The sequence below is a fragment of the Aegilops tauschii genome, chromosome 1, assembly GCF_002575655.3.
Source record: "Aegilops tauschii subsp. strangulata cultivar AL8/78 chromosome 1, Aet v6.0, whole genome shotgun sequence".
Lineage (NCBI taxonomy): Eukaryota > Viridiplantae > Streptophyta > Magnoliopsida > Poales > Poaceae > Aegilops > Aegilops tauschii.
Genome location: NC_053035.3, coordinates 9,759,499 through 9,831,317, shown reverse-complemented (window position 1 = coordinate 9,831,317; position 71,819 = coordinate 9,759,499). Strand labels below are relative to the sequence as shown.

The following is a 71,819-nucleotide window of genomic DNA, read 5'->3' as shown; positions in this document are numbered from 1 at the left end:
GCGAATATGAGTTGTTCTTCCGCGGAAGAATCCTCATGTAAAGGGTACGACAGAAGCTTCTGCTTGAACCAACGCGTGAAACATGAGTTGTGCTCTTTGAGTATATCTCCGTCCGTCCTCTGTTGGCCTCGGTCATTGTACGTCTTCTTAATAAAGGTTTTGTGCTCTACCACCCAAGGATCGACCACGTCTATGTGTTGTAGCGCGACTAGGTTTGCTCTTTCAAAGTCGGCGAGTCGACCCTCGAAGTCGACATGCATTTCGCGGCGACCCTCACGGTGACCCCATCCAGCGAGCCTGCCGAGGTGCCTGTTGACGGGCAGACCAACGGGGTTCTCGATGCCTAGATAATTCGTGCAGTAGGAGATGCACTCTTCGGTCAGAAAGCCCCTGGCTATGCTTCCCTCTGGACGTGACATGTTGCGAACGTATCCTTTGATGACACCATTCATCCTTTCGAACGGCATCATGCTGTGCAGGAACGTCGGCCCGAGTTGGATGATATCGTCCACGATATGGACCAGCAGATGCACCATAACGTCGAAGAATGCGGGCGGGAAGTACATCTCAAGCTCGCATAGTATCACCACGATCTCTTCCTGTAGCCTTCTGAGTTGCCTCACGCCAACAGACTTCCGAGAGATGACGTCGAAAAAGTTGCATAGGCCAAATAGCGTTTCACGGACGTGCGCGTCCATGATCCCACGGATTGCAACTGGAAGTATCTGCGTCATCAGCACGTGACAGTCGTGAGACTTCATCCCGCTGAACTTCAGCTTCGCTAGGTCTAGGTATCTGCTTATCTTCCCCGCATAACCGTAAGGAAGTTTTACTCCTACGAGGCAGGTGAAAAACTGCTCGATCTCCTCCTGACTTAGAGTGAAGCACGCGGGAGGGTAGTCATTTCCGGTCTTCTTGGCCTTTTTGCCTTTGCGACGACTTTCCGTGTCCTGCTTCGCCTCATCATCATCATCATCATCATCATCATATATAGCGTGAAGCTCCTGCCTGATGCCCATTGATTTCAAGTCTGCCCTTGCTTTCGGCCCATCTTTGGTCCTCTTTGGCATGTTGAGCAGGGTACCAAGCAGACTCTCGCACACGTTCTTCGTGATATGCATGACATCAAGGCTGTGAGGCACACGGTGGATCTTCCAGTACGGCAAGTCCCAGAAAACAGACCTCGTTTTCCATACCTTCAGCAGCGGCTCTGGCGCCTTTCGCTTCTTTCCCGGCTCTGGCGCCTTTTGCTTCTTTCCCGGCAATGGGCAGTCTTTCCAATTTTTCAACAGCTCGTCTATTTCCTCGCCGCTCCTCGTACGCGGGCGTCCTCGGGGTTCGGTTTCACCATCGAATAGATCCTTGCGTTTTCTCCACGGGTCATCGTCGCGAAGCCACCTTCGATGTCCCATGAAGACGGTTTTCGAAGACCCGGGATCTCTATCTAGCTGGCGATACGTTGTGTCATCCATGCACCTGATGCATCCAGAAAATCCGTGGACCACCTGCCCCGCGAGATATCCGTAACCGAGATAGTCGTGCACCGTCGTGAGCAGCGCGGCTCTCATAGGGAAATATTCTTTCTCTGCGGCGTCCCACGTATTGGCTGGCGTTTTCCACAGCGTATCAAGCTCCTCTTTCAGCAGCCCCAGATACAGATTGATGTCGTTCCCTGGTTGTTTCGGTCCTTCAATTAGCATACTCATGTGAATGTACTTCCTCTTCATGCACAACCAGGGGGAAGGTTGTACATCCACACAAACACAGGCCAGGTGCTATGTGTGCTTCTCTGGCTGCCAAACGGATTGACTCCATCGGTGCTCGCGCCCAGCACGATGTTCCTTGGATCGTTCCCAAATTCTAGGTCTTCGAAGTTCAACGCTTGCCACTGGCTCGCATGCTTAGTGTGACTCAGCATCTTGTCTTTTTTATCTATCTCCGGATCATTTGCGTCATCTTCTCGCTTCTTCTCCTCCCTATCCGCGTGCCAACGCAGGAGCTTTGCTACCTTAGGGTCCGCGAAATACCGCTGCAGACGAGGAGTGATCGGAAAGTACCACACCACTTTTCGAGGAGCTTTCTTCCTCTTCTTGTATCGAGTGACGCCGCACACCGGACATATGGTAGACTCCGCGTGCTCGTCCCGATAAATGATGCAATTGTTCATGCACACATGGTATTTCACATGCGGTAAATCCATAGGACACACGATTTTCTTCGCCTCCTCCAAACTGGTCGGGCACTTGTTCCCCTTGGGAAGACGTTCGTGCCAGAATGACATGTTCTCGTCGAAGCATGCGTCGGTCATTTTATGTTTTACCTTCATCTCCAGAGCCATGAGCGTTATTTTCAGGCGGGTATCCTCGGGCCTGCATCCTTCATACAATGGAGTAACCGCGTCTAACTCAAGTTGATCCATCTTGGCTTTCTCTCGGGCGGCAGCTCTTGCGTTATCCGTCTGCTTGAGAAGCAGCTCTTGAATATGAGGGTCCTGCACCCAGCCCATCGATGGTCCAGCGTCGTCTGCTCCGCCGGCATCATCATCTTCATGATCATGCCCGTCGTCTGCTCCGGCATCTTCCTCGTCATCATGTCCTGCATCTTCTACATGATGACTGTGTACAGCATCACCGTCGTGATCATCTCCTGGGGATTCTTCGTCTTCTCGCCCGCCCGAGCCGCGGTGGTTGTCTTGCTGCCCTTCCTCATTTCTGGCCCGGCCCCCATGGACGACTTCGTAGTCATCTTCATCACCTTGCCACCGATAGCCATCCAAGAAACCACGCAAGAGTAGGTCGTCCTGCACCTGCCAGGATTCCGGGTCCGCAATAAGGCTCTTCAGCTTGCATCTTCGACACGGACATCTTATCTCCGTCTCGTTCTTTTGAAGCATCTCGGCCTTCGCGGACCTCAAAAACCTATTCACGATGCCTTCGGTCATCATGCGGACCATGGTCGCCTGCGGGGTAGAGCAAAACGATATTTTAGAACCAACAAAAAATTTGGCATGACTTTCCCTAAAAATAGGACCAAAAAGAATGCTTAATGCCAAAATTCTCGCCGAAACGGAAATGAATCAACATTCCGGCAAAATATTGGCAACTATCGCATTTCAAATACCGGTACACCTCCAAACACAAACACATATGCAACACCACAAACATATGCAACACCACGAACATACATAGATCTAGCTAGGCCATAAAAAGTGCATGTGCACATTGTTGTAGGGAGAACAACATAAATATAGCTTCCCCCTTACTTACCTATCAAAACAAGGTAATTTAACCACTTAAATTGAATGAATCTATGGTGGAAATGAGGTGAAAAAGAGGAGGCACCCGAGACAAGGAGGAGGTGGAGAGAATGAAGTGGGGAGAAAGTGATTGTGGGTAGGAGAGGCTGTCCAAAATATCTTGTTGCTGCCCACTTACTAATGGCGCACCAACTCTAGATGTGCCATTAGTAATCCTGGTTACTAATGGCGCACCTTCTGGTGGTGCGCCATTGGTATGTTTGGACAGGCGCACTAGTTAAAAAAAAAACTTTTTATACTAATGGCGCACCCTGGGCCAGGTGCGCCATTGGATGCGCCATTAGTATGTTTGAACAGGCGCACTAGTTTAAAAAAAATTTGATACTAATGGCGCACCCTGGGACAGGTGCGCCATTACTAGTTGTAACTAGTAATGGCGCACCTGGCCCAGGGTGCGCCATTAGTATCAAATTTTTTTTTACTAGTGCGCCTGTCCAAACATACTAATGGCGCATCCAGACACAGTGCGCCATTACTAGTTGCGCCTGGTGCGTCATTAGTAGTTTCAACTCTAATGGCGTATCAGAAGGTGGTGCGCCATTAGTATATACTAATGGCGCACCGCTTGTCTGATGCGCCATTAGTGTCAATCCCATCTATAGCCCTTTTTCTAGTAGTGCTATGAGGGTGCAGTAGCGGAACTAATCGGTCTCGGGGATGAGTCTGGGGTCCTAGGGTGACAGCTAGCTGTTGTAGTAAGAAGTTGCAAAGTGTGAGAGCCAGAGAAGAGAAGCATTAGGAAAAGGCTAGAGATGAAATTTGAAAGGTATATTTCATGTAATGGCAGTTGTGGTTTTTCAGTCCATCGGATAAATGATCTAGTATGTCTGGTATTGAATCATGGAAGGAAAACATGTGTTTGAGTTTAGGGTATATAGGTGATGCGTATGATTTATGGATTGCATAGTTAATATATGTCAGGCCCTACAAGTTACAATGATCTAACGGCAATGCTTTGTGAACTAAGAGAAGGTTCATCGAATCAATTGTCAGATGCTTCTGATTTTACGGGATTTTATGGCCTATTTATCTATTTTCTAGTTAGCCCTTCACGTAATTTTAGCATATAATATATTAATTGGTGCCTCGATTGCACACTATTTTCCAGAATGAAGTCGTACAGCTAATTCTGCATGGGAGGATAATTTGGTTGGTATGTTCATAAACAATATATTCTCTCTCTCTCTCTCTCTCTCTCTATATATATATATATATATATATATATATATATAATTCTATAGAGAGAGAGTACATAAATCATAAACAATATATTCATAATTTGTACATTTTTTATGTAAAAAAATTCTTCTATATTGACGGTTGAAGTGTAACATTGAAGGTCGTGTCGTGTATTGGTATCCAAATCAACATGGGACACAGGAAGTATATATATATTAATGTCTCTTCTTTTGTACAAAAGTACTAATGATATTACATACCTACTCTTCTTGTGTATTTAATTTTTTTTATGAGTGTCTTGTCAATTTAACATGTGTTATCTGAGCTTTACACTTGTGATGTTAGTTCTGCCTCTTCGTGTTTCTCCTGTATTGCCGCTCCGTCTCCTTGAACTTGACTTTCCTCTGGGACCACTAATGTTATAATATTTTCTTTATCCTTGCTTTTACCCCATAGCACACTGTATAGACCACCAACTAGAAGAATTCCTCCCAAAATACTGCAAAACAAAGAGTATTTTGATCATAAACACAATCATTCACGACATTGATTTAAAATATTTAAAATGCTTGAGCTTCTATCTTGTCAACAATCTTTTGGTAGGAGAGCAGTATTTTCTTTTGCTTTAGGGGTTTCGGCACGTTCCCCCAAAAAATCATACCACTCCATGCACATATCATTTATTTTAATGAATAGTCATCCCTCCTCTCAATTGCTTTAAAATATATTCTCCACTTTGTCATTCAATCATGGTGTATGTTGCCATTTCATAAAAGTTGCTTATGGTGTGTTTCAAAGGATTACCTCCCAAGGTGAACTGCTTCTCCAAGGAAGAATGATGAGCAAAAGATAGTGAAAATCAATGCCAATGGACTCCACATCGCGACAAAGACAGGCCCTCTCATCTCGGCACACCACGCCTGTAGGTACATCAACGCACCCGTTCCCAAGAAGGCCTGTAACAATTAAGCGGTGAGGTGTGAGTGAGTTGTGTGCATCAGACTCATCACTTTGTACACTTCAATTAAAACTACTCGACTACTATTTTTAATATTCACCAAGAGAGAATAAAAACAAGATAGCACAAACTGACCGAGTAGAGGACCGCAAGGAGGCCAATGTCCAGCCCAAGCTTCCATTTGGTGAAGTCCCTCTCAACCACCACAGCCACGACGAAGGACTGGAGCGCACCAAACATGCATTGCAGCGCCGTGGCCATCAGCTTATTTGGATATTCTTTAAGCAATGGAACCTGCATGCATTACACATGCATTCATGTAAAGACCATATGCAAATAAATAAGCAAGTAAACCTAATTAACATACATGCATGTGCATGCAGAATTAGTTGCATGCACAAGAAAATTTATTTATTGATTATCACTAACCTGCAGGACAATCCAGAGAGACCAAGTTGCACAAGCGAGGATGAGAAGGAAGGTTCCTTTGATCCACTCGGCGCCACTGCTGACACTTTTCGGCTTGTGAACAAAGACGGGGTTGTGGGCGAGGGGGCGTATTGATGGGCCAGTGTAGAAGGCGATGACCAACACTCCGGCGAGGCAAAGTGCGACACCGGCGAGCTTGCCCAAACCAGAGCGGCTCCGGAGCTTGACTGCCTCCATCCGCAGCAGCACCGCGAGGAGGAAGGTGGCGACGGGCATGGAGTTGGTGGCCGCCGACCCTACGGTCGCCGAGGTCTGCTTCAGGCTCACGTTGTACACGTTCAGGGTGAAGGTATTCCTGCAATATGCATGGGCATATATAGCATGATTAAACTATGACCATGGATGCAAAATCATGGACTGCTATAAAACTAAAATCATACTATTTTTAGATTTTTTTCTTCTAAAAATCAATATTGATGTATGGATACATGCATGGACCCCACTGTGGCATTTTTCCCCCTAAAATCAAAACTATTATTATTATTCGTTCATTGGACCACCCCTTTTTCTTTTCGCAATTATTTTCTTCCTCCTGCTACCACAGTCGTCCATGATCTAGAATTTGAACAAACTTCCAATCAAGTGGTATTTTTTTCATAAAAATTTGGGACTAGATTCTAAATGCTTTGGCCAAAAATCGTCTAAACTTAATGTGGAAGTGACTGATATTTTGGTGTGGGCCGAAATATGTCTGTATTGAAATTTTGAACCCTACCATATCTCTCGTGTAAACTAATTAACTTAACGTATACTCCCTCCATTCCTAAATATTTGTCTTTCTAGCGATTTCAACAAGTGATTACATACAAAGTAAAATGAGTGAATCTACACTCTAAAATATGTCTATATACATCCGTATGTGATAGTCCATTTGAAATCTCTAGAAAGACAAATATTTAGGAACGGAGGGAGTAGAAATGAGTTTGAGCTCAGTTGTATTTCTGGGAAAACAATAAGAGGAGATTGCCTCATACTAGCAATAGCAAATATGTTAATATATGTATATACCCGAGTAAGGCGTAAAGGAAGAGCTTGAAGAGCATCCGACATGACAATGCTGGTGCAGGTGTTGCGGTGGTTGATCGCCTCCGGTGGCAGGTGGAGTCGATAAGCGCGATTGGGAGGACGACCGCGGTGGCAGCAGCGAGGCGGTAGAAGATGAAGACGTAGGTGTTGATGCCGCTGTCGAAGGCAGCCTTAGAGACGACGAAGAGGCCCGTGTAGATGCCCTGGATTGCTACTGCCACCACGTACGGCTTCTTGCTCCTGTCGGCCATGGCGCCGGCGATGTAATGCTCGCCGGAACTACTCTGCTGCGGTGGGGTCGGTGTGTGTGTGACTTGCGAAAAAGTGAAGATCGTACGTTGGTTCTGGTGTGCAGCATTGGTACGGTCCTGGCGACCTATTTGTATGGAGCTAGAAGCTTGCACACATCATGCATGCGTAGTGGGCGGGGTTAGTCGAGACTGGAGAGTAAACGCGTGTTGAGTCTTTGCTGCCTGAATTAGTCGTCCAACACTGCATATGCAACGTAGGTGACTTTTGTGGTTTACATAACGTCTATACCTTAGCACAAGTTTCACACCCTTCTTGTTCAGGCATAGGACAGATTAGTTGGTCATAAAGTACTAATATTTGTGTCCACGCGGAGGGACTGACCAGTTGAAGCAGGTGTGACCAGATCAGTGTGTTCACACTCCCAAAGTGCCAATTCCTCACCGGCCAAATCTTCAAGTAGGACAATTTTTGAACATTAAATATCTCCTCCCTAAAATTATTGGGAATCGTCACTGATTTCTAGCGGATAACCAAAATGGAAACACTACGGGCATTGCTACCAAAAACATATTGAACATGTGCTATATATAGCGCTACTGTTTTGCACTATACAAAATGCTATAGTGCCATTAGGAGTACAATAGTTCAAGACCTGCCAACATAGTATTAAAAGAAGATATTCTACTGCCCACGTCAATCCCACATCTATGTAATAAAATGCATAGACGTGAGGAAAAATGTTGAAATATATTGCCCGTCTATCTCCATTACTTCAAACTTTTGGATGGATTGGCTGGAGTATGAATTCAATATTCCTTACTGAAATATCATCTATCAAAGACAAACCCCTTTCCCCCCACTTGTTTATCATTTCCCAACTCAGCAGTTATCCTACATGGCATTGCTAAAATATCATCACTATACATGTCCTTAGAGACAAGCTTCACTTTTCAGCCAGGTGATTGCAAATACATGTACCCTGCGCGCCCCTAGCTAGCGCCATAGCATGTGTTTAAAGAGAGAGCTATAAATTAAGCTAAGCAGCACATGTATATGTCTTGTTTCCCCTTGCAATAAATAAATAAATCCAGAGGCATGGGGATTTCTAAGGAGCTTGTTTATACACACATGTATTACATGTGGATGCATGAGTGCACACATATTCTCTACTTAATTGGAGCTCAAGGTGATTAAACATGCGGGAGTGAGGACATACAAAAAGAAATATTATCACCATTCGAAATGCAATGCATGAAACCATTTGAAGGTTAACTTTTGCCATTTACTCGACCACCAATATATGGGTTATTATGTCATTAATTAATTGTGTAACTTGGTTGAATTCAGATAGATGGATAATGCTCATACGTATGTTATTCACATTTCTCTTGGAATCAGAAGCGGTATGGATGCAAAAACGAATAAAAAATACCACATAATAGGTCAGAAAAAAATGGAGCGGCGGTGGGCCAGAATAGGGGAAAAAGTATTCTAACAAAATATAAGAAAAAGAACAACATCAACAGGATAACACAATAAGTTGTTATCGGTTGATTACTTCAGCAGCTCCAAGTAATAAATGTTGATAAAATGTTCCTGCCTTCCGTAGAACAATTGAACAAGTCATCACCATCATATCCAAACCAGTAACTGAAAAGCTAGATGTGTCAGCACCGTCGAACTCCACTACCGAACTACGTGAAACCTGCCTTCCGCAAACAACGTCAGGTAGCATAGTAGTAGCAAACACTTATTTTGGAACGGAGGGAGTAGTATTCTGTTTCGTTCTCTTTTTGTCTATTCCCATTTTGTTTTCCATTCTACCATTTTTTTTCATTTTTGTTTTTATTTTTGTTTCCCTTTTTATTTTCATTTCCCTTATATTGTATTCTAATTTTTAAATATAAACATCATTTTTGAAAAATAGGTGGCAGTTATTTTTTCATTACCTGAACATTTTTATGGCGTTAACATTTTTATGGGGTGAACACTTTAAGGTTACACTTTTAAAAACCCTCATTTTAAATTGACTTTCTCTAAATTTGCAATGTGTAAACACATCTAAAAAAATAATTAATATATTTTAAACAATAGATAAATATTTAGAAAACATAAAATATGTTTAATTAAATGAACATTTAAAAAAGATACATCCTTTTTAATTACATGATTATATTTTTTAAATACTTGATTTTCCAAAGTACATAAACTTTAACAGATTATTATTTTACTAATTTTATTATTTATATAAAAACATATGTAAAATTGCAAAAGGTATAAAAAGCTGGAATTTGAAACAGCATCAGCAATTGTGGCCATTTATTGTTCTTTGGGCCGTCAAACAGGGGCGTACCTGTATATGGCTTATGCGCAACCCTGAAGGAGCTCTCGCCTCAGGAACCCACCAAATGGGCCAGTTTAGTGCACTTCATTTGAATTTTTCTTATATCACTTTTACTTATATTTCATACCCTCAGAAAAAAACTTTTACTTACATTTCTAAAATTTCCATTCTATAATGTGATTTTGTTGTGCGATTCCAAAAAATTTAGTAGAATTAAAAAAATAACATGTCATGTCATTTTATAAATGTTCACACCTTTCAAAAAAGAAATTTGTGTCATTTAAAAAATATTTGTACAATCTAAAAAAGGTTCAGGTAATTCTAAAATAATGTTTCACATCATTCGGAAAAAGGTTCATGTGTTACAAAAAAATGTATTGTGACATTTTAAAATGGCATTTACAGTGTCAAAAATCCTTCGTGTATTATAAACAAAATGCTAATTATGATTAAAATTTAGGACATACTAGGAGATGTTTATACCCTGTAATTGTTTTGCGGTATAAAAGAAAGCCATGCCATTAAAAAAGGGTCAATGTCTATTTGAAAAATGATTAAGAAGTATCGAGAAACATGTTAAAAGAAGTATTTTGAAAACTGTACACCACGTACTAAACAGTGTGCAACATGTATTAAAATACGTTACACATGTATACTAAACAAATGTACAATGTGTATTGAAACAAGTAGACATGTGTTAAACAAAGAAGAAAAAATAAAATGGTAAAGAAACGCTAAAAAACCTAGAAACCAAACAAAACCAGTGAAGAAATGAGAAAAATGGAGAAAAATAATAATAAAAATACAGAAAAAAGAAAAAGAAAAACTGAAAGTAGAGGAGCTATCAGTCTAGCCTGCCCACCCCATCGCGTCCAGAGGGGAGACCATATTACGCCTCGCAGCGGTCGAGGAATTTCCCTGGTGGTCAAACAATTGGAATCCAGTCCCCTTTTTTTTGGGTTAAGAACATTCCATGCACTTTTTTTCCTTACTTTTTTAAGTTTTCCATTGATTCTCGTTTTATCGGTATTTTTTTTGTTATTTTCTAATTCACGAACATTTAAAAAGTTCATGAATATTTACAAAACCCATGAATAAATTTGCAAATGTTTGAACATTCATTTGTGATTTACGAATGTTTATTTATTATGTTTAACTTTTTGAAAATTCACAAATATTTGTCAAGCTTGTAAATATTCTATGTTTGGAAAAAAATTGTGAACTTTACGAATTCTAAATAGTTTCTAAAACAATATAGATCAATTTTGAATTTTTTTAACATGTTTTACAATAGGTGGATATTTTTTATAGTGAGAATTGTTTTCAAAATTAGTTATGTTTGGAAATTAAGAAACAATTTAAAAAGTCGTATATGTTTAGAAAAACTCTAGGACATTGTCTAGAAATTTCTACAGTAGCCATGTTCTTGTAATATTTTTGCGGGAAAAGTCCGCTGGAAACTGATCGGCAAAATCGCCTGTGTAGCCCTCGCTGACGGTGGGGGGGGGGGGTAGGGTTTCTGGCTAGGGAACATACCGCTCGCAGGATCAGGAACCTCGAGCGAGAGATCTAATGGAAGGAACGCCGTCGGGATCGGGCACCAAAACAACTGATCTGGAGGCGATGATGGAGGAGCTGGGTCTGAAGGAAGAGGATCTCCAAGATGTAGTAGTGGAAGATGAGGAAATCCCGGAAGAGGCCACCAGATGGATGGCGATCGCCAGAGTCCACACGGAGAGAACCTACAGTCAGTATTGGTTTTTCAGGAACATGCGCTCTGCATGGGATCTGGCGAAGGACGTGAAAATCAGACCATTGGAAGATAACCTCTACACCTTGCAGTTCGGTTGCCTGGGCGACTGGGAACAGGTGATGGAGGAAGGACCTTGGACGTTCAAAGGGAAGGCGGTGGTACTGTCGCTTTACGACGGGATCACAAAGCCCTCCTCGATAGAGTTAAACAAAATTGATATTTGGATGCAGATTCATGATCTTCCGGATGGCTTCTACCCGAAGATTAAAGCCTTATCTGCAACAGTGGGAGAGTTCATCTATGCGGAGCCCAAGTCGCATGATTTTGAAGGTAATTTTGCAAGGGTCAGAGTTAGAATTGATGTTACAAAACCTCTCAAGAACGCAGTTTCGCTGGTGATAAAGAAGAAAGACACAGTCCAAAGGGTCATCTTTAGGGTGAAGTATGAGCGTCTCCCGGACTGGTGTGCTGTTTTTGGATACCTTGGGCATCTTTTCAAGGAATGTGGAGACGGAGTTCACCCTCCTAAGGCGCTAGTCTTCAAAGATTTAAAAGCAACTTGGTCGAGAGGACCTGGGAGAGGTCCGGGAGAAGGAAGAGGAGCAGCTGACAGTTCAGGAGGACGGGGAGGGCACGGCCGAGGCCGGTCTGGCAGAGGCCGGGGCCGAGGCCCGCCCCAACCTAACGCTGCTGATGGATACAATGACTTGGGCACCGATGGTCATGACAGTGATGTGGCTATGAGCGATGGAGAAAACAACAAGAAAAGAGCGGTCGCTGCAGCTGAACCAGTCCTTGGTGTGACGGGAAACACAAGCAAGCAGCTGTTGTTGCCTCCCCCGGAGATACCAACGAGCCCCTCAACGGTGCAAGAACCAAAGAGGAACAAGCTGAGTTCTGCAAATTCAGAGAAAAATACTGGGAAGAACACCTTGATCAACAAAAACCTTGATGCGCGTTTGGCGGGCCTCCAAGGGGGGTCTCGCCATTCGCAATGAGTCTCCTATGTTGGAACTGTCGCGGGGCTGGCAAACCCGCGACGGTTCAGGAGCTTCGTGATCTCACGAGGAAGTTTGCCCCCTCTGTCTTATGTACATTGGAAACCCAAATAGAGGGAACTAGAGTTGAAAGCTTGGCTGGCACCTTAGGCTTTAATAAAAGTTTTGTTGTAAGCAGTTCTGGTAGAAGTGGTGGTTTAGGAATATTTTGGAACGAGGAAATAAATCTTGAGATTGTTGGTTACTCGAAGTATCACATTGATGCAATGTTGAATGACCTTTTGGATGTCAAAACAAGGGTCACTTTTTTTATGGTGAAGCTTAGATCAATGAGAGATACAAAACATGGGACACGCTTAGGGGAATCGTAAGCACAAACGATATACCCTGGCTTGACCTAGGTGACTTTAACGAGGTGCTGTATGCACATGAGTACGATGGAGCTGGAAATAGAAGCCAAGCGCAAATGGACGCATTCAGGGATGCATTGGATACATGTGGCCTAACTGATATAGGCTATGTTGGAAGTGGATGGACTTTTGAAAAGAAAGTGTCTGGAGGGACATATACTAGAGTGCGGCTGGACAGAGGAGTAGCTAATCCCGCGTGGTCGCTTACGTTTCCATCAGCAGTACTTGAACACAAAAATGCAGCAACCAGCAATCATCTACCGCTATACGTTCAGTACGTGCATGAGGAGCCATGCAGACGGGCCCCAAAGTCATTTAAATACGAGCTTGCATGGGAGCGTGATCCTGGTCTCACACCATTGGTGGAAAACGCTTGGACTAGCGGACAAACGGACTCAGTCCAGGAAATTAGCGACAAGCTGATGTCGCTTTCAACCGACCTGGCCACACGGGACCGACAGCATTTCGGGAATGTGCGGCGGGAGATCCAACGCATGCAGAAGGAACTACAGGAGTTGCGCGTGATCCCAAATCGCTCTGGTCCAAATCACCTGGAAATTAAATTAATTGACAGGTTGACAGAACTTTATCACAGAGAAGAAATTTTATAGCGTCAGCGTGCTCGCCTAGAGTGGCTCCAACACGGCGACAAGAATACATATTTCTTCCACTTAAGGGCGAGCCGGCGTAGGAGGAAAAACCAAATTAAATCCCTCCAACTACCTTCTGGACAGATGACTGACGACCCAACGGAGATGGAAAACATGACTATTGATTTTTACCAGCACCTCTATACTTCGGAAGGAGTCCAGGATATGGGCCATGTTCTAGACACTGTACCGGTGAAAATGACACAAGCAATGAATGATATGCTAAATGCTCCATATAGTCAGAAAGAGGTTAAAACATCACTTTTTCAAATGTACCCAGTGAAAGCACCCGGCCCAGATGGTTATCCGGCACATTTTTTCCAGCACCATTGGGACATTTGTGGCGATGATGTCACAAGGGCAGTTCTGAGGATTGTTGACGGCACTGAATCGACGGAGTGTATTAATGATACGGTTCTTGTGCTTATCCTGAAGGTAAAAAACCGCACACTCCTCTCTCAGTTCCGCCCTATCAGCCTTTGTAATGTGTTGTACAAAATTGCCTCGAAAGTTATATCTAACAGATTAAAGTTAGTCCTTCCTGATATCATCTCAGAGGAGCAGTCAGCCTTTGTTCCTGGCAGATTCATAACTGACAACATCATAACAGCCTATGAGTGTCTTCATTTTATGAAGAGGAATAAGGCCAAGAAACATCAATCCTGTGCTCTAAAGCTTGACATGATGAAAGCCTATGATAGAGTGGAATGGGACTATTTACAGGCAATAATTCTTAAATTGGGCTTCTCTGAAAGATAGGTCCAAATAGTGATGAGCCTGGTGACAACTGTGAAATTTTCAGTGTTGTTTAATGGAAAGAAACTTCAGCAATTTATACCTTCCATAGGGATCAGACAAGGGGACCCAATATCTCCATACTTGTTCTTGATAGCAGCAGAGGGCCTGTCGTGCCTTCTAAAATCAAAAAGTGAGTCATCCAACTTGCATGGCCTACAGTTAGCACCTTCGGCGCCACCGGTAAACCATCTTCTATTCGCTGATGACAGCCTGCTGTTCTTCAAGGCAAACGGTGGTGGAGCCAATGAGGTGTACCATGTTCTCAACACTTATTGTCAGGCAACAGGCCAATGTATCAACTACTCTAAGTCATCTATATATTTTAGCAAGGGAGTTCCAGACTCTATCAGGCAGGAAATCAAGGAGATTATGAACGTTCCCAACGAAACCCTAAATGAGAAGTACTTGGGGATGCCGTATGATGTTGGTAGCTCTAAGAACGGTTTGTTCAAGTACTTGAAGGATCGGCTCTGGGGAAAGGTGCAAGGATGGATTGAACGCACGATGTCCACAACGGGCAAAGAAGTCCTCGTTAAATTAGTAGCACAATCAGTCCCAGTCTTCTCGATGTCTTGTTTCAAGTTACCTCGGGGCCTTTGTGAGCATCTAAACAAGCTGATAAGAAAATTTTGGTGGGGGACCAAGGAAGGGAAGAGAAAGCCCCATTGGGTCTCGTGGAAAGCAATGACCCAACCAAAGGGGATGGGGGGCCTAGGTTTCAAGGACTTCGAATTATTCAACCTTGCAATGCTCGCTAAACAAGCCTGGCGCCTGCTTCAAAATCCTGAGTCTCTCAGTGCTCGAGTGCTCAAAAGTGTATACTATCCAAACGCTGATATCCTGCAAGCTCAGCTTGGTAACCACCCAAGCCAGATTTGGCGGGCAATCATTGAGGGGAGAGACATCTTGAAACAAGGTCTGGTTCGGCGGATTGGAAACGGAGAAACCACGGAAATCTGGAATCATGATTGGCTACCCAGAGAAGAGTCCTTTAGGCCATACGGATGCCGCGTCCTCAACCCACCAACGAGAGTTTCGGAGCTCATCACGACCGCGACGGCATCATGGGACAAACAGCTGATCCAAACCACTTTCTTGCCAATGGATGCTCAAGTGATTCTCGGAATCCCTCTGTGCACCCGAAACATAGATGATTTTTGGGCTTGGCACTATGAGAAACATGGATCTTTCTCGGTCAAGTCGGCGTATAAAATGCTGGTGGCCACTAGGGCAAGACGGGAAGCATGGCTAGAAGGAACTGCAGGTCCTTCTAACGCCAGGGCAGAGGAAAAATCATGGAAAATGCTGTGGAAGACCGAAGTCCCAGGGAAAATCCGAATGTTCTTATGGAGGCTCTCAAAACAGTCGCTCCCAACTAACGGTGTTAGAGCACATCGTCACATGTCCGACTCCAGTCTATGTGGCATCTGCGGGATACGCGATTCATGGCGTCACTCCCTCTTAGATTGCACAACATCAAGAAGTGTTTGGGCTTTGGCTAAAACGGAGGTCACGCATAAAATCACATCAAATAATGAGCCTCATGCCAAACAGTGGCTTTTCACGTTGATGGAGATGCTAACTCATCAAGAATTCGTGGACATGGCTGTAACACTTTGGGCAATATGGCATGCTCGACGGAAGGCAATACATGAAGCTATTTTTCAGAGTCCCCAAGCGACCCACAGCTTCATAGAGAGGTATCTGAAAGACCTGTCTTTGATCAACACTAAACTGAATGCTCTACCACGGAATGCCACCTCTCACCAAGCAAACACGAAGCCAAAAAGACCCCCTGCTGGACATTGCAAGATCCATGTGGACGGGGGAGTGCAAGGAAGAAGAGGCGGATCAGCAGCTGCAGTTTGCAGAGACCCGGAAGGACATTTTTTGGGCAGCTCGGCTCTAGTCATAGAGGGAGTAACCGATCCGGCCACTCTTGAGGCGATGGCGTGTCGTGAAGCCCTAGCACTTGCTGAAGATCTACACATACAACACTTTGTTGTAGCATCCGACTGCAAGCATGTCATCTCAGACATTCACAAAGGCGCCAGAGGCGCATACGGGGCGATCGTCAGCGAGATTATTAGTCATTCGACATCTCTAAATTGTACTTTTTCTTTTGAGTCTCGTGCTGTGAACTATGAAGCACATAGTCTAGCTAAATTTTCCTTCTCTAGAGGTCCGGGGCGTCATGTTTGGTTTGGCACCCCCGCACGACCTGAGACATATCCCACTTCATGTGGCCTTTGATGAATAAATCAGGTTTTTACCCCTAAAAAAAACCAAATTGAATAAAAACCTGATAAACGGGTCGTTCTACAGGCAGGCGGGGTGTGCATAGTGTGCACTTGCTTGTTAATGCACACGGACTTGCTTGTTCATCACATTCCTGGACTTCTTCCACTGGTTGCTTCCCAATGCACACGTACTGCGATGACACACATCCATTCCAGAGAGATGAGCGAGAAGGCTGACATGCCCCCAATGCACCTCGCCGTTGGACAAGCCACGGGTTCCAATGACTAATAAAATTATTGACGACGACAAATATGCCTACTATGGGTTACTTTTTATTTTTATTTTTCCTTTCCTTTTACTTTTCTTGTTTATTAATTTAAAATATAAGCATCCTTTATGACAAATATGCGTGAACATTTTTTGAATTATATCAATATTTTTTAAGGCATGAACACTTTTAAAATCACATAGTTTCAAAAAACACTTTTTTAAAATTACATGTTTATTTAAAGAACCTGAACCATTTTAACTTAAATATTTATAAAAGGTGCAAAACAAGCACACTTTTTAAATTTTTGCAAGAATACCTTTAACAATTATTAAACATTGAAAAACATAAAATAGAGAAATCACTTAAGTTAAATGATCATTTAAATAACATGAATACTTCTTTCTGACCTTAATGTATTAAAAAATATATAAACATTTTCTGAGTGCATAACTTCTAATACTCAAATGTTTTACTACTTTTATTGCTTAAACAGATGTATATGCTTAAGTTATAAAAAGTAAAATATGGGTTTTTTATTGTCTTGCGCCAAATATGGCCCAGTAATCCCATTATAGGCCCTGGCACTACGAAACAAATTTGCTATGGCCGTCAAAGAGCGGGAATCATGTCTATGTTTTGAGGGCTTGGGAGGTTCCATTTTTTTCTCTGTTTACATTTTTCCTCATTATTATTATTATTATTATTATTATTATTATTATTATTATTATTATACTATTACTATTACTACTGCTGTTGCTACTATTATTATTATTGTTGTTGTTGTTGTTGTTGTTGTTGTTGTTATTATTATTATTGTTATTATAATTATTATAATAATTATCATCATCATCATCATCATCATACGAAAGCCCCTATTTCTGATCAAGTCTACGTTTTAACGTCTCACCACTTGTTTGACCGCGACTTGCAAGCCTACCGAATGATGACACATGTATTACATTGGGAGCCTAGTGTGTACATTTACGTGGTGACTCTAGGCTTCCGATGAAAATTTTGTTAACATGTGTGCTGATTTCGTGTGTGCGGTTAGTGATTTTTGGTACATATGGGCCATCATGGCCCGTTGACCTGGTTGTCTAAGGTTTCTTCAGTCGTTGCCTATGTGTGCGGGCTTCCATTTCTATCTAGGCTGCACGTGCCTCTTTTTCTTTTGTTTGAGGGAAGGCCATCATGACTAGCTTTATTGCAACTTTAAACCGGAATTACATCATTCAGAAGTTTTGGAATGACACAAGCTGGGGTACATCCGTTCAGCTTGTGCTAATCTTATTACAAAAACTATGACTAGCTAGCACATGAGCTGCTTGGTTCGAAGTACGACTACAATGTTTAAAGATTACCTTCCCAATAAGCATTGAAACGTCCACACATTCCGCGAAGATGACTGCCGCTGCGTCCCACCATCTGGTCTGCCCCGAGCAGTTTTCGATCGTCGTTGTCGAGTCTGATTCTGCCTCCACTCTAGGAAACCCAAGAGAATTTGCAAACGCAAGTCCATCCCTCATAGCTAAGGCCTCAGCGGTTATCGCATCCGCTGCATGAGGTAAAAATCTGCAATGGGCTGCTAATTACCTTTGTTGTCCCGAATCACAGCTGCTGTTGCCCCAACGTGCTCATTTGCATAGAAGGCTGCGTCCACATTAACTTTCACAAATTTGCAACTAGGTTTCAACCAACTCTGAACCTGGTTCTCTTGGACCTTTCGGTTAGCTTCATTGAAGTTGTTTGCGATCGCCATTACAGACATAGGCCATCTTTGGGGTAGCAGCGGTGACCCATTGTGTGTTAACTCATGCCGGATCCACCATAGATACCATCCTCCGACAGCAATAACTTGTTTGACATCTAGGCCCGGCTTCAAAGGCATTGAGCGATCAGTCTTCAACAGTAAGGTTTCTAGGATCACCGAACCTGGTTGCTCGACCTGCACTGCCTCTTCAATGATCTCTGATATTCCCAGGTTTCGCCATAACTCCTTTGCATGCAGACATCCGAACAGAAGATGCTTAATATCCTCGACCGCCCGATGGAAAATTGGGCATCCTTCGTCAGATCCAACATGCCTATTCACCAGTATTGATTTCAGAGGAATTATTCCATGTAGTGCCCACCAGCAAAATATAGCAACTTTACGTGGAATATTGAGTTTCCAAAGTTTTGTCCAGATTTCCGGAAGTTGAGAGCCAGCCGAACGCGCCAATCTAGTTGCATATGCTTGGGTAGATCGTTGCCATTGGACTCTGTACGCCGATCGGACTGAAAAAACCACTCTTTGTTCAGGATGCCACGCAATAAAATCATCAAAGGCATTATTGTTGATTGGTATCTGCATTATTCTTCGTACGTCAACAGGGTTGAGTATAGATCGCATTAGCTCTTCATCCCACATTCCTGTAGTAGGATCAATTAACTCGTTAACTGAAGACAGTATAGATTGACCCCGGCCCGAGATCACCTTTCTATCTGGACTGGCAGGTACCCATGGGTCATTCCAGATGTTTATATTTTCTCCTGTTCTAGTGCGCCAAATGTACCCCAGTTTGAAGGTCTCTAGTCCCTTCATCACACTCTGCCATGTGAACGATGCCCCTTTCTTCAATGTAGCTTGAAGTAAACTGCCATTCGGATAATATTTGGCCTTCAATACCCAAGCACAGAGGGTCTCTAGATTCGTGATTAGGCGCCAACATTGTTTCGAGAGCATAGCCAGGTTGAAGGAATAAATATCCCTAAAACCCATACCCCTTCATTTTTTGGGTAGCACATCTTCCACTAGGTATACGAATGCATCCTTTTATGATCCTCATCATCTCCCCACCAAAATTCAGCAATCAAGTCAGTAATCTCCTTGCATATTCCCTTAGGGATACTAAACACAGACATGGCGAAAATTGGTATTGCTTGGGCAACTGATTTAATGAGTATTTCCTTACCACCGGTGGACAACTGTTTCTCCATCCATCCTCTTAATCTTAACTTTACTCTTTCACAAAAATGCCTGAAGCAATCACTTCTATCAGCCCCCACCATTGCCGGCAATCCAAGATATTTATCGGATAGGGCTTTAGTATCAATGTTTAAAATTTGACATATCTCAGCCCTGGATACTGCCGAAGTATTTGGACTGAAGAATACACTAGATTTCGACAAACTCACCATCTGTCCTGAGCTTTGGCAATAGGTTTCTAGAGCAAGCTGTAAGGAAGCTGCATTTAAGGTATCTGGTGTCATAAGAATCAAGGAGTCATCAGCAAATAAAAGATGTGATACCGACGGTGCATTTCTGCATACCTTGATCCCTTCAATGCCACCAGCTTCTTCTTCATACTGCAATAAACTAGAAAGGCCTTCCGCACATAACAGGAACAAATATGGGGAGATAGGGTCTCCTTGCCTAATACCCTTGGAAGGAATAAAGGCTTCTGTCTCTTGAGAGTTAAACCTGACTTTATACCTGACAGAAGATACACATGCCATCATCATCTCAATCCAGTGTTCATGAAACACCAAGGCTGTCATCATGTCATGTAAAAAAGACCATTCAACTCTATCATACGCCTTATGCATGTCCAATTTCACTGCACATAGACCACTACCAGCTCTCTTGTTCTTGACCTTATGCACACATTCATAAGCTATCAAAATATTATCAGTTATCATCCTCCCTGGCACAAAGGCACTTTGTGTTAGCGAAATTGAGTAGAATGTTCTTCAGCCGCAAGGACAACATTTTAGAGATGATTTTATACAGAACATTACATAGACTTATAGGGCGAAATTGAGTTACCAGCTCTGGAGACTCAACTTTCGGGATCATCACAATTACTGTTTGGTTCCACTCCTCGGGTATCTTTCTAGAGTTGATAGCCTGTAACACTTCGCTCGTTATATAATTCCCAATTATGTGCCAAAATTTCTTGAAAAATATGGCATGAATACCATCTGGACCAGGAGCTTTCAGATCCCCAATGCTAAACACCGCCTTTTTTACATCTTCAGCAGAGAACGGAGCTACAAGAAAGTCATTCATTTGGGTGGTGACCTTTGAATGCACTTTTTGTATTAGGTTCGGGTCAGTGTGTAGCATATCAGATGTAAAGAGATTAGAAAAGTAACCCTGAATATGGGATTTTAATTCTGGGATACCTTCCAACCATCTTCCTGAATCATCTTTTAACCTTTTCACATAATTTCTCTTCCTCCTAGCTGAAGCAAAAGCTTGGAAGAAGCCTGTATTTCGGTCACCACTCGTAAGCCATGTGGCCCGCGACCGCTCCATGGCTTGTATCTCTTCTAACTCTAAGAGATGTTCAATCAGTTCTGCCAAATCCTTCTTTTTTGCATCAGCCTCATCACCCATCGGACCTGCCATGACTTGTTCCATATCCCTCTGAGCTTTATGTAATCTTTTCTTTGGTTTCTTCAGCACTCTTTGGTCCCAATCATGAAATTTAGCATGCATCAAATTTAATTTCTCGGCTATACCAAACAAACCCGGTAATGCACCAGCTTCCGCCCAAGCTTCCGTAACCAGGTTACAGAATTCCTCTTCCCGTAACCATCTTGATTCAAATCTTTTCGGACAGGCGCTACCCCTACTATTTCCCATACCATCGTAGTAGGAAGTGTTTACTAGTAGTGGTCGGTGATCCGAGTGATTATACTCCAAATTTTCAAGAGTCGCGTGAGGAAACAAATCTGCCCATGCCTCATTTACTAGGCCTCTATCTAGCCGTTCTCGAATCCTTCCATGGTGCCAAGTAAACCGATCTCCGATGTAACCAAGATCGTGTAGCTCACAGTCATCAATAACCCCCTGAAAAGCTTGCATGTACTGAGTAGGGCGAGGGTTTCCGCCCTCCTTCTCATGAAGAAACTGAATTTCATTTAGGTCACCTATTAAGATGTAGGGAAGGCTATTGTTTTGGTGCAATCGCCTCATGCGGCCCCAACTCAAGTGTTTATTTGCCCATTTGAACTCTCCATACATTCCAGTTAAGCGCCATGGCACATCGTTACCTTCCTCAATTTGCACATCAATAAACATCGCATCAAGCTCTAGTTTCTGAACTTTCACATTGTTATTCCAGAACAGAATCAGTCCTCCTTTCCTTCCATCACTTGGGCACACAAATTCCTGGTCCATCTTCAACTTTCTCCGTAAACCCTCAGCTGGATATCTTTTGAGTTTGTGTACATAGATGGACTCATGTCCTGGCAGCCGAGGAATACAGCCTTGAGCGCCCAACCAAGAATTACCCGAAGCGCAAACTGCTACCTCAATTCGATGATGAGGCACCCGAGCCCATACCATCAGCGTATAATGTGGCTGATCGACCACCACGTGGCCGAGACAAAGCGGCAACTCAAGCCGAACAACAGCCCGCACTACCTCGCCGCGAAGGCAGAGACAAAATAGCTCGGGGACATACATACGACCTACGGCAGGACCTGGATAATGGAGCAGGACAGACCAGATCGATCTATGGATCGCGGGGGCGTGCCCCGATACGCGACGACGGCTACCGAGCCAGACGCGGCAACAACAATTACGCCTGGGCCGAAAACCGCAGACGGACCGCATCCGAGCTACGTCGCGACGTGGCCCGATATAGAGGCGCCGCACACCCCCTTTGCTTTAGTGACGAAGTAATGGAACATTAATTCCCAGAAGTGTTTAAACCCGTAAACATCGAATCATACGATGGGACAACAGACCCCGCGGTATGGATCGAAGATTTCCTTCTTCATATTCATATGGCCCGCGGTGATGATCTTCACGCCATCAAATACCTCCCACATAAACTCAAGGGACCAGCTCAGCACTGCTGAACAGCCTGCCCGAAAACTCCATTGGCAGCTGGGAGGATCTGGAAGACGCATTCCCCGATAACTTCCAAGGTACATACGTCCGACCTCCGGATGCCGATGACCTAAGTCACATAGTTCAGCAGCCTGGAGAGTCAGCCAGGAAATTCTGGACTAGGTTCCTAACTAAAAAGAACCAAATCGTCAATTGTCCGGATGCCGAAGCTTTAGCGGCCTTCAAGCACAGCATCCGCGACGAATGGCTCGCCCGACACCTCGGCCAGGAAAAGCCGAAATCCATGGCAGCCCTCACGGCACTCATGACCCGCTTTTGTGTGGGGGAAGACAGCTGTCTAGCTCGTAGCAACAATAAGTCAAGCGAACTTGGCACGTCTGAAGCCAGAAACAGCAACGGCAAGCCGCGGCGTAATAGGCACAAGCGTCGAAGCAACGGTGATAATACCGATAACACAACAGCCAATGCCGGATTCAGTGGCTCTAAGTCCGGTCAGCGGAAGAAGCCATTTAAACGGAACAATTCGGGCCCATCCAGCTTGGACCGCATACTCGATCGTCCATGTCAGATCCACGGCACCCCCGACAAGCCAGCCAACCACACGAACAGAAGTTGTTGGGTCTTCAAGCAGGCCGGCAAGATAAACGCCGAAAACAAGGACAGGGGGTCGCACAGTGAGGACGATGATGAGGAGCCCCATCAACCGAACACAGGGGGACAGAAGAAGTTTCCTCCCTAGGTTAAAATGGTAAAAATGATATATGCTACCCTTATCCCCAAGAGGGAGCGCAAGCGCGCGCTTAGGGACGTCTACGCAATGGAGCCAGTCGCCCCAAAGTTCAATCCATGGTCTGCCTATCCAATCACCTTCGATCGCAGGGACCATCCGACCAGTATACGTCACGGCGGTTCAGCCGCACTGGTCCTCGACCCAATCATCGATGGATTTCATCTCACGCGAGTCCTCATGGACGGTGGTAGCAGCCTGAACCTGCTCTATCAGGATACAGTGTGCAAAATGGGCATCAATCCCTCAAGGATCAAGCCCACAAAGACTACCTTTAAAGGAGTCATGCCAGGTGTAGAGGCCCGCTGCACGGGCTCAATCACATTACACGTTGTCTTTGGATCTCCGGACAACTTTCGAAGCGAAGAGTTGGTCTTCGATATCGTCCCCTTCCGCAGTGGTTATCACGCACTGCTGGGACGAACCGCATTCGCTCGGTTCAATGCGGTGCCACACTATGCTTATCTCAAGCTCAAGATGCCCGGACCACGCGGCGTCGTAACAGTCAATGGAAACACAGAGTGCTCCCTCCGTACCGAGGACCACACTGCTGCCTTAGCGGCAGAAGTACAGAGCGGCCTTCTCAAGCAGAACCTCAATTCGGCGGCCGAGCTCTCAGACACTATCAAACGAGTCCGGACTACTCCGCAGTAGGGCAGCCAAGCTCGTCTAGAGCTCAACTAGCAATTCGACCTCCGTCTCAGTCCCGAAAAGGCGGCGTCGCCGTACCGCGCGTACATAACTACGCACTCAAAATACCATGGAGATAGGTGGATGCATAACTCGATGGTGACCCATAGTGCGACTCACACATACCTTTACTTTTCCTTTTTATTCAGGTTTTTCTTCCACAGGCCTTTCCTGAAGGCCTGATCACCTGTCCTTTCGAGAGGATCAATACACCAAGACGACAAGACGCACTGACGTACAAGGGAATTTTTCAGGTCGTCTCTGCAACGATCGTTCTACCTGCTTTCAGGACCCGTACACAGCTCTTTCTTGGTTGGGACATGTTAGACAGCCCTGATGCCTATGGCACTACTTGTAAAAATACGCTTCGACGTATTCATCAAACCATAATGAAAACAGTTTACGCGGCACTAGCTAGCTGCACCTTTCTTGATATTTCTATCAAATCGCACCCGTACATTCTGGTACGCGTTAACGCGCCAGGGGCTGCATCGCGCCCCATAACACGACAACAAAAGTCCGAACACTTTTCTACAGTACAGCTCGGCACCCCAAATTTAGCATTATATGCATCGGCTCCGAATCATGTCTTTGGTCAATAGTTGGGTTGCCCGGCTCCTGTGCTTACTACCTTACGTTCCGCTATATCGGCTAAGGTAGTAAAGGTTGTGTCCTGGTTATTCCAGACGAGCACCTCAGTAGAGAAAGCCGAAAACTGACTGTCATGATGCGGCGTGAGCCGGTCAGCTCTTCGGAGGTTTCAAATCTTTAGAGATTTTTTCCGCATTACACGACGAATCGGGTTTCCCCCGATCAGGTGTTTACAGCATCCTAGTTCGGACACTAGGGGTTGCGCCCAAAAATGTTATTGTCAAACTCCTATGGCTAGGTGAGAGTAATAAAGCCACATAGTCCGGTTGCCTGGTTCGTTGCGCTAGACACCTCCTTGAAGGACCAAAAAATTGGATCAAGAGTGTTTAGATTTCATCCCGAACACCCCCGTACTACCTACGAGGGGGCTGAAGCCGACGACTGGCCAACTCTCAGATTTCATAAAAATGGCCGCATAGGAGGCAAAAAAATTAAAACGTTATATAATCAACCTTGTTTAATCATACAGGGCAAAAAAACATAAATGTATTCATTCAAATATTACATTTTTCACACATTGCTCCGCCACAATGTGGGAACCCTCCAGGACATCGCTAAAATATTGCTCAGGCGTACAGTGCTCCTTCCCCGCAGGTGGTCCCTCGGTCGCAAGCATGATGGCATCCATCTTCGCCCACTGCATCTTGACACGGGCGAAGGCCATCCGCGCACCTTCTATGCAAACTGAGCGCTTGATAGCATCCAGCCGAGGACAAGCATTGATGAGCCGCTTCACGAGCCCGAAGTAGCTGCTAGGCACGGCTTCGGCCGGCCACAGCCGGATTATCAAATCCTTCATGGCTAGTTCGGCCGCCCTATGCAGCTCAACCAGCTGTTTTAGCTGATCGCTGAAAGGCACAGGATGTTTTGGCGCAAGATATTGTGATCAGAACAACTTCTCCGTTGAGCCTCCATCTTCAGCTTGGAAGAACTCTGCGACATCAGATACACTGCGTGGCAGATGCACGAACGCCCCTGGAGAACTCCAAATCCGGGTCAGTAAGAGGTATCTTTTCTTCACATACTTGCTCTGCATAATAAAAGCCTTACCCGCCGTGATTTTCCTTGCCTCCTGGATCTCCTGGAGGGCGCCCTGGGCTTCGTCCTGGGCATCTTGTGCGCTTTGGCGGGCCTTGGCAAGTTCAGACTCTCGATCAGCAAGATAGCGCTCCAAGGAATCGCACTTCTTTACAGCGTCCTGGAACTCTTGCTGGACCTCACCGACCCTAGCTTCATGCTTTTTACGAGCGACCTCCTCCGCGACCACCCTCTCCTCGGCTTTGGCCAGTGCCTTCTTAAGGGCCTCCACCTCGGTCGCCTCTCCTACAAATGAAAGAGCACCCTAGTCAAAACACAAAAAATTCACCCTTTTCTGCTATGCAGAAGCGTACTACACACCTTGCTTTAGTTCAAGCTATCTCTTAGCTTGGTCGAGCTCTTCCTCGGCCCGTTCTAGCCTCTGCTTCAGTCCGGAGACTTCTGCAGAATGCGCAGTCGCGGCCAGCACAAATGCCTGCTTATTCATATAGTCATGGTTAGTCTCCTCATAAAGTTATTTGGATCCTTTCTCCGGCTTTTCTTCCCGAACACCGGACAGAGTCTCAGGGGCCACTATCTATACCGTGATGTCCTTCTTAAATTATGTTGTTTACCTCAAAACCTGTTAGAAGGCTCATGCAGGCTTCGGCCAGCCTGCTCTTCGTGGACCAAATCTTCTCAATCACCGCACCCATGAGGGTACGATGTTCCTGAACAATGGAAGCGCCTCGCAGCACTTCCAATAAAGCATCCGGTGCCTATGGTTGGACAGAGGTCACCGGCGGAATGGGCACACCTCCTTCTTTTGAAGGAGGCCACGGGCCGGATTCCGGAGCCGTATAGGTCTCCGAAATCGTGTTCGGCTGGGGGCCAAAATGAATACGGCCCCCATCGCCAGTCTCCGTGGGGGCTTGCTCCCCCATGTGTCCGACGGCCGAAGTTTCGCCCTCTGGCACCGCCTTGATGGCATCCCGCATCTCCCCTGGCCTGGGATCCTTCGGGATAACACCTCGGTGTCGTCCATGGCCTTAGGAGAGGACGCCGACGGAAGGGACTCGCTATCCATCACCTTCGGGTCCAACGAATTCCCCGTTGCCGAGGACCGCGCGAGGTTGGAACAAGCCGGACTGCAAGTGCACAATTCAACCTGTTAAAATGGCAAAGCAAAGAGGCGGACATATGAATGCGTCAGGATCTTTGAGTACTTACGATTCGGCTAGGGGCTTATCTCGGGGACGCTGCTTCGGGCTGCTATCGACGTCCCACGCGGAGTTATCCGCGAAGGAGGCCTTCCCCTTCTTAGATGCCTCTGCCTCCAGCTCTGTTGAGGCCGCCCTCTTCTTCCTCCCCCCCTCGGGGGGGGGGGGGGGAGATTGCTCTCCTCCTCCCCTTCGTCCTCGGCGGCGGAGGAGTGAGTCTCGGTGTCTTCGGATGTCGCATCCGAAGCGCCCTTGCGACGGAGACTACTTCTGGTCTCCCTGGCCTTTTTCTTGGCCTTCTTCTTTGGCGCCTGATAAGGCGCCGGAACCAGCATCTTTTTCAGTCGCGGGATCGCTGGGTCCTCAGGCAGCGGAGCCGGACACTGGATCCGCTTTGCCTTCTTCGTCCAACCCTGGAAAATCAAAAGGGGAAGTTTAGATATCTTCCTCAAATATACAGGAGAAGAATATGCTTTGTAATACGAAGAACTTACCGGACTGGCTGGGTGAGCCAGGTCATGGCCGCGGTCCTCGGTCGTCACCAGCCACGTTTGGTTTCCCTTGAATAGCACCTTCCAAATATCTTCGTGTGTAGTGTCGAAGAACCGTTGCAAGGTCTGGAGCCTGGCTGCGTCGAATTCCCACAAATGGCAGGTTTGGCGCTGGCAGGGAAGGATCCGGCGAACAAGCATCACCTGGATCACGGTGACTAGCTTGATGTTCTTGTCCAACATACTATTGATACGTGCCTGCAGTGGTGTCAGCTCATCTGTGGAAGCCTAGTCCAGCCCCTTCTCTAGCCAGGAGGTGAGCTGCATTGGGGCCCCGGACCTAAATTCGGGGACTGCGGCCCAGGTGGATTCGCGGGGTTCTGTGACATAGAACCACAGCTGTTGCCACCCCTTCACGGTATCTATGAAAGTACCTTTGGGCCATGGGACGTTGGGCATCTTGCTCACCATGGCACCTCCACACTCTGCGTGTTGGTCGTCCACCACCTTCGGCTTCACATTGAAGACTTTGAGCCACAGGCCGAAGTGGGGTGGGATGCGGAGAAAGGCCTCGCACATGACAATGAATGCCGAGATGTTGAGGAAGGAATTGGGGGCCAGATCGTGGAAATCCACACCGTAGTAAAACATGAGTCCACGAACAAATGGGTGAAGGGGGAATCCCAAGCTATGGACGAAGTGAGGGATGAAAACCACCCTCTCATGAGGCTCCGGGGTAGGGACGATCTGCCCCGGGGCTGGAAGCCGGTGAGCGATTTCCGGGGCTAAGTACTCGGCCTCCCGGAGCTCGGTGATGTCCTTCTCCTTGACGGATGAAACTATCCACTTGCCTTGCGCTCCGGATCCGGACATGGCTGAAGTGCCCTTTTGGGAGGAAAGGATGGAAGATTGGGCGCTGGAGCTCGAGGATGGATGGGCAGAGAAGAAGAAGGCGTGGGTGAAAAAGGGAAATCTTTATCCCTTTATAAAGGCTGTGAATGTCAAGCGCCTTCCCACTCGCCTTAAAACTCACCCATTCCCAACGGCCGCACAGATGGCATGGTTGGGTTACCCACACCCGTATTGATGGGAATCCCGTAATAAGGGGACATGATCCTTGCTTTGACAAGACGTGCCGATAAAACCGTATCTTGAAACTGGGAGAGGGAGGCTAAAAAATGGTGGACTAGGACGTGATGTCACATTACGAAAAGTTGTCAGCGGATTGGACTTGTGAAATATTATACTCTCTACGGTTGTGTGTGGTACTTGTTTTGCAGGGCCGGACATGTTCGTTGGGTCCGAAGACTAGGTTGGAGTGTTTGGAGAAGGAACCCGCCTTGCAATGCCAAAGACAATCTGCGCGCCGGACACCTCGTCATTGAAGCCTAGTTTAGGGGCTACTGAAGGAGTCCTGGAATAAGGGGTCCTCGGGTGTCCGGACTATAATATGTGGGCCGGACTAATGGGTCGTGAAGATACAAGATCAAAGACTCTCTCCCGTGTCTGGATAGGACTCTCCTTGGCGTGGAAGGCAAGCTTGGCGTTCGGATATGTAGATTCCTTTCTCTGTAACCCACATGATGTAACCCTAGTCCCCTCCGGTGTCCATATAAACCGGAGGGTTTAGTCCTTAAAGATCAATCATAATCATACAGCCTAGACTTCTAGGGTTTTGGCCATTACGATCTCGTGGTAGATCAACTCTTGTAATACTCATATTCATCATGATCAATCAAGCAGGAAGTAGGGTATTACCTCCATAGAGAGGGCCTGAACCTGGGTAAACATCGTGTCCCCCGTCTCCTGTTACTATCGATCCTAGACGCACAGTTTGGGACCCCCTACCCGAGATCCGCCGGTTTTGACACCGACAGTCACGGAGGTGGACGACGACATTTTTGAGCCAAAAGAGCCCGCGGAAGCGCGCGCGTGCTACGGTAATCAAATAGGATGCATCGTACGGACAACCGCCACCATCAACGATGGGAATCTAAAGAAGATAGAAAATATGAGGCCCTCCCTCCTAAAGAAACTGCACCAGGTATTCTTGTTCCCGGGCCGGGATGACAAGAAATATACTGATCCAGATAAAGACCCGGCAATGAAGAAGATAAACAAACACGCCATGACCAAGTTTAGCGACGCGTTGGCCGCCTGGAAAGCAAGGGTGAAACATCGGATTATCAAACAAAAAGGAACCCTACTCCGAGATTGTAAAGCATAATCCGACAATCACGGCGGAGCAGTTTGAAATATTCAAGAAGGCTTGCGATGCCGCAGCTGCCAAAGAAAAGTCGAAGTACATGAAGGGGCTTCAATAGAGGAACATGGGGTGCCACCACCTCGGAAGCCGTGGTTACGGTGGGAAGAGGTCCATAAGGGCCAAGGAGGACGCAGAACGCGTAAGTCTGGGCATCCCAAACCCCTTGGCGGGGTTCACCGTCCCGCAGGAGCGTGACGTCCTCAGGGCCCGGCACCATTGGGACCCAGTCAAGAAGGTTTTCGAGACGGACCCGATCACGACAGAGTTCTTGAGACTGCTGGTAGTTTTAGTTTCTGATCAATTCGACTGCACGTTTAGTCATATTTGTAAACGATCCATGTTCCTTTTGCAGAGAGAGCAGCACAGGATTGCGGACGAAAACGACTCGCCGTCTGAGGCGTTGGCTAGGCCCAAGTGGGACACCCCATTCAACCGGGCATTGAACATATTAAAACGACTCCCGGTGGACACTCGGCCATCGTATGGACGCGTGCACGGTGTCGGAGACGGTGCCACGTGGAAGAAGTACTACTGTGAGACCCTGGAGGAGAGAAAGGCAAGACGGACGTTAACTGATGAAAACATCGACAAGAAGGTTGAGATTACGGTTGATAAGAAATCACTGAGACAGTCGCAACAGCGGTAGCTGCCGCAAAACAGGCGATTGCAGATTTGTCTGGTGGCTTGGTTCCGGCCGTTGTTAGTTGGAGCAGGCAAAATCCAAATAAAAATGCAGTGGACTTTCCCCTTGCCGACTTCTTCGGGAGCAGCTCGACTAGCGTTGCACCAGCACCTGCACCTGCTCCTGCACCGGCTCCCGCACCTGCTCATAGCAGCCCATCCCCCGTCTCGGACGTGCTCGACGGTGCTTCATCTTTAGCTGAGCTCAACGCCATCACGGTACCTGTCACACCGGCCCTCTTCAATAAATGTATAATCTCCCGTTTCCGTTGCCTTTGGGATGTCTCACGTCGCAGACATGTCTTTGCAGGCCGACGTAACCCCGTGCACCATATTGTATTCCATCGGCGAACAGAAGGTGGACGTGGGGAAGGCGACAATAATGAAGCCGAAGGAACAATTGTTCCACAGCCGGCCGACCCCCCCCCCCCCCTGACGCCTTCAAGGTTTCCGTGGCCAGTGTCAAACCGGGCCACGAGAATTTGGCTCCTTCGGTACTAGGGGAGGATGACGATGAGACCTCGCGGCGGTTTGGCAATTGCAAGGGGTGAGTCCTGTTGTGGCCAAAGAGTCTGCTTCGTCTGGAGGCGGCCGGGAGCACACCCACGAGCACGCAGCCTCAGCAAGGTATGAACATCAACACCCCACCTACCCAATTAGCGTCGGCTGTCGTGTTGGGTGATAGCGGACGGGGTGAGGAAGAGGCTCCATTAGTCGCCGATGAAGTCGCCATACATGAGGATGAGGATGTCGATGACACTCAATAGTATCTCAATATTGGCGCCTATGATGACGGAGGATTGATGGCTCAGCAGTATGAGTACGCAGGGTTTGAGCATCATGAGTCGGTGCCTGAATTGCCGCCTCCGGAGGCTGAACGTATTATAGACGACCTTCCACCAAAGAAGCATAGGAAGAGAGCTAGGAAAGGCAACAAAGCTTCTTCTATGATCCAGCCTCCTCAGAGCCTCGGGTTCAAGACCGTATATCTATCCCCGGTGCGGCAAACTGGCATATCCCCGGTAAACCAATCCTACCTAAGGTAGCTGTAGAGGCCACACACGACGATCTAAGGAGACTTCATGACGATGTGCTGTGGAGAGAGAAAAGCCTCATTGCCTCGGAAAATCCAGGATACCCACTCTACATGGTTAATGTGCCGCGGCAAAGGTCGTACATCCACACATTTCCCGCAGAGAAGTTCTTCCCTTGATTCGATTACATCTTCGACATGTTTCACTTGAAGAAGCTGGATTTTACGTTTGTCCACCTTTATGCCTTGTACATGAACTACATCATCGGGATTGAGCAGATACCTTATATCTGTGTCGGTGACCCGTACTTCATGTACGAGGGCTTCTTGGCAGTCTGCGCAAAGCACCGTGAATATGCGAGAGACTAAATCGTCGATTTCATGATCGACAATAAGGACAAGGAGACGATTCTCGTGCCTTATCATCCCTTGTAAGTCATCCGCGCGGATATTCTTCCTTCGATTTTAATCATTCATTTACACGATGGAGGCTAATTAATTTGAGGTGTACTTATTTTGCGCAGCGGTGGGCGCGCCGTCCTCATCATCCTTTACCCTGATACTCCCACGCTCTTTACTTGGACTCATCGAAGAACATGAACAAAAAGGATTACACCCACATCAATTCTGTTCTCGACAGTGCTATCTATTACTACGGCTTGAAGGAGGTCCTCGAAAAAACAGGGATGTTCTACGAGGAAGGGTAAATGTCGCGGGAAGACGTCCGAACAAGCGTAGGCGCTCAGCGTCTCGACTTGAAGCCTTTCACTTCACTCGGGGACTATCTCCCTGACTTGGAAGGATGACACAACATGTTGGAGTGATTAATGATATATGAGAATGTGTCCGTTTAGTCCATACTTTCTCTATGACGAAACTTTGAGTTATGCAAGACGAAACTTTATTTGTGATGTAATTAAACCGTCCTCCTCAACTAGCAAAGATCACTCTAGTTAGGGCATTTTGGGTACGATGAAGTTTGTTATTTATGCTTATGATAGGTTGCTTCTATTTTTGCCAGGTCTGTCTCTTTCTGTTGCTCAACTATATATTTTGCATATCATCGACTCATGTGACAATGCAGGTGCATAGATCATCGATGACGAAGAAGTGCTACGCCAGGAGTATACGACGAGTGGCCGGAGTGTCAGGCCCAGGTGTACCGGTTTCCGGTTTCCGAGCGACAGCCAGTAGTTAGTTTTTAGGTTCACGCTAGTGCGAGAAAGGGATACAAACCGACGCCTCAAGAAGTACTACATTATGTATGATGAGACATGTCATGTAACTTGTATAGCTATATCGTGATTATGATGTTACGACATGATTTGTATTTGATGATATGATGAGACTATTATGTGTATGATATGATAAGCATATTGCATGTTTTTGATATGATTGGAATACTGTATAAAACCTATACAAAAACATCGCAAATACGCGGCAAAAAATATATGAGAAAATATAGTAGTAGCGCTCTTTAGCGTTGGACAGGAAAACGCTACTGCTAAAGCATTTAGCAGTAGCGCTGGTATGGAACGCGCTACTACTAAATAGTTATAGCAGCAACGCGTGTCAACACGCGCTACTGCTAAACGTTAGCTGTAGCGCTTTATCAGTAGCGCGGGTACCCTCGCTACTAATACGCCAAATACCTGCGCTACTGCTAGGCTTTTCCTAATAGTGATGGGTCGTTAAGTATACGAGCATGGAGACGAATTGTCTCATTAATCAAGGCTTTCCTTGGTTTGTCCCAATGTTCCATTGGCTTCAGCCACAGTCACACAGATTGGTACTATGGCAAACATGTATGGACGGGATGGATAGTGCATCGATAAAGAATGGTAGCTGACCCATCATACGCATCAATCAGCTCATTGTTGTGTGAAGATCTAGGGAGCATGCATGTAGATCAACAACACGGCACGCGCGCTTACGCCAGCTAACTAACGCTACACGGCGGACGTAGTTTTGAGGTAGTTTGATATTGGATCATTCGAGAAATGTGAGTTTTATTTACTTCGAAAAAGACTAAGATAGCTCTCACAAGATATCTATCACAGAGGAGTTTATGCAGACAATTATGTGTGATGCACCATACTAACGCAAACTATTGTGTGGATTTCGTTGTGTGGGACGCTATTCACATCTCACACGATTTGTCTCGTACAATTGTTTGTGATAGCTCCCTCGATCGCACACGAGCACTTTTGCTCCACGTGGGTGACTGAAGGAGCTATCGCCGACGATTTATCTGGGTCGTGGGGGTTTAATCCCCCCTATCCCCACGTTAGCAAGGCGACGGTTTAAAAGTGTGTCACCCGGTGTAAAAATTGTTTGCATAAGACTCTTCTGCACTAGTGCATGCTCTTATTCTATCTATGTGCGATGTGCGGTCTTAATACACATGATCTTTAGTAGTGCACAGTGGTGCAGTTCTTTTTTCTGGTAGATGTTGTTTCTGTTTTTCTCCAGGGTTTGTGTGTACATTAATAGGCTCCTTGTCTTGATCTCCTAGGCAAGATCATTTTGTTGTTCATAGATCAAACTAATCTAAGAGAAGGTTAAATTCTTGATTCCACAACCCTGCCTCCTCATTAGGTCCAACAACAACTGGAATCGGCCAGAGTGTGGATAGCTAAATTTGTTGCCTTTTGGAGGCCTTAAAATATACTCCCTCTATAAACTAATATAAGAGCGTTTAGATCACTATTAATATAAGAGCGTTTAGAATACTAAAATAGTGATCTAAACGCTCTTATATTAGTTTACAAAGGGAGTATGATGTGTTGAGAAAACAAGGTTGAGTAGGCCAGGGGTCCTACGACAATATATGCTGTGTTGAGTAACTATCTCTTTGCACTTCATCATCAACCAACAATGGAAGATCGTAAGCTTCTAGAAATTTAAATGAAAATGTGTAAGAAGATAGTAAGCTTCCGGCGACCGAGGCGAGATCCGCCTCACATATTGAAGCATGTCTAGCAGTACGTCAAATGTCAGCTGAAGAACATATTTGCCAAGTGGCTCGGCATCAATACGCTAGAAATGGAGGCCCCGCCCATCACACTGAATAGGAGTAGTCGCAACTGGGGGTGTTGAGAGACATGGTGTGTTCAACTTCATGACCATTGTGTCATGTAGTTGAATTGATATATACCCATCCAGAGAAGTCGGAGATCCATAACAAGAGTAGTGAAACACTTAGTTTTATTACCCCGCAAAAAAAAAACACACTTAGTTTTATTGGAGAATTAACCATGACGAAGAGAACAGACACACTGAGATCTCAATTCCATTATACATACATGGAGGTCGATCGGAGAAGCACGCGGGTTGGGAGAACCTTGTTAACAAAATCTCAATGTGGCAACTAGTATCACGTTGTGATATCTTGGTTATTTGTAGATTCTGCGCGGTAGTATCTTCTAAAAGTCCTCACTAGGAGTAGAATGCATAAACCAATTCTGGCGGTTTCTTCTAGAAGTCACGCGCGCGTAAGTAGGACAGCAAATCATGGGCCGGCAAGCATACCAACATGGAGAAAAATTGTCGCTTTCATCAAGCGGGCCGTGCTTACTTTGTCCCCATGCTAACATCGGCCTCAGGCACAGATCACTGATGAAAGCATGTGTGGACGGCATCAGATCACTGATGTGTGTAGATCAAGGCAGCATGCACATGCACATCCACATGCATGTAGTACATCAACAACACGGCGCGCGCGCCTATGCCACCGAACTACTAACACGGACATGGTCGTTGTATTCCAGATCGAGAGGGAGCATGTCAACAACACCGCACGCGCGCCTGCGCCAGCTAACAAATATAAGGCCGTCCGTCGGCTTCATCAGGCAAAGCTTAGCCATAGCAATCGTGTGTTGACTGCACGGATGGGTGCCTGCATGAGTGGGACGGTGTAGCGGTCGGAAGAGACGAGGCGTACGCCGGGTTGGCTCATTACATTGTGGCGATTCCCTTCAGGATGAAATACCTTGAAATGCGGTTTGTAAAAAAAGACAAATTCATGGCCTGTGAGGATGAATAGTATCATGTGTTAAAAAGTTGTTTGTCGAATGTTTTTTTATCAGGAACTCGCCTAATAGGACATTCCTGATAAAAGCACCCGGCAAAAATTTAGCACTGCGCAAATCTGTCGTTTCCTTAGTGTTATTTAAACTCGGGATTTTTTTTCGTTCCTTCCTTTTCTTTATTTTTATTTCATTCAATTTTTTAGTTTCTTTAATTCATCAAATGAAGCTTATTAGTTTCATGTCAAACTCTAACTTTTTCGGGCGTTCATGTGTATTTATGTCGTTTAATGCATTCTAGAGATTTAGTGAATATAATAAAATCTAAACTACAGGTGCATGAAAAATGGGCCAAATTGGGTTGAACAATCCTATTTGTGTAAATTAGTCTATGTTTAGGCCTTATCCAGTAAAAGAAAAGGAATTCCAAATATTTGAGTGTCAAGGCTCAACCCAAAACATGAAGGTTATTGATTGTTTCAATTCCAAAAGTACAAACGAAGTGTGGAAAACAGTAAACCATGAATGATGTCGTTATATGGCCTTATCCAGTAAAGGTTGTGGTAAAAATGTCAGAAGGTTTTGCAAAAATTGTAACATAAGCTACTTAGAAAGCAGATAATGTTGTAGGAAGAATCAAGAGGGAATGGGTCAAGTTTGAAGACGAAACGACATATTTTTTTCTCTGTTTGTCTTGAAATTTTTGCTGCACTTAACATACATCATTACATGTTCCACGTAAACATTCGGCATTTTTCGTGTTTGTTTGTTTGCTATATTGAAGTCATTTAGTGACATTTTTCTAGCAATTTTGTGAATATAGTTAAAATTTTAATTGCAAGTGCTTGCAAAATTGGCAAAAATAGGCTCGAAATCATATTTGTATTGTTAAGTCTATATAACTATGTTTTGTTCTGATCAAGGAAACGGAAAGGAATTCCAAACTCAGTGTGCCAAGACTCGACCCCAAATGTAAAGGGTGAAGTGCAATGTAGATTCCAAACTATTTTAGAAGTGTCAACTAGGTCCTCGAACTATTCAAAGTGCAAAAAGTGTGTCATCCAGATTCAAAATCAGCTCAACACAAAAGTAACCCAAGGCCTATATTTTACCTAGTACGACACACTTACTCTACATAGAGAACATAAATGATAATTTTCATGGTTTGACAACCAGTAGTTTAAGGACCTACTGTGCACCTCACTCTCTCAAGTATACACTGGAGGAGCAGTTCTACTGTTTGCATGTGAACCATAATTCCCAGTACTCCGGCTAGCAAGCTTGATATGGCATTGTTGGCAAGCGGCAAACCACTTGCATTCACCGGTCTCCGCTATATAATAAGCACTAGAGCGGCGGCTGTATTAGATATTTAGATACAGGACTACGTGAGAGACGGGAGAGCACTGCTGGCTAGCTTCTGTAGCTTCACGTGGTAAGTGTCGAACACCATGGCAGCGGTGCCGCACGTCGTGGTGATCACCTTCCCTTTTGCCTCCCACGCGGTGAAGCTGTTCCGCCTGGCGCGCGCCCTGGCCGCGGCGGCGCCGGCCGCCACCTTCTCCTTCCTCTCCACCGCCGGCTCCATCGCGCAGCTGCAGGAGAAGAACCAGGATGCCCTCGAGGCGAACCTACGCTTCGTGGAGGTGCCGGACGGGTTATTGCCACCGAGCTCCGGTGGCGACGGGCCGGCGCCGCCGCAGAACCATATGGCCCGTCTCGGGCTCTTCTTGGCGGCCGCTGAGGCTGGCGGGGTGAAGGTTGCGCTGGAGACGGCTCGCGCCGCCGCGGGCGGCGCCAGGGTCAGCTGCGTCGTCGGGGATGCGTTCGTCTGGATGGCCGCTGAGGCCGCCGCTGCGGTGGGCGCACCATGGGTCCCGGTCTGGACCGGCGGTCCGAGCGCGCTCCTTGCGCACCTCTGCGGTGACGCGCTGCGTGACGACATCGGCGACAAAGGTACGCATGAACACCATTGATCGTGATGCATTCATTCATGCAGGAAGGTTCTTACGTGAGATCAGGGTATTGGATACCGCTCGAAATTTCGAGATTTACCACAATTTCCGCGTATTTCCATGCCCCTCGGTAAATGGGCATTTCGAGCAAAAAAATCAGCATTTTTTAATATTTTGAATTTAAACTCTCAATGTACAGTAAAGCACGGTATCATCTCAATTATGTCAACATAGTTAGTTCTGGCGTGGTGGTAACAACCTATTTACATGTTCAAAAGGTAGTTGGGTTGAGTTCCCCTTCTTGCATTTTTCTTGAACTAATGTAAGTTCAAGTGCTATCTATATCTATTAAAAAATGGATTATACATTTTGTTCAATATTTCCTCGAAATTTTGTGGTTACTGTGGTAACCGTAGTAACCACGTTTACCAGCCCTCATGGATAAAAATGCCCCATTCGATAACCAAAATAGTGCCTGAGGCTAATGCTTGAAAAATGAATGAATGCAGTGGCGAGCCGGGCGGATGAGCTGCTGACGTCGCACCCGGGCCTCGAAAGCTACCGCGTCCGGGACCTCCCCGACGGCTGCGTGTTCGGCGAGATGCACCTGCCAATCGTCGCCCTCTTCCGTCGCGTCGCCGAGCAGCTGCACGTTCCCCGCGCCGCCACCGCCGTGGCCTTGAACACCTTCCCGGGCCTCCTCCCCGACGACGTCACCGCCGCTCTCGCCGCGGAGCTCCCAGAGGTCCTCCCCATCGGCCCCTTCCATCTTCTCCCAGTGCCCGGCGACGACGACAACGCCGCCGCGGCCGACCCGCACGGATGCCTCGCCTGGCTCGACGGCCACCCCGCCCGCGCCGTCGCGTACGCCAGCTTCGGCACGGTCGTCACCGCCGTGGTAGGAGGGCAGGAGGAGCTGCGCGAGCTAACGGCCGGGCTGGAAGCGTCCGGCGCGCCGTTCCTTTGGTCGCTGCCCAAGGAGTACTGGCCGCTGCTCCCGCCGGGGTTCCTGGACCTCGAGCGCGGCAAGGTGGTATCGTGGGCGCCGCAGGCAGCCGTGTTGCGGCATGCATCGGTGGGCGGCTTCGTGACGCACGCCGGGTGGGCGTCGGTGCTGGAGGGCGTGGCCGGCGGTGTGCCCATGGCGTGCCGTCCCTTCTTCAGCGACCAGAGGATGAACGCGCGGATGGTGGAGCACGTCTGGGGTTTCTGCACCGTCTTCGAGCAGCCCATGACGCGCGCGACCGTCGCGGAGGCCGTATCGTCGCTGCTCGCCGGCGACCAAGGCACCCAGATGCAGGAGATGCGGGGCATGGCGGCCACCGCGTTCGCGCCCGACGGCGGCAGCAGGAAGAACCTTGATAAGCTCCTCAAGATAGTCTGTCCACCACATGAGCACAGCCGTGGTGATCATGTCGACAAGACAGCAGAGGTGACGGGATGCGCACCGACGACACATGGTCTGCTTGGTGCTAGCAGCCTAGCGCACACCGTGGCTGACTGAATTAATCAGTGCTCCCTTCATCTCACAATATAAATTTTTTTTGCAAGTTAGCTCTCTGGATCAATGAGCTTATCGTATCAGTGTCATCATACTCCCCAAAATTAGTGTTTGTATGGCTTATTATATGCCAAAGAACAATCTGCGGAAAAGGGAATGGAAAGGTAGCAAGATTTGTCATTTTTGTGGGCAGCTGGATGAAATTTGCACTTTTTTTGAACACAGCACAGACGCAAGCGCTCATACATACGCGCATACACTTATCCCTATGAATGCACATACGCACACCCTACCTCTATGAGCTCCTCCGATAGACTGAGCCGGCATATCATCTTGAGATTTACGAAGTCACAGTAGGCGCCTCGTCGTCGACGGAAACGTCTCCTCCCACTGAAAGCGCATCGCCGGAAATTCTGAAATAAATCTAGGAATAATGCGAGCACCAGGACTTGAACCCTGATGGGCTGGGGATACCACTGTCCCTCTAACCATCCAACAAGCTAGTCTTGGGCTTTCCGTTTGTATGTAAAATTCTGGATCGTGTGTAGTAATTTTATAATGCATTTCTATATTTATATTTGATAGTATTATTACATTTTTTTTGCGGAAAAAACTTTCAATCTATTCATCTTCAATCATGATAATAGAACGAACACTAGAAATAATAAAAATTACATCCAGATCCGTAAACCACCTAGCGACGACTACAAGCACCAAGCCGAAGGTGCACCGCTGTCATCGCCCCTCCCTCGCTGGAGCCGGGCAAACCTTGTTGTAGTAGACAGTCGGGAAGTCGTCGTGCTAAGGTCCCATAGAACCAACGCACCAGTATAGCAACCGCCGCCGATGAAGTGTGTAGATCGGAAGGATCCAACCTGAAGACACAGGATCATAGGCGAACGACGAACAGATCCGAGCAAATCCACCAAAGACAGATCTGTTGGAGAGACACCTCCACATGTCCACCGACGATGCTAGACGCTTCACCGGAACGGGGGCTAGGCGGGGAGACCTTTATTCCATCTTCAAGGAGTCGCCGCCGTCTCACCTTTCTGAGTAGAACACAAACCCTAACAAAACTCGAAACTAGATATAAAAACGGAGCCCTCCCACGGCAAGGACCGAGATCCACTCCATCTCCATGGCCTATGGCCACCGGAGACGGGGCGGACCGGCGACGGCGCCGGCGGGAGGCAAGAGAAGCCCTAGCTTTTTGGGTCACGCTACGTGAGGTCTGTTTGTGCTGTTCGCATGTGCTGCGCAGCCTTATAGACTCCATATAAGATAGTATAATTACATCGGTACCGTATATGATAGAGAATTGATCCAAGGATATCATGGACTAATAATAAGCACAGAAACTCAAACCTTAACGGGTTTGGTCATATGTAGACCCTTCTTTACATAGCCTCGAATAACACATTTCCAACACTACTTTGTTCCCCTAGCAAGACTCACTTTGAATCATCTTCATGGAGGCGCAGTGCAACCTGTTCCTGCCGGCGGTGGGATCTTGCTCCATTTCTTGGTGTTTTTGTGAGTTGTTTTTAGGGTTTGTGTTCTACTCAGGAAGACGACGCGGTGGCGGCTCCCTGAAGATGGAATAAGATTCTTCCTGCATGGTTCCTGTTTCGATGATGCGTCTAGCGTCATCGGAGGATGTGTGGAGATGTGTCTCGATCGAATCTTTGGTGGATCCGCTTGGATCTGGTCTTTCTTCGTGCATCTATATGTTGGATCCTTCCGATTTATACTTCTCTTCATCAGTGACGGCTGCTGTTCTGGTCCTGTGGGGCCTTAGCACGACGACTTCATGACTGTCTACTACAACAAGTTTGGTCTGGTTGCTGAGTCTGGCTCATTTCCGAGTAGCTAAAGCATTGCATATATATACGCACCAATGCCATTATGAAGCGTACTTCATATACTCCAAGGACAATTTGGAAGTCTATATGTCGCTTCCGACCACCACCACGCACCCATCCCATTCAAGCACGCACCCATCCGTGCAGGTGCTGGCCACACATGGTTGCTATAGCTAGGCGTTGCCGGATGAAGCCGACGCAGGTCGTGAGGACAAATCTGAGACGACGGGCGCGCGTGCAGCGTTGTTGACATGCTCCCTCCATCTCAAAACGGCCTTCATCATCTTATCCCTAAGAAACAACAGCCTTATATTCGTTAGCTGGCGTACGCGCGCGTGGTGTGTTGTTGATAGTATACCAAGGCGTTGATGCGCGTGTCTTGTTCAAAAGAAGAAGAAAAAGCGTTGATGCGTGTGCCAGGACAGCTACCATTCCAAAATCTGTGCGACTGTGCCCTGAATCTGATGGAGCGTGGGGACAAACCAAGGACTATGTCAAAATTCGTCTCCATGTTCGGATGCTTAACTACCGGCCCATAACTTAGTTGTCCTACACCTTCAAAAAAAAAAAAACTAGTTGTCCTACGCGCGCGTGACTTCCAGAAGATACCGCGAAGAGTCGGATCTGCATTCAGAAAATGAAGCGTATGTCGGCATGTGGTTACACGCCAAACAGTTTTATTCATTTTGTTTTTTTATTCATGGCCGATTTTCTTTGAGTTTTCCGTTCAACTGTTTTTTCTCTAAAATTTCAGTTGATTGATTTCTTTCCAAACTACCACCAACGGTACTAAGAAATAACGGCATTCCTAAAACTCGGTCGATTGCACCATCTAGCCGTGCACTTCATTGCAAAATAAGTACGCCGATGTCACTTGACTTAGACTTTGTTAAGTCTCAGTCGACTGAGTTCTAGACACATCCATGAAATAAACAATAGTATATCTTAGAACGGGAAACGTGCGACGATCTACGAATGACCAAGCAATCACAACATGATAGTGGCTTCAATGGGATTTGTTAAATAATCCTTGAATACCATGATAGAACAACCATTATTTTATGTCTTTTCTTTAACTCCCCTAAAATCACTACTGCAGAAAAAGTTATAGACACCAACAAATATTATTCAAGGATTATTGAATACTTCGTCGATACCATGAAATACAATCACCACTATGATTGCCTCTAGGGCATACTTTTCAACAAATTTCTTCTCCCGCGTGGTACCGATACAATAATCCAGTGGTTCTCCGCCTCAGATCATAAATATATTTCAGTGGCAACAACTAAAAAAATTATTTGTAAATAGATTGGAGTCCAGTATATATTGAGCTGGTGGCAGAAAGGGGTAGCAGGGTCGCAAGATGGAGTCCAAAACACACCCTTGGCGATTGCGTGATGAGTATGGGCCCACATTTGCTCATGGCCTTCCCCTTTGGAGGGTCATCGTCTTCCAGGATGTTATGATATCATGATTGTTTTGAGCTCGGGAACATTCTTTAAGGCAGTGACATAAAACATGCAATTTTGCCCTGGCAATTATGAATAGGTTTGTCCAAAGAATATAAAATATTGGATTAGATGGTGACAACTGACAAACAGAAATATAAATTCAGAAGTTATAGTTATGTCTTAGACGTTTCATCCGGTGCACCATATGGCAAATGGTGGGTGAAAATGAGTAAAGCTACACACATGGAGAGGGGTTTCACGGGCAGATTCAACATGGCAGGTTTGGATTGCGTTTCAGTTGGATGAATCGCCCACGACGCCAGAAAATCAGAGGGGGGGGGGGGGGGGGGGGGGGGGGGGGGGGCAGGTTTAGATTGTGGGAAGGCGTCCGTAATTAGCCAGTAATTGCCCGTATCGATGAAGCCCCGCATATCTTGCATCTTTTCCCACAAGGATGAGCATTTCCTTTTTATCCAAGATTAAATCTGGAGTACAAATCTGACTTACAGCTCGCCAAGTCAACAATAGTTGTTAACTAGCAATAATTGGTGATGATGTACAAGCTCAACAATAAGACATGTTTGTGTCTTAGAAAAGAAACATGTGATGTTTAATCCATCAAGATAAATAAAATGGAGCAGCCCAAGTAAACATGCTCAACTCAAGCAACAGTTATGTGAAAAAAAATCACTTGTCCAGATCCAATATTCATGCAACACTTGGCATGACTAGACTAGAAACATATCTGACTGGCACAAGTAGAAGTAGTAGGCTCTGGTCCTAGCAACAAAGCCCGGCACTTATGCATCAAGGGGGCTTTCAAATTGAACGAAATTAGAGACGGGAAACCTTCCCATGGCGGTGTACCTGCATCTACCGAGCTGCTACTGCTAACCTTGTAGATGCAGCCATGTGTCCTCTTTCTGCTGCTGTACCGAAGAACCCCTCCGCTACTGCAGACATAACAAATAACAAATTGTTTTTTAGCTCAAACCAAAAGCAATGGTTGTAGGCATCACTAAACTAGAAATAAATGTGATTGAGAGAATTAGTAGTAGTAAGCAAGCTGCTCTCTTATGTGAATGAGCTCAACTACAAATGTGGCATCACATACCATCCATGCATCACAAACACTAGAAATCAAGGAACCAACAATGCCTATCACTTATGCATCAGGGGTGGGCTACCAAATCAAAAAAAATGAAACAGGAGGAGCTTTCCATGACGTTGCTTTAACTAGAGTGCTAAGGTAGGAAACAAAAATTTGCACTCTCCATGACGTAATCACATTGCTCGTGATTTGGGGCAGCAACGGTATGAGTAATGCTTTTGTCTGATTATAACATGTTGTGGTGTTTGAAAGTCAAATTTATGTTCATATGAGCAGCAAAATGATGAAAAATAACTGGATATCCTTTAATTAGAACAACAATACTATCCAAGGGCATTACAGACTTTTCACTGTCTATACCATAGATAAGCTGAAAAAACATGCAGAAAAGAACTCATTGACTTATTATCTGAAGCTTATTTTCACAGGAGCTCATCCGGAGCTTATTTCCACAATAGCTTATTCTCACGGCAGCATAGCTCAAAAGAACTGGCCCAGGAACTGATGAAGAGACGATCATATATATTGAACCATAGACTCACATGGCAGATCACAGTTCTCCACAGACTAGCTTGACAAGCTTATCTAAGTTTTTTCTGCTACCGCCATCGGGCGCGAACGCGTTGGCCGCCATGCCACTCATCTGTTGCATCTTTTCCCACATCCGGATGCCCTGATCACCGGCGAGCAGCGACGGCACCGCCTCCGCAACGGCCTCGCGCGTCATGGGCTCCTCCAAGACCGTGCCGAAACACCAGACACGCGCCACCAGCTGCGCGTTCATCTTCTGGTCGGTGAAGAAGGGGCGGCATGCCATGGGCACGCCGGCGGACACCCCCTCCAGTACCGAGGCCCACCCGGCGTGCGTGACGAAGGCCCCAACCGACGCGTGGCGCAGCACGGCCGCCTGCGGCGCCCACGGCACCACCTTGCCGCGCTCGAGGTCCAAGAACCCCGGCGGGAGCTGCGGCCAGGACTCCTTCGGCAGCGACCAGAGGAACGGCGCGCCGGAGGACTCCAGCCCGGCTGCGAGCTCGCGTAGTTCCTCCGGATTTCCTGCCACGGCAGTGACCACCGTGCCGAAGCTGGCGTACGCGACGGCACGGGCGGGGTGGCGGTCGAGCCAGTCGAGGCATCCGTGGGGGTCGACGCTGGTCTCGACGGTGTCGTCGTTGCCGGGGAATGGGAGAAGATGGAAGGGGCCGACGGGGAGGCACTCCGGGAGCTCCGCGGCGAGAGCGGCGGTGAGGTCATCCGGGAGGAGTCCCGGGAAGGTGTTGAAGGCGACGGCGGTGGCGGCGCGTGGAAGGTGCTCCGCTATGCGACGGAACAAGGAGACGATCGGCGAGTTCATGTCGCCGGAGACGATGCCGTTGGGGAGGTCCCGGACGCGGTAGCTTCCGAGGCCCGGGTGCGAGGTTAGCAGCTCGTCTGCTCGGCTCGCCGCTGCAAGTGCCATTGTTTGTTTCGAGCATTCAGCTACACACCTATGCTAAGCTTGAATTCATCATCCATCGTGCCATGCAGTGCGTACCTTTATCTCCGACGTCGTCGCGCAGCGCGTCAGCGCGTAGGTGAGCCAGAAGAGCGCTGGGACCGCCGGTCCAGACGGCAACCCATGGAGCCTCCACCTCAGCGGCCGCCTTGGCTGCCATCCACATGAACGAGTCCCCGACGACGCAGGTGACCCTGGCGCCGCCCGCGGAGGCGCGAGCCGTCTCCAGCGCCTCCCTTAACGTGCCAGCCTCAGCAGCCGCCATGAAGAGCTTGAGACGGACCATAGGGTGCGGCGGCGGTACAGCTGGGGCGCCATCCGAGCTCGGTGATAAACCGTCCGGGACCTCCACGAAGCGCAGGTTCCCCAGGAGCGTACTCTTCTTCTGCTGCTCCTGTAGCTGCGCGGCGGTGCAGAGGAAGGAGAAGGTGGCGGCCGGCGCCGCCGCCGCGAGGGCGCGTGCTATGCGGAACAGCTTCACCGCGTGGGAGGCGAAGGGGAAGGCGACGACCACAACGTGCGGCGCCGCCGCCATGGTGTACTCTCGTCTCTCAGTCTCAGTGCAGCACCGCCGTAGTGCGTCTCTCCCAGCATCCCTTTCTCTCTCATTATATAGGCCTCGGCAAGTCGTTTTGTTTTAGCGCTGGAAAACCGAGTTTGGATCTGCCTTGTATGCCAACTGAACGGCGCAGAAAGTCGACTGAATATTTACAAACAAAACATTCAGACTGATGGCGTGCATGCAGTGGTCCTTGTGGTGAAACCAGACCACCCGAATTCAAGTCCCATACTTACATTGGTATTCGTATTTTTTTGAATTTATTTCAGGGTTTTCCATCGACTATAAGGTGCATGCAGTGACTTTGTGAATATCAAGATAATGTGCCTGCTCCAAGGCGTGCGTGCATGCGTCCATATGAGTGGGTGTATGTGTTGACTCAACTCTTCTAAAATATGTAAATTAGTTTAAATTAACTAAAAACGATTTCAACTATAATGAAGATATCTAAAGTATACAATGATTATTTCAAGTAATATTTTGGTGACTATGCCAAAAATAATATTTTGGTGACTAGTAAAAAAAAAGTTCAAACTACTATTTGCCCCCAAAACACATAAGTTTGATTTCCATTATTTCATTAGGTAAAAAATATGTGTAAAATTATTTCAGCCTTATTTAGCTATTCTAGAAATATTTCACATATTTTAAAAAGTGGTAGTAGCTTTTTTAGAAATATTTATAACCAACATTTACAAATTCATGACACATATTTCAGAAAAAACAAACCACATTATTTCAATTGTTGCATAATTCAGATTTGAATAATCTAAATTTCATTTTGCACTAATTACAAATTATCAAAAAATATCTCAATAATTTTAATTTTAATAAAAATTATCATATTTTACTACTTTCACAAACACAGTGTTTCAATAATTCGAAAAATTATTTCCTTCACTATTTCAAAAATTCATAACACACATATTTTTGAAAAAGAAACATCAATATTTAAATAGTTTCACATATTTTTTATTTTAATAGTCTTTTAATATCTAGAATAACTATTGATATCACTGTTTTGAACATATTGCTATAACTGTTTTGAAATACTAAATATTTGACTCTGAAATATGTGTGCATAACTAAATAGGTGATCTGCACCAAGTTTATAGAGGCATTATTATTATATATTATATTATATTTTCATTAATTTTATAGCAATAAATTTTGGTGGCATAGCACAAGGCATTATCTAGTATAACCAAATAAGTGATTGGCACTAAATTCTCTTAACATGCAAACATGTTACCTAAGAAAAGTCCCACTTAAATAAGTAACCATGCATGGGAAATATTTCCCAATCTAGTATTATGCTAATGTTCAACAAATATTTTATAAATATACAATTATTAAATATAATAAATTGTATGTATGGCCAGATTTAGTTCCGATGTTTTTGTTCCATACCAGCATATCTCGCTGAAATATGTTGTAACCAATTTCTGTTGCAACACTTGGAGAATCAATCATCCAATATATATTTACTGACTGGATATTACGAAACTTCAACCATCCGTTCCAGCTGTAATTCGTTTAGTTACTCATGCTAGCTCACTCTTTAGGTGTCAGTCTCCTAATTGTCTTCGCATGTACTCACTCCTCCCAAATTAGTTGTTTTACATTTGTCTAAACTGGTACATCCATACCTAGACACATCTTAGTGTTAGATTAGATACATCCATATCTAAATAAATATAAGACAATTGTTTTGGTACCGAGGTAATATTACCCATCCATATAAAAACCAAAGGACTCAAAACGGATTGACGAGCAGAAGGCGACACTGCTCTTAGATCGAGGGAGCATGCACACGTGCATGTAGATCAACAACGCGGAACGTTCGGGAGCACCAGCTACTAATAAACCTATAGCAAGCATCTAACAAGCATGTGTAGACTGTACGGATTGGTAGGTGCCTGCATGAAAGGGATGGTGGTAGCTGGCCTCACCCGGTGACAACCACCAACCATTTTTCTTTTCTTTTCCAAGACACAACATGTACGCTAAGAGCATCTACAACCCGACTCCTCAAATCCATCACAAACGTCCGGGCAGGCCGTCCGCTCAGTGACTGGTCATAAAAACGCGACCCAATTAGACCCCTCATATCCGTCTCAAACGTCCAGACTAACCGGCACCCTTCATATCCATCTTAAATACAAGGATGATATAAGGGCTCGCGGACGTGCCCGGTCACGTCCGGTCAGTCTGCCACGTATGACGCGACCCCGCCCTGGACCACATTTTATCTTTCTTTATTCATTCTTTTCTTTCTCTATCTTATTCTTCACCAAAACGTGCAAGTGACCCAACATATGAAAAAAAAAATATGAGAAGTGTGGCTGCACGAATGAAAAAGTAGGGGCTCAAAACGGACACGCCCGATCACTGATCGGCCGCGTCGGCATGCGTTTGAGGGGTCGAATTAGAGGTACGTGACTGAAGATGCTCTAACAAAAACTATATTGACAAAAAAACATTTTGGAACATCACAAAAGTTTTACTACGACACACAAAATTTCCCATAAATATCACATACAGATATCACCCATGCTCTTCAGTACAGCTATACCAACTAGCGAAACAAAATGCCAGCAATGCTTATTTTCAATTATTGCATTAATTATTATTCTCAAAAGAAACAATGATCATTATTTGCAGAAGTTACTTGTCGGACTTTTTTTAGAGGGAGAAAATCTACTATTGATCTTAAAAACACTTTTTTTTGCAAAAAAGGACTCATATATTGAAAACATTATAGCCTTGCTGGGTAAAGACCACCATATGGGGTCGACAAAATAATCTGGCTTCTTAGGGCCAGTAGCCTCACTCGGTCAACGAAACCTTTCCCAGCAGGGAGAGCCGAATCTGCTCGCCCTCAACGGCAAACGGCCCTGCGCAAAAAAATAAGGTACACAAAAGAACCACACGTAACTGACGGCAAAAACAATGCATCCAAATGTGCAACATATGACAAGGCTACCAAAGCCAACCTAGGCTAGCTAGGCTAGTTTAGTTATAGCCCATCTGAGCTACGCAACCAAACACACCCTAAAATGTTGACAATGTCAATTTCAAAATAAAATAGTGATCAACCTATGAAATCTCAAGGGATGTAAAAATTGGACTCCTTCTGAAGTACTTTTACTGCTACAACAACAAATTATGGCCAATTGGAGAAGCATGTACATTGAAGTACGAAATTGGGGAGAAAAAGGCAGGAAGGGGGATTATTATATAAAACATTGGATTGTTCGATCTGGAAAAAATTAAAATTGAGGTCCACAAGAAAATTACACATCTCCACAAAAAGACTTCAAATTTAATTAAATGTTCAAACAAATGGTTGAGTCTGAGCCTCAACCAGCCTTTGTGTAAAAGTTGGATTGCAACTGATTTTTATGCTAATGACTCCACCAAAAATTTATACCACATCCGAAGAAAAAATCAAGTTTAAACAAGTTCATCGAGTGTCGTGGAAAAAAATCGGCAAAGGCGAACAATACTAGTGGCCTAAAACTTGGCCGAGCGTTGGCCCAAAAATATTTGTCATAGGTGGGCACACCAACACCTTGCGATCAAGAGCGGCGAGGTGGGACACATGTGATCCTGTTTGTAAATTGTTGTAAACTTTGCCGATATGTCTATGCCGATTGTCGTAACTTTCCAGATTAATTTCCCTAGCGCTAGGTTTATTATGGCCTCTTGACTGAGATCTAACAAAAAAAATCGACAATGTTTCCTGCACTCGCCTAACTGGTCGATTCCGATAGTTACAAATAGGAGAAGTAGTCGCCACATGTTACTGGATCTTAACTATAGGAAAATGTTAAATCAAGCAAAGAGATCAAAGTTCTATCTTTTTACATAGTTTGATCTTAAGGTTGTATGGAACACGTGGTTAGCTTTGTTATGAGCATTGTGATATCCTAGGTTGGACATGTAAGAAAAATTACTCCTTAAGATTTTCATTCTAAGGTGCAAAAAAAGAAATTCATGTCCATATTAGTGTGATGGATATAGAAACTCATCCACTGCAAATGTTTTCAATTCTCTAATGCTAATGCTTCCAAAAAACAGCATGCACAATTTTCTTGAAAAAAAACAACAACAATATGCATGGTCTGTTTGTTTTGACTAACAACCAGACATTTGAACTTAGTTGATCAATCGAATGATGTATGATTAACTTGCTCTTTGTGGTTTTTATTTGCCAATATTTTCATGATGCTGTTTTAGTGCCATTTAAGTACAATTAACCTTTCATATATATAATTGGATCCAGCTATACTACATTTATGTGTTTCTAAGTTAGATGTCCAAATCGATAAACTGCAGTTAGTTTTTAAGTACATCCTTTCCTTACTTGCTTTAATTTTATTTCAGGGCTGGGTGAACTTAAAGAACATAATACAGATGGAGTTATCTGTCAGTTATAAAGTCAGACCCGAAGGATGGCGATTCATTAAAGAAAGAAGAAGAAAGTTTCCTGGTTAATATATAGAAAACCGGGCTAAAACCATCACAACAGCCCACACAGTGCTGGTCGACCTGGCCACCCATGCGAAGCTATAAAACGTCACAAAGAAGAAAAAGATAACCGAGGTCATCACCAAGCGTCATCGTAATCACTCATCCACAAGCTAGCGCTCACTCCACCATCGACTTCTACCAACGAAGCCCTTGTCCCCACAAGAGGTGGATCCCAAGTTAGCCCATGCCAAATAATTGGCCACCAGTGCAGGCGTGGAGTTTTAGCACAGGTAAACTATTCATATCAGTATTTGATGCATTATTACTGCCTATTTCTGGTTCGTTCTCAAATACTGACATTTCAATACTTTTGTTCTTGCAGACCGTTGAATTTCATGAATATCTAGGTGTTATAACTCACGGATATAGTTTTTCGCAACTAACGGAAAATTTCAGGATACCACGTGTGCCACAATGTCTTAATTTGTGTACATTGGGTAATGTATGCTTTCTTTTTGCTATACACTGTTCTTAAATTTGATATACTTCCTCAGAAGGTGAGTCAGTACATAGTTTTTATTTCCAAGTATGTTTCGAAACTGTTTCAACCTTTTATATCTTGTTTTTCTTAGATTTGAAAAAAAAAACCCAAAGCCGTTGAAGGCCTTACTGCACATGGGCATCAGGACAACTTCAGGAGAAGGCTATACCTGAATGATGGCGCTTGTCATAGGCGCTTCCTAAATGAGCCGTCCAGCGCATGTTTTTTTTTTCATAATTTTCTTTTACTTATATTTCTAAAATGGAAAATTGTTTTCCTTATATTTGAAAAATCATTCACCATGCACTCAAAACATGTTTATACAATGTAATAGAATATTTGCATAATTCATAAAAAATGCTGATAACATTATGGAAAATGTACATGAAATTTTTGAAAAATATTTATATATTGTATAAATACTTTTTTAAAAAGGGAATATATTAATATCGCGAAGATACCAATTACACCCGGCCTTTACATCTACAAGATATTTTCACCTCATACGGCTCCTCGGTCAATTCTTTCGAAGGGATCCTTTTCCTCGTCACGAAGACATCCACGATGCACACAGCCAAAGAAAAAATAAAAAATAAAGGCCTCGATCGACTCCTCTCAGCAGCCACACACAAACCACCACCAAATACAACACCCGGAAAACATGAAAGGTTTCCAAAAGCAGCACCTCCAAGAAGGAAACAATGCACGAGCGCCGTCGTTGCCCGATCCAAGATCTTAGGTTTTCAGCCTGAAAGTCTCGGCTCGGTACCCGAGGAGCACCACCAAAAATGAATTCCTCCAGTGCTGCCGCCCCACTTGACACTGCTACTCCTGAGAGTTAGCAAACACCTAGCTGACTCCATCGCCTCAAACGCCCCGTCCGTCTAACTGATCATCCGATCTCAGCCACCATGACCTTCTCCATAGCTGTCTACACCATAGAAATCGAGAAGCCGACATGTCCCATGGTGTCAACAAACAACAGAGCTTTGCGTCACGCCCACATGAAACCTTGTAGGTTGAAATAGCGTGCACGGCCGAATTTTATTCGATCCAGATATCTTGGGCAAGATCTCCGATAGCAGTTCCGGAACACGTCAATGGCCAGATCAAGGAAGACCGATCATGCAGGATGTTGCCGTGATGCGAGAGGAGCATGAGGACCGCCATCTATATTATCACGGCAGCAGGCCCCCACGCCGCCCCGATCCAGCATGCCGCCGGCCGACCCTATCCATGGGCCGACCTCCATCAACCCACCCAGATTCAGATCCAGATGAGCCGGATCGGCATGAATCGCGGCAACCACGGCCCAACCCTTGCACACCGGCGAGACGAGGCCAGCCCGCCGACCAGCAGCCGCAACGCACCCGCCAAGTCCACCTGTACGCCTGAGCCAGGTCGCGCCGCCCGCGCTCGCCGGCCTCAGAAGACGGCCGTCACCAGCACGGGCACGCCGACCAAATAATTGGTTTCTTATCCTTTTCGACCAATTGAGTGCTACTCTCCATGATCAAATTATATTTATTTTCTTGATAGCCTGCCATTTGAAAAATGACTTGATATTTGGCACGGGAAGGAATCCGTGATATTTTAATGCAAAATGGGTCAGTGTGCTAAACCTAACACAATCGACAGCCAGACGGTGAATGCCTGAATGGTAGAGGAGCGATGGCCATGAAGGTGTCACGGTCAAGCGAGCAGCAATCACTGTTGGATTGGATGTAGACCAGACAACACGGTTGCAGTCGAAGAATAGAGGACGCCAATCTTGAGAGGGATCATGGCCACCGTAGTGATGGCAATGATGTGTCTTGTTGCAGTGTTTCAGATTGCTGCTCAGCCTATCTTCACCTGTGCAGCAGTAGAGGTGTCAGTGGCCTGCGACGGCGACATCCTGCAGCAACGTGCAGGGCACGAAGAGAAGCAAGCAGGTCATGATCGCGACGACTACATCAGAGAAGCAGCAGCGGTGGTTCAGAGCCTTCAGGCAAGCCACCCTCCAGTCCACCATGCATAGTGCAGGCGACATGGTTGCAGAAGAGTCCGGGTAAACCATAAGCTAAGCTAGTGGTTTGGACGTTGCCTGCTCATAGACCTGGATGTACCTTTTCTGAAATTATTATTGCAAGCCTCAACATAAATGGATCAAAACTTTTAAGATTGTCCCCGATGATATGAGCCGTCTAGTCTTGTTAGTCTAGTGGTATTATTAGTATTACGTCCTAGGAAGTAAGATGCTACAGAAAATTATCTAGGATTAAAATGGTCTTTGCACTCTACCAAATAAGGAATATATATATATTTACCAATTTCTGTGCAGAATTTTTTGAAAACAGTATAGATGCAGATGCTCATACACACGCACATATGCTCATCTTGAGATTGACAAAGCCGCCACAAACGCCTTCGTAATCGACGGGAACGTCTCCTCCCATTGAACGCACAACGCCCGAAGTCCTGAATAAATTCTAGTTACCAATGTCAAGTCTAGGATTTGAACTTTAGTGAGCATGGTGGTACAACTGTCCTCCTAAACATACAACCATTGGATAATATATTTTGGAAAATGGGTTTGTACCTTTTTGAGACTTTCGTATCACATGCATGTCATAAGAGTAACAAAAAAAATTGGACATTTTTGGATAAAATTGACCAAGTATATCTGTTGCACAAACTTGTCGCAATGAACGAAAAAATAATCATATTTGGAAATAAATGCATATGTGTGTTGTATATTGTACAATGAACCAAACATATATAGTGCACATAAAAATCTCTATATTTGGAAAGTGTGGACATAAAATATGTCAAAATATTTCCTTTCAATCTGCTATACTTACCATCTATATGTAGTCAAATTTAACTTGACTTGGATCGCTAGGATCGAATTTTTCTTTTACCACTTAAGGGGTAAGAACTAGCATCTTAAAATTTCTCTTGTTGGGTATTTCGTGATTGGTAGTTACGCCGTCGTTGTCGGTTGTGTATAGTTATTTGAGGACGAATGGTTTGGAAGGTAACTAACTTCTGGCAGCTAATAATTCTAGCAATGAAAAGGGCCTAGAGGAGCTCATTTTCTAAATCTTGGACTTTCTCCTCTGTACTTAGGAAATTAAGATTTAAACAAAACCCCTAGAATTTCATTGATTTGAGTGACATGACCATTGGGGCCATATAGGGAGCGGATATAGGTCTTTCTCCTCCTCTAGCTGGACACATCATGAAAATAAGTTGTTTTCCTATCCCCTCCTTTGACATCCCTATCTCTCCTGGAAACCTCATGTTGTCAACGGGTTGCAGCTGCACATCACTTACCGGTCTAGTGTCTACCTCACATATAAATATCACGTTTGACTAACAACAATATCATGCCAGGAGACATAATCATATCAACACATCTTATATATTGAAATAAAATCTTAAACTATCCGTGAAACAAATACTCTCTCCATCCCATAAAATAACATAAGACATTAATAACTACATCCAATATGGCACATACTGGATGTAATAACGTCTAATATTATGGGACAGAGGGAGTATTGTGGGACTTATTGAATGAAATCACACAGCATGGAAAGCACATAGTACATCACAAGTTCTTATCGAATCAAATCATGAGTAGAAGCTGCGTCCAGGGGTTGGACACAGGCGACGGAGCAGATCCTGCCAGCCGGCGGGATCATGGTACTATTCAGACGAGGCGGCGGCAGATAGTGAGGCCGTCTCCCACGGCTATCTGGCAGACGTCGACGCGCGGGTCAGCGGCGAGCTCGGCGTTGAAGCCCTTGAGGAACTCGGCGATGGACGCGAGGACACCGTCCACAACAACGCCGGGCAGGACGTCTAACGAAGGCACGGCGACGCCGGCCACAGTGCCGCCCCAGAGCGTGTTGTCGTAGACGATGGTGCCGCCGACGCGGACCAGCCGCATCAGCTGCTCATGGTACCGCCCGTAGTTCTGCTTGTCGGCATCCACAAACGCGAAGTCGTACTGAGCCAAGGGGTCGGCGGCGAGGAGCTCGTCGAGGTGGTCGAGCGCCTTGCCCTCGCGGAAGTCCACCTTGTGCGCCACGCCGGCCTTCTGGATGAAGGGGAGGCCGAGCTCGAAGTCTTTCCGGTTGACGTCGATGGCCACCACCTTGCCGTCCTCCGGCAGCACTAGTGCGGTGGCGAGGAGCGAGTAGCCCGTGAACACGCCGACCTCGATCGTGTTCCTGGCCCCCGCTATCTTGATCAGCAGCTGCAGCAGCTGGGCCTCCTCCGGCGTTGACTGCATGATGCCACTGGAAGCACCGGCCGGCCAATATGAATTTGACTGAGGTGACGACCCTAGCAGTAATTCTGTATATATATGGTACGTGTGTATTACCTCTGGTGATTGTCGGTGAGGAGGCGCAGGTCGCGCATGCACTCCGGCTCTCGGGGGAACACCGTGGTATCCAGGATGTACTTGTACAGGGCGTCGCTCTTGAGCAGATGCTTGATGTTGTAGCTCGCATTGACGTCGCTGCCACTCGCCGCCATTGCTGTTGGTTGGTCTCGGAGAATGCAAAGATCAAAGCACTTATAAAAGAGTCACTCTCTTCTCTCTCACGCACAAATTAGCGCACTGATTTAATGATACTTGCATTGCAGTGGGGTTTGGTTTTATAGTGGTAGTTTGTTGGACTGGGATACAGGATCCGCCACCAGTGCACATTGGGTCGAACCGTCACCTTGCGATGTTGGGCAACAGGGTGGAGGTGGGGCATCGCATACAATATGGAAAAACGTGTGCGATAGGGTTTTATGTCAGTCAGTTTTCAAATCTCAATCATGTGCGATGGTTGAACCCACTGCAGTTTTTTTTAAAGGAGAATGACCCAGCCTTTGCATCTGGACAATGCATGTAGTCATTCTATTTATTATCCACAAAGATCTTACAATTTAATACATCAAAATAGGTTTGAAGCCACCACCTTGACAACATCTATCGCTACTTCTATCCACTTGATGAACATGTACCGAATGTCTGAGCCGAACACCAAACACACATCGCACCAAAGCCTAACATCTAAAACCGCACGCTGCAACCAAACCGCATTGGCGAGTCTGGGTCACGCACCAGTCCGGCATACTCTCAGAGGCCGCCACTGTTGTCTTCCACTGATCCGTCTTCTAAGGAGGTACTGACGCACATACCTTTCCAACCTTGCCGTCGACGCCTTCACGGTGCCAGACAACCCTACCATCATGCACGTATTCATCCACACGCGCTAGACAAACAAACTCCTTTTCAAAAAAAAATTCTCATAATTATAAAATTTTGTTTAGAATTTTAAAAAAATATTCACCTTCTAACTTTTGTTCCTAAAGTACAAATATTCGCATTTTAAAAAATTATAGAGATATGTCAAAAAATTGTTCGTTTAAATAGAAAACTGCTCAAATTTCTCAACATCTATTAAATAGAAAAATTGTTTATTTATTTTATGCTTAAATAAAAATGTTCGTTTAGACAGAAACATGCTCACATATAAAATTCAAACACTTTTAAAATTTCTGAAAATCTATTAAATAGAGAAACAAAAATGAAAATATATCAATCAGCGACCGGTTTATTGTTCGTTTTTGTTTCTTTTTCATTCTTGTAGTATTTGTTTTTTGTTTTTTGTTCTTTTTTCTAAATGCTCACATCAATATAATGTACCCAAGTTTTCCGACACAGTAGCATCATCATGCCAAGCATCTATGATAAATTTCAGTGAGTTCTGACATCTTATGCATTTTCTAGGGGTTTTCAGGTGAAAAACCCTAAAACACTAGCCGGGCACAATGCAACGTGCGTCCGTTGTCTGAATTCCTTCAAATTTTGCATGGAAGTCTGCCATGAGCATGCCCACATGCTCGCAAAATTCGGTGGCATTTCATGTCTGGCAAGAAGCATAACATGTTCAAAGGTGGTGGTTCGGGTAGGCCGGTAAGGCAAGTCTGGATGCATTTTTTCACATCAATAAAATAGACCCAATTTTTTTCTAGACACTAGCATCACCATGCCAAGCATCCGTGATAAATTTTATTGGGTTCTGGCATTTTATGCATTTCCTATGGGCTTTCTGGTGAAAAACCCATAAAACACCAGCCGAACGTGATGCAACGTGCGTTAGGTGTCCGAACTCCTTCAAACATGGAGGCCGGCCATGTGCATGTCCACATGCTAGCAAAATTTGTTGTCATCTCATGCATAGCAAAAAGCACACCATGTTCAAAGGTGGTGGTTCGGGTAGGCCAGTAGGGCAAGTCTGGATGCATATTTTTTTCACATAAATAAAATGGGCCCAAATGTTTTCCACACATTAGAATCACGATGCCAGGAATCCATGATAAATTTCGTTGAGTTATGACATGTTTTGCATTTTCTAGGGTTTTCCCGATAAAAAAACTCTAAAACACTAGCTGTACATGATGCAACGTGCATTCGATGTTCCAATTCTTTCAGATTGTTCATGGAGGTCTTCCTTGAGCATGCCCACATGCAGGTAAAACTTGGTGTCATTTCATGCATGATAAGAAGCACATCATATTCAAAAGTGGTGGTTCGGGTAGGCCGGCAGGGCAAGTCTGGATGCACTTTTTTTACAACAATAAAATGGACCCAAAATTTTTGCACCCACTAGCATCACCATGAAAAGCATTTGTGATAAATTGCATTGACTTATGTCATTTTATGTATTTTCTATGATTTTACTGGAGAAAAATCCCTAAAACATTAGCCGTACGTGACACAATGTGTGTTCGGTGTCCGAATTCCTTCAAACTGTGCATTATGGAAGCAATCCATGAGCATGCCCACATGCAGGCAAAATTTGGTGTCATTTTCATGCATGGTAACAAGCACATCATGTTCAAAGGTGATGGTTCCGGTAGGTCAATAGAGCAAATCTGCATGTATTTTTTCTCCTCAATAAAATGAACCCAAAATTTTCCCACACACTAGCATCACCATCCCAAGAATCCATGATATATTTCATTAAGTTCTGACATTTTATGCATTTTTCGGGTTTTCCCGGTGAAAACCCCATAAAACACTGGCCGAACGTGACACAACATGCATTTTCAAATAATGTTCATGCTTTCAAAATTTATTTGGAATTTTAAAATAATCATACGTTAATATTTTTATACAAAAATACAAAAATGTGCACAGAAATTCAAAATAAATTGGTTTCAAATTTTTGTTCATATTTTCTTATTTTTACTTGAAATTTCAAATTTCATAGTTTTTTAACAAAATTTCGTGTTCAAAATTGTGTTCGCTCTTTTTAAAATATGTTCGTGTTATGACATTCTGAGCAACTTTGAAACACAAGAACAATTTTTTGACACATCTGTACAATTTTCTAAAATACAAATATTTGTACTTTATGAACAAAATTTTAAAAAGCGAACCTTTAAAAAATATAAGCGTGATCATTTTTTGAAAAAAAAGGAAAAAAAGAAATAGTCATAATAGGACCGCGAACTGAAGTAGAAGAAAACTAGAAAAAGTAAATATGCACAAGCATATTCTTGAGTTCGTTCACGTTTCCTGCACTCTATGTTCACTTAAAAAGGAAGTGTCTTTTTTCACTTAAAAAGAAAGTGAAAAACAGCTGAGGGCACCACACATATGCATCCATGCTGTGTATCAGTGCGGGTGAAAAGACCATTCTACCTTCTATTATGAAGGGGTATATACAGATCTTAGCCGTCATTGTCTTTAGGGGGTGTACCGAAGCAAAAGTGTTGTATAAAAAGTCTGCAATGGGTCATGCCATCGCACACGTTTGTCCTCTAATTTGTGAGTAAGATTGCATATAGCATTGGACACGGCGGATTTGAATCTCATATATGGGATAGGGAGCTATCGCACATGGTTTAAAACAACCAGTGAGGTCCGATGTATGGTCTTGTCACACACGTTTCGTTGTTCCATATTGTCTTTGATGTTTAGTCATCACACACGGTTCTATTCTCGCCAACGCGTGCTTTCTGTATTCAATTACACACATTCATTTGTCTAGAAAAAAATCTACAAAAGAGCTACACCTCATGTCAATCATCCATCACATGAAAAACTCAAATTCATGTGTAAATGTTTAGCAGAAAACACATAAAACAATAATTCAAAACATGCTTATTCATGAGGTGAGCAAAAATCTCCTCCTTTTTTAGTGACAAATTTGACGAAGAACTAGGAAATATTTTCTCTAATATCGAGCAAGTCAGATTTGGGCAGCGGGTCGTCGGTCATCAATCCAAGGAGCTGTACTTTTTTTAAGATCATATTGTGCCATACATGTAGTGTAAAAAATTAATTAAGTAGTTAACATACAGATTTACATGTTGGTTTACTGTTTGAATTTAATGTTGCACCAGATCGGCATAATATATTCATGTGTTTGCAAACATAGAAAGCATAAAGGTTGGTTCCTTCTGGCTATTTATGATACTAGATTTTTCTCTAAGAAAAACTTAATCCCTAAGATGGGTTTTTGGGACATATACACTGAAACATGTGTTTGTTTAGCAACCGGAACACATAAATAACATAATCACAGATATATGTCAACTTTGGCTTATAATATAAAAAACATATTTCGGGTATCTTTCTGAAAGAATTGACACATGCTCCATACACTACTAGAAAAAGGCCTACTAGTGACGCACCAGTTTTGCCTACTAATGGCGCACTACTGGTGCGCCACTAGCATCACGCCACTAGTAATTTTTAGTATCTGGTATACTAATGGCACACCAGTGGTGCGCCATTAGTATATGCCACGGTGCGCCATTACTATCGGACTTAGTAATGGCGCACCACATAGAAGTGCGCCATTAGTAACAATTTTTTTAAATATTTTTTCAGAAATATTTAAAAAAAATCAATTTATTTTTTATTTTTTTGTCAGAAATATTTTTTTTTTCAATTTTTTCTTAATCTCGGGTCACTATGGCTTAATCTCAGATCAAGTCAAATCGCACTAAGTGGTCAAACTTCCCGAAAGGTCACCCATCCTCACACTAGTTCAGCCCGAGCACGCTTAACTTCGCGGTTCTATCCAAACCCAGCACCACCTCACTTAACAGCCACTTGTTGATGTCTATCATATCAATCCTATTAAACCTTTTTGATGTCTAGGACTTTGTTCATATTCATGAGTATGATGAAATTTTGAAAAATATTTCAAACTTCCCTGTCATATTACGAATCATTTTTTGAAAAAAAAATCCAAAAAAAAATTCAAAACCAATATTTTGTTCTGTTACTAGTGGCGCACCTAGCAACCGGTGCGCCACTAGTAAGTTTGAAAAATTTTGAATTTTTTTGCCTCTAGATCTTGGAAGCCCCGTATCTTTTTTTCTGTTAGGTTTTTGAGGATTTTGAAAATGTGAATTTTCCCAACAACTAGACCACATATCACATGGGAAACTTATTTTATTTTATTTTTTTGACATTTCCATCATTTTCTTTTACTTTTTTAAAACTGAAAAGGCGGTCCAGGGGGGGGTGCATTCGGTGGAATGGGCCAAGTTACTAATGGCGCACCGTGGGGGTGGTGCGCCATTAGTAGTTCAACTAGTAATGGCGCACCACCCCAACCGTGCGCCATTAGTAGTTTTTCAAAAAAAAATAAAAAAATTTGAAATAAAATTTGTAACAAAATTACTAATGGCGCACCTGTGAGTGGTGCGCCATTAGTAGTTCAACTAGTAATGGCGCACCGTGGGAGTGGTGCGCCATTAGTAGTTGAACTAGTAATGGCGCACCGTCCCACGGTGCGCCATTAATAGTTTAAAAAATAAAAATAAAAAAAATTTGAAAAATAAAATTTGAAACATAATTACTAATGGCGCATCGTGGGATGGTGCGCCATTACTAGTTGAACTACTAATGGTGCACCATCCCACAGTGCGCCATTAGTAGTTTTGAAAAAAAAATTACTAATGGCGCACCGTGGATGTGGTGCGCCATTAGTATTTTCATACTAATGGCGCACCAACACATGGTGCGCCATTAGTATATAGTAATGGCGCACCACATGTCTGGTGCGCCATTAGTGGCCATATCATCTATAGCCCTTTTCCTAGTAGTGATAGATTTACTCCATTCTACATGGTTCCCTCCAAGGCGGAAGTACATGGAAAACACACTAGAAATGAAGATGAATTTTTCTTGCTCAATTCTGGAATAAGATGTGAATAAAAATTTGACCAACAAAGAATTCTATATCTAGACAAGAAGTCCTTAATAGATCCATAGGTTTAGGAGTTTTGTACAAGGAATCTAGGTAGTAAACTTTGTTGTGCTTTGAAACGATGACAATCAAGCTCCAATGGTCCCTACAAAGAAGAAAACCATGAACTTACGAATTATATTGAATGTAACACAATCAATGTATATCTGGTTGTATACTTAACTTACCCATCATTATATGGAAGTAGAAAGAATTTTGCAATGTGTTGGTGGATCAACATCTAGACTACATATTAGAAGGCCAAATCCCTATGGTGGTCGACTGATTTTCGCATTGTTCGGGTTAGCTCTAAAAAACACACCTGCTCCCTCTTTGCTAATTATGTGATCAATTGCATGAGAGAAAAACAATAGAGTTATTGTTTACCGTTTACAGCCTTGTAGAGAACAATTGTGTGAAGCATTGAATAAGATGCACCTCGATTTTATCAAAGTTATAGAGAAGATGCAACTCCTCGAAGAACTATGGTATAAAACCTATTTTGGTAAAAGCAATTGTTGTATTACACATTCAGACCCGATTGGTGAGTAGTTCTAGTTTTAGCTACATGCAAAAAAATTCTAAGCTCCTATAAAATCTGCTAGGTTTTCCGCTGTAGGATCAGCACTCTGTTTTGTGGTCGCCTCCCCTGCCATGAGCTCTCTCTCTCTCTCTCTCTCTCTCTCTCTCTCTCTCTAATATCTCGGTGAACTTTCTATCCAGTGAGTGGTCAATTTTCACTGCCATTTTACTCTTCCATATCCTTTTGCCACTGTGAACATATCTTCTGCTTCACCATCTCTCCCATTTCCTTACTTTGGAGCTCTTTCTTCAGCCTTTTGTTCTGGAGCCTTTCTTCTACGTTGAGTGGTAAGGACCTACTATGCAGGGCATTGACCGTGACACCCCTTGCATGACACGGGGTTCCTTGGCGTCTGAAGACATTGCCAGAGTGTCTTCGGGCCCTGAGTTTCAGTAGAACCCTCTAGTGAATTTGAAAGCCACTACCATCTTGTTGTAAAGTGCTTGGTCTGTCGGGTTTTCAAAGGCATAATTACCGTTGTCATCCTTTTTTGGCACGTCTCCGCAAGTACTCTATCGTGATCACCTTTAATTCAATGAAAGGTCCTCCCACCCCCCCACCCCCCCCCCCCCCCCCCCCCCCCCCCGCCGGTAGTGATTGCTTCCTTGTCCTTCTTGTGCAGTAGTATCCGACCACCCCCGTATGGTGGGGTGTGTGTTCCCCGTTTTAAGTTCAGATTGTTGCAGTATTTTAGCAAGAGACTCTGGCGTCAACCTGAACCTTTCGAGAAACCTTCCTTGTGCTTCTTGTGCAACACATACTTCCGGTTTCTCATACTATCCCTTCCCTTGTATAGCACATCATGTTCAACCTACTTCTTCGCTGCCTCTAGGGATCATATAATGACCTGATGCAAGGTTTCCTGTTTTTCATACTTTATTTCTGTTTTTCTCTCATTTTAAAAACCCAATAACCCTCATGTATTGTGTCGATGCTTGGCACCATCATCATGGTTGGAATCTCCTTTCTTCTATTATATAGTGTACATTTCTGGACTTCCTTTCCTTTTATTGGATAATGCCTAAACATAGAACTCAGTAACACGAATAGTATTTTAACCCAATTTTTTCAACTTCTCATGCACTTGCAGTATTTCTTTAATTATATAACCAAATCCCAGAAATGTACTAAACGACTTAAAAATAGCAAATGAACCTAAAAATACCAAGTTTTGGTATAGAACCAACAAGCTCCATTTGGTAGAATTAAGGATAGAAAGGAAAATAAAAGAAAGAAAAGAAAAGAGAAGGCTTTAGGGTGTTTTTCGAGTGTTTTCTGCTCTTTTGCTATTGTTTCCAGCTTTCTGAGTGTAAATACTAGGCAAACGACCAATTTGCCTAGTGTTGGGTTTTTAGTGAGCGATTTTTTCAGGGCACTCAACAAAGGTTCTGTTTGCCTAGGTACATGTCCTTCAGTTCGTTAGCATTTCGAACTAAAAAAAATCAATAACCTTCAAGTTTGGGGTCGAGTATATATTGTCACACTCATGTTTGGGGTGTTTAGGCTGTTTTCCGAGTGGTTTCTGCTATTTTCCTGGTGTTACGGTTACAGTTTTGGAAGTGTAAACACTAGTGCCTGATAAATACACTCGACAAACAACTTGACACTGTTGACAAAATCGACGATTCCACTACTGTTAAGCCGTAGTAACTATACTTACATTGCACTACAGTACGAGCATTTGAGGCGCTGAAGGGAAGCTGCACAATAATGAGCCAATCCGTCGTACGCCTCGTCCCTTCCAACCGCGGCCATCATCCCATCCATGCAGCCAACACACGATTGCTGTAGCTAATTAAGCTTTGCCTGATGAAACCGATCCACGGAGCTCTACACCAGGACGGCCTTATGCTCATACAGTACTAGTTAGCTGGCAGGGTTGCTGATCTGCGTGCAGAGTTGTTGACACCCTCCCTCGACCCCAATGCGTCAGTTAGCTGGCGTAGCCGCGCGTGCCGTGTTGTTGATCCTACATGCATCCAGGTGTGCGCGCCCCCTTGATCTTGACACATCAGTGAATTCATTGATGCGTGTGACAGGACAGCGACCATTACATTGGTCATGCACATATGCATTACCCGTCCCGTCCACACATGCTTGCTATGCCAATCTGTGCGACTGTGGCTGAAGCGGAGGAAGCGTGGGGACAAACCAAGGACAGCCTTGATTAATAAGACAATTCGTCTCCATGCTCGTACGCTTACCGGCCCATTATTTGTCCTACGTGCGCGTGACTTCTAGAAGATACCGTGCACAGGATGGTCCTATTACGATACATCTATCAGACCCTCTAAACAAAAATTGTGAGATGTATATATCACACACATTTCAAACCAAACCGTGTGTGATGCCGCAATGCTGCACGCAATTTTAGAGGAACACAATCGTGTGTGATGCTTTGCACATACTTTTTGCAAAAGATGTGTGTAAGATGTAATCTATCATCGTGCACGGTTCAAGAACACAACCGTGTGCGACACATTGCACACGGTTCTGGCAAAAAAGATTGTGCGATATACCCTATCATTGCATACGGTTTTAAAAATGCAAATGTGTACATTATCTTGCACACATTTCTTTGCAAAAATTATGTGTGCACGTGTATCATTGCACTCATCTAAAAAGGGAAACTGTGTGCAATAATGTGCACATGATTTTTGTAAAAAAAAAGTGTATGTTGTAGTCTATCATCACACACAGGATTCCAAACAAAACCGTGTGATATACCTTGCATATTTTTTTTTGAAAATATACTTTTTGCCATAGCTTTGAAGGTGAATTGGCATTTTCTTCATCGCTTGAGCTTGAAATTTTTCTGCACTCAACATACACCATAGAATCTTCCGTGTTCAAATTTAAGATTTCTGGGTTCATTTGTTATATTTAAGTCATTAATTGCACTTCTAGATATTTAATATATATAATTCAAATTTCAAATGCGAGTACGTGAAATAATGCATAAAAATGGTACAAGAAATGAAAACTAATTTCAAAGATCTATGTGGCAAGAGTCAACCACAACCATCGAGTTTGTTGGCTTATAATCTTAATAAATTTAAATTAAGTTAGAAAAAACTAAAACTTGGCATGGTTTCACTATATGACCTGAGTATGTTGTGGTAAAATTTAAGAAGGTTTCACAACAGTTGGCATGTACGCAGCTTATATATCAATCCCCTCCAAGGAAAAAATGCGGTTGTGAGAGTGAATACGTCAGCTTTGAAGGTGAATTAATATTTTCTTCATCATTTGACCTTGACACCTTTTCTACCAGCAACATAGACCATAGCATCATCCATGTTCAAATATAGCATTGTTCTAGGTTCACTTTTCATATTTATTCATTAATTTCAATTCCAGGCACTAATGGACATAATCCAACTTTAACTAGAAGTACACAAAATAGTGCATGAAAATTGTTTCAAAAATAATATTTAGTGCCTTGAGTATATATGTATGCCTCATACAAGAAACGGGAAAAAAATCAAAGATCTTTGTGGCAAGCCATCCACAAACTTGAAGTTTATTGGTTTTTTATTCTAGAAAATTAAAGCATGTCTGGAAAACATGAAACATGGAATGGCGTTGGAATTTAGACTAGTGCTAGGGTTCATTGAATGTAAACACCAACACAAACTTTTGCCTATATATATAGGAGTTGGCAGCAGTTGTTTGTCAAACTATTTAACTTTCTTTCTCCACAAAACTTTTTCTCCAGTGTCTTGCCTATCTAGGAGTCTCTGTTATTTTTTATTTTTGAAGTAAGTATATTTATTCTGACTTTATTATTACGTTGAGAATTTTTTTAGATTTTAGTTATTAAAGTAAGAATATTTATTTCACTTTATTATTAAGTTTAGACATTTTATTATTTTGGAAACATTTAGTTATTGAAGTAAGAATAATTATTTTGACTTTATTATTAAGGTGAGACATTTATTATTTTTTAAACATTTAGCTATTAAAGTAGGAATATTTATTTTGATTTTATCATTACGTTGAGACATTTTATTATTTTTGAAACATTTAGTTATTAAAGTAAGATTATTTATTTTGAATTTATTATTACGTTGAGACATTTTATTATTTATTGAAACATTACTTATTAAAGTAAGAGTATTTATTTTGACTTTATTATTACATTGAGATATCTTATTATTTTTCAAAACATTCAGTTATTAAAGCAAGGATAATTATTTTGAATTTATTACTACGTTGAGACATTTTATATTTTTTTAAACATTTAGTTATTAAAGTAAGAATATTTATTTTGAATTTATTATTTTGTTGAGACATTTCTTTTTGAAACCTTTGTTATTAAACTAAGAATATTGTTTTTAATCTTTTGAGACTTTTTTATTTGTTGATACATTTTTTTTATTGGGCCTAGTCCAACACTGCGTCGCACGCTTCCCAGTCAAAACCAAAGGGGCCATGGCCCCCTCGCCCCACCGGCCCACTCCACTCGTTCCCTTCGAAGCCGCCGCCCTCTCCCCTCTACCCCCTTTCTGCCGACGGTGGTCGCCAACCGATTCAGGCATTTTCCGGTGTTCTCCGGTCCTGAGGTATACATCTGTGCCTCCCCCTCTCAATGTCGAGTGAAATGGTCCATTTAGATTCGTTTTTAATACGAGGTGTGATTCGCATTCCTATGCTAGATTTTTGGCAACGACAGCAGGCGACGGCGACGGAGTAGACAGCAGGGGACGGTGACTGAGTAGACGGTAATCGACACTCGACTCCAACCCAGGTGAGCATATAATCCCTCCCTGTTTTTCTTAGGATCTGAAACAATTGGAATTTTGCTTAGGTCATAGCCACTGTAATTTTTCTTAGGATCCAAAACAAATGGAATTTTTCTTAGGTCATGGCTACTATAATTTTGCTTAGGATCCGAAACAAATGAAATCTTGCTTAGGTCATGAGCACTGTAATTTTATTTAGGTCATGGTCACCCTCGGGCTCACTGTAATTTGTTCACTATTATTCATAACTGTGCCAACATTTAGTTGTATTTAGCTCTATACATTGCTAGTTCAGTGCCAAAACAGTGCCAAAATTTGCAATATTGGAACTACTTTTCATTCGTGACAATATTCACTGCTACGAAATTGCAAAAATATCATGGCATTTAGATCATGGCCAAAACAGTGCCATCTGTGTTTTTCCATGTGCCTTGCTCTTATGTTAGGATATGAATGCTTGTATATGTTTTGCATATTATATTTTGTGCTTCAATTCACTTGTGGTATCTTGATCATAGTATCTAGAAAATGCCATGTATTCTTGATCATAGTATGTGTTTGTATGTATAGAAAATTCCATGTATTCTTGATCATAGTATGTGTTTGTATGTGTAGAAAATGCCATGTATTCTTGATCATATTATGTGTTGGTATGTGTAGAAAATGTCATGTATTCTCGATCATAGTATGTGTTTGTATGTGTAGAAAATACCATGTATTCTTGATCATATACGATGTGTTTGTAGATCATGGGAAATTCTGGAGGCAAAAACGAGTCGGTGTACGATGTAGGCATGGTCAACAAAGATCTATTAGACTCTCATCACTATAGCATCAACAGCCTGCAATGGGCAAATGACGAGCTAATGGTGGAGATTAAAGAGCTGTACAATGAGACTATTCGGCTCGTTAAGAAGACTAATGTGTTGAGGGACGAGAGGGATAAGCTCATCAAGGATCGGGATAGAATGAAGGAGGAGAGAAAACTCCTCGTGCCAGAGTTGATTGACCTCAAGATGGACATAGATCATTTCAAAAGATATGTTGTGGGCAATAGAAAGAAGCTTTGCCAGCTGAGCATAATCCTTAATAAAGAGTAGTTTTTTAACTAGCTAGCCTATCTTATTAGTTGATGATGATCGAGTAACTAGAGTTGATGAGAAGCTTTTGTGAAGTTTAATTAACTTACGAAGTTCGTGAGCATCTTCTGTTAATGAGTATCTGTTAAGTAAGTAGCTCGTGTTGATGAGTATATTGTGTTAATGAGTATTATTAAGTAAGTAGGTAGTGTTGATGAGCAATTTTTTTATTATCACTAGTAGAAAAAGGGGCTTTTACCCCGGTTCGTAAAGGCCTTTTGTCCCGGTTTTCGAACTGGGACTAAAGGGTTGTTACTAATGCCCTAACCCTTTAGTCCCGGTTCTTACACGAACCGGGACAGAAGGTCCTCCACGTGGCCGCTGCTGCCAGCCCAGGCAGGGGGGTCTTTGGTCCCGGTTGGTGACACCAACCGGGACCAATAGGCAGGGCTTTTGTCCCGGTAGGTGTCACCAACCGGGACCAATAGGCAGGGCCTTTTGTCCCGGTTGGTGTCACCAACCGGGACCAATAGGCATCCACGCGTCAGCAGCTGGCAGGAGCTGAGGTTTTTGTTTTTTTTAAAGGGGGTGGTTTTGGGGTTTTGGGGGGTTAATTTAGGTGTTTCATATATTGTGTTAGATAGCTAATTAATAAAGAGAAGTGTCCTCTCTTATCTCGGTGCTTGGTCGACGCTACGTACTATATACGTATGGAGAGGAGTAGACATGCTAGCTAGTAATCAAATGAAGGAAACAGAAGATCGTAATGAACATATGCATACAAAGAGAAGTGATATCGACCACCTCTCCTTCTCTGAGAAATTGGTCGAACAACAAGTTCTCGTATATCTATCCGACACTACCGGCTACATATATACAATAATTATCTCTTACAATACAATCTCCTAATTAAATTGTAGGAACACAGGGTCCACATAGTATTCTCTGTTTTCAGCGATCACGTGGTCAAGGAAGAATGCCGCCAATTCCTCTTGAATTCCTCGCATACGATCTGGTGCTAGGAGTTCATCCCGCTTCCGAAACATCTAATTTGAAGAAGGGGGTCAATACATATATATATATGAATAAATGAAACTCAACACAAATGATGGTAATAAAATAAAATTGTGAATATTATTGCTTACGCACTTCATATTGTTCTTCAGTGTAGCCCCGCTCACAGGTCGTGTAGCGGATGGACTCGCAAACGTAGTATCCACAGTAATTATTCCTCGGTTCCTGTCACAACCACTTTACAAGAAATAGAGGTCAATCAAACTGATAAGCAAGCATGCTAAATGGTATTGATGAAACTAGCGCTTGAATCACTAGGAGATGCGCGGAACATGCTACTATAGTACTTACTTTCGGGTGATTAAATTGCAGCTTCTTCGGCAGTCCCGGAGCTTTTGAGGTGAATTTTCTCCAAACCCTGCCAGACAAAGAAAACAATTACTTGATATCAGGAAATGAACAAAGTTGCTGATATGGTCGATAATGATCGATTTAACTTACTTCTCGAGCATTTGAGTCATGTTCGCATAGTCCTGGGGATCTTTTCGTCTCGAGTCTAAGACAGTTACTACTCCCTGCTCAACCTTAGTCTCTAGGAGAATATAGTGGAAGCTGCGCATGCATGCATAAGTCATCAATTACATTACCATAACCTGGACTAATAAGGGAAACCGAATATGCACAAGACAGTAACACTCACTTGAAGTTGTAAGGAAAGAGTATTATATCTTTGTTTTGATTTAATACCGACGATTGTAGCAAGTTGGCCTCGGCTTCTTTGGGATGTTTTTCAACCGTATATGCATCTATGAGATTTGTGTTAATGAACCCAATATCACCGATTTGTCTTTTCTTCAATTCGGTGATCTTCAATCTGCATAATATAGTGAGGATAATTATAAATACATGCAATGAAAGAGCTGACCTATATAGAGAGACTTAATGACAGAAGTAGTACTACTTACAGACAGTAGCAAGTGATCGTTGTTTTATCGAGGGCCTTTTGATTGTAAAACTGGAAGAAATCCTCAAATGGAACATTCAGCCGATCAATTCCAACGAGGTCATGCTCCGGTTTAACTCTCAGCGTCAAAGTATCCATCCCATCAGACTCTCTGCAGGTTTTCATGTACCAATCATGTAGTCTTCGCATCATCGTTGTTAGAGATCTTTCATCTTTGACGGGAGGCTTCCCGTAATGGTATTTGTGTTCGTCCACCTCCATGATTTCATAATGTACATCATTGGGCAGGTAATCTCCAAGATTGCCATAACCGGGCACCTTACTCGGATCATTAGCGACGATGTCTTTTGACACTTTGAGCGGGGGGCTCGATTGGTTCGCTTGTTCACTGAGCTGGGCAATTTTTTTACCAGCTCGTCGTTCTTTTAACCTTTTATCACTGACAGTAATTCCCGACCGCTCCGCTTCGGCATATGTCTTTGCAAGAATGCGCTCATAGTTGCCTCTCGGCGGAGACTTTGGTGGTTTTGTCAAGGCAGCCAGAGTGCGCTTTGCTTTCACACGATCTACCTTCTCCTCCGGAGGTGGATGTTTCTTTTCTTTCACCCCTTCAAAGAAGTTTGTCACTTCGGCTCGCACGATCTTCCTGGTTTCCTCCTCGGTCCTCTCGTATGGTAACTTCTCTGGAGTCTTCAGAGAAGGACCGAATCTGTATTGCCTCCCGGCTCTGGCAGCTGTACTGCTAGACGCCGGCAGAGCAGACGGAGCGGCTGCGGCTGTCTTCTTTCCTTGCTTACGAGGCGGAGGAGAAGGACTACGACGCGCCGAAGCAGCCGCAGCGGCGGCGGGTCTCTTCTGCCCTTGCTGACGAGGCGGAGAAGGAGGAGGCTGGCTGCTCTGGCGCGCCGGCGCTGGCGGAGAAGGAGGCGGAGTGCCGCCACGCGCCAGAGAAGGAGGCTGAGTGCCCTGATCACTCGCCAGAGGAGGAGGCGGAGTGCCCTTACTCGCCGGAGCCGTCCAGTTCGGAAGCTTGATGAGCTCCTTCCGCCATAGGCATGGAGTCTTCAGAGCAGAACCCAGCCGAGTCTCCCCTTCACCCGTAGGGTGGTCAAGCTGGAGCTCCTCAAATCCCTCCGTTATTTCATCCACCATCACCCTAGCATATCCTTCTGGAATCGGCTGACAGTGGTAGGTTGCGCCGGGTTCAGGAGGTAAAACAGAGCCAACAGCCGCCTTGACTTTGAAGTTCTGCCATTCCGCCATAAGGTGGCAATGTTGAGACTCCGTGATAGCATCCACGGGGTAGCTAGCAGGAGCCGCATGCTCCAGCTGAAGCAGCTCGGTGGAAGCCACGCTGCTTCTCCGCTGAGATGGCGGTGTAGCTTCGGGGGCGGTTTCGGCATGTCGATTGCCGTCTCGTTCCTCTAGCGCTTGAACCCTTTCATGCAGCTTCTGAATTTGGATCTGCTCCACTTTTTTCCTCCTCTCCTGGCTTTTGTAACCGCCCGCGTCCGGAAAACCAGCCTTCCACAGAACAGAGCCTGGCGTGCCTCGTGTCCGTCCAGGGTGCTCAGGATTCCCGAGGGCCATTGTGAGCTCGTCGTTCTCTCTGTCTGGAACGAACGTCCCTTGCTGCGTTGCATCGATATATTGCTGAATCTTCTTGACTGGTATTCTCAAAAGCTCGTTCGTCCAAACGCACCTCCCTGATACAGGGTCCAAGGTTCCGCCAGCCCCGAAGAACCAAGTCCGGCAACGGTCTGTCCAGTTCATTGTCTGTGGTTCGATCCCTTTTTCAAGCAGATCATTCTCAGCCTTGGCCCACTTAGGTCGGGCTTTGAGGTAGCCACCTGACCCCGTGAGATGGTGAAGCTTCTTCTTTGCAGCATTCTTCTTGTTTGTCGCTGACATCTTCTTACTCTTTTCCGATGTCTTGTGGGCCACAAATGCGGGCCAGTGATCTCTGATCTTCTCATACCGGCTGATGAATTCTGGTGTCTCTTCTTTGTCGACAAACGTTTTTACCTCATTCTTCCACCTCCTGAATAGGTCTGCCATCTTCTTAAGAGCATGAGACTTGATTAATTGCTCTATAACTGGCTTCTCCGGATCCTCCTCTGGCGGTAGGGTGAAATTTGCCTTCAGCTCAGTCCAAAGATCATCTTTCTGCATATCATTGACATAAGACACCTCAGGGTCTTCCTTCTTAGGCTTATACCATTGCTGGATGCTGATCGGGATCTTGTCCCTAACTAGAACCCCGCACTGAGCAGCAAATGCATCCTTTGTCCGGATGGGTTCAATCGGTTGGCCGTCGCGCGCGATTGCTGTGATCTCAAACCTTTCATCCGAGCGCAACTTTCTCTTCGGGCCTCGTCTCTTTACCGAAGTTGTGCTCGATTCGGAGGGCTAGAAAAAAGAAGAAAGACGAGTGTTAATTAATATGTGTACATACCAAAACAATGAATGCATCAATTAGCTAGTCAGCACAGGCTTAACTAATATATTTACCTGGCCGGACTCTGTTCGGTCACCGGAGCCGTCACCACGGGCTCCTTCTTGCACCAGCATTGGGTCACCGGAGCCATCATAATCATGTCTTTCCTCCTCCACTCTTCGATCACTGTAGCCTGCTTCTTCACCCTGTTCTTCCAGACCATCATTGTCGTTAAGATACGACAAGATATCACCTCCGGCTAAGATTATGTCCCCCAACACCTCTTCTGCTTGCTCGTCTCGTCCGTGCTCCATTGTTTCTGCAAATATTACAACATGGCAATTATTACACAAACATGACAGCGGGTGGATATATTAGTGCAAA

At 44.5% G+C, this 71,819-nt stretch overlaps 5 protein-coding genes across 5 annotated transcripts; 2 read left to right on the top strand and 3 right to left on the bottom strand.

The window, feature by feature from the left end:
- Positions 1-4,720: 4,720 nt before the first annotated feature.
- LOC109748003 (WAT1-related protein At5g64700-like) lies at positions 4,721-7,222 on the bottom strand. The gene is made up of 5 exons (XM_020307056.3): positions 6,951-7,222; positions 5,883-6,237; positions 5,589-5,747; positions 5,300-5,451; positions 4,721-4,994 (listed from the first exon to the last, which is right to left on the bottom strand). The coding sequence occupies exons 1-5, from the start codon at positions 7,217-7,219 to the stop codon at positions 4,823-4,825; spliced, it is 1,107 nt and encodes a 368-aa protein (XP_020162645.2). The 5' UTR covers positions 7,220-7,222; the 3' UTR covers positions 4,721-4,822.
- Positions 7,223-12,781: 5,559 nt separating this feature from the next.
- LOC141026638 (uncharacterized) lies at positions 12,782-13,336 on the top strand. Its single transcript, XM_073503480.1, has one exon. It carries the CDS (start codon positions 12,782-12,784, stop codon positions 13,334-13,336), a length of 555 nt encoding a protein of 184 aa, XP_073359581.1.
- A 23,416-nt stretch (positions 13,337-36,752) lies between these two features.
- On the top strand, positions 36,753-39,030 carry LOC109747995 (anthocyanidin 3-O-glucosyltransferase). Its single transcript, XM_020307049.3, has 2 exons — positions 36,753-37,350; positions 37,859-39,030. Exons 1-2 carry the CDS (start codon positions 36,846-36,848, stop codon positions 38,851-38,853), a joined length of 1,500 nt encoding a protein of 499 aa, XP_020162638.1. The 5' UTR covers positions 36,753-36,845; the 3' UTR covers positions 38,854-39,030.
- A 4,635-nt stretch (positions 39,031-43,665) lies between these two features.
- On the bottom strand, positions 43,666-45,380 carry LOC109747997 (anthocyanidin 3-O-glucosyltransferase). The gene is made up of 2 exons (XM_020307052.4): positions 44,815-45,380; positions 43,666-44,726 (listed from the first exon to the last, which is right to left on the bottom strand). The coding sequence occupies exons 1-2, from the start codon at positions 45,308-45,310 to the stop codon at positions 43,831-43,833; spliced, it is 1,392 nt and encodes a 463-aa protein (XP_020162641.1). The 5' UTR covers positions 45,311-45,380; the 3' UTR covers positions 43,666-43,830.
- An 8,420-nt stretch (positions 45,381-53,800) lies between these two features.
- On the bottom strand, positions 53,801-54,994 carry LOC109747993 (tricin synthase 1). The gene is made up of 2 exons (XM_020307046.4): positions 54,727-54,994; positions 53,801-54,640 (listed from the first exon to the last, which is right to left on the bottom strand). The coding sequence occupies exons 1-2, from the start codon at positions 54,879-54,881 to the stop codon at positions 54,049-54,051; spliced, it is 747 nt and encodes a 248-aa protein (XP_020162635.1). The 5' UTR covers positions 54,882-54,994; the 3' UTR covers positions 53,801-54,048.
- Between the last annotated feature and the right edge of the window lie 16,825 nt (positions 54,995-71,819).

Excerpts from the sequence above, each read along its gene's own strand:
- LOC109748003 (XM_020307056.3), bottom strand. The coding sequence starts at position 7,219 with ATGGCCGACAGGAGCAAGAAGCCGTACGTGGTGGCAGTAGCAATCCAG. Across the intron at positions 6,238-6,950 it reads TTCCTTTACGCCTTACTCGG|GAATACCTTCACCCTGAACG; the intron begins GTATATACATAT and ends TGCATATTGCAG. Across the intron at positions 4,995-5,299 it reads GAAGCAGTTCACCTTGGGAG|TATTTTGGGAGGAATTCTTC; the intron begins GTAATCCTTTGA and ends TTTGTTTTGCAG.
- LOC109747995 (XM_020307049.3), top strand. The coding sequence starts at position 36,846 with ATGGCAGCGGTGCCGCACGTCGTGGTGATCACCTTCCCTTTTGCCTCC. Across the intron at positions 37,351-37,858 it reads TGACGACATCGGCGACAAAG|TGGCGAGCCGGGCGGATGAG; the intron begins GTACGCATGAAC and ends GAATGAATGCAG.
- LOC109747997 (XM_020307052.4), bottom strand. The coding sequence starts at position 45,310 with ATGGCGGCGGCGCCGCACGTTGTGGTCGTCGCCTTCCCCTTCGCCTCC. Across the intron at positions 44,727-44,814 it reads CGACGACGTCGGAGATAAAG|CGGCGAGCCGAGCAGACGAG; the intron begins GTACGCACTGCA and ends TGGCACTTGCAG.
- LOC141026638 (XM_073503480.1), top strand. The coding sequence starts at position 12,782 with ATGGACGCATTCAGGGATGCATTGGATACATGTGGCCTAACTGATATA.
- LOC109747993 (XM_020307046.4), bottom strand. The coding sequence starts at position 54,881 with ATGGCGGCGAGTGGCAGCGACGTCAATGCGAGCTACAACATCAAGCAT. Across the intron at positions 54,641-54,726 it reads CTCACCGACAATCACCAGAG|TGGCATCATGCAGTCAACGC; the intron begins GTAATACACACG and ends CGGTGCTTCCAG.